The sequence below is a fragment of the Triticum aestivum genome, chromosome 2B, assembly GCF_018294505.1.
Source record: "Triticum aestivum cultivar Chinese Spring chromosome 2B, IWGSC CS RefSeq v2.1, whole genome shotgun sequence".
Lineage (NCBI taxonomy): Eukaryota > Viridiplantae > Streptophyta > Magnoliopsida > Poales > Poaceae > Triticum > Triticum aestivum.
Window position 1 is genome coordinate 7,941,256 of NC_057798.1, and position 72,089 is coordinate 8,013,344.

The 72,089-nt window shown below is 44.2% G+C and overlaps 2 protein-coding genes, 1 long non-coding RNA gene and 1 pseudogene across 3 annotated transcripts; 2 read left to right on the forward strand and 2 right to left on the reverse strand.

Annotated features, from left to right (window-relative positions):
* Window positions 1-23,331: 23,331 nt before the first annotated feature.
* On the reverse strand, window positions 23,332-24,863 carry LOC123038713 (cytochrome P450 89A2-like; annotated as a pseudogene).
* An 11,648-nt stretch (window positions 24,864-36,511) lies between these two features.
* LOC123039889 (cytochrome P450 89A2-like) lies at window positions 36,512-38,147 on the forward strand. Its single transcript, XM_044462877.1, has one exon. It carries the CDS (start codon window positions 36,520-36,522, stop codon window positions 37,933-37,935), a length of 1,416 nt encoding a protein of 471 aa, XP_044318812.1. The 5' UTR covers window positions 36,512-36,519; the 3' UTR covers window positions 37,936-38,147.
* A 215-nt stretch (window positions 38,148-38,362) lies between these two features.
* Window positions 38,363-40,124, reverse strand: LOC123039891 (uncharacterized). The gene is made up of 2 exons (XR_006418005.1): window positions 39,467-40,124; window positions 38,363-39,010 (listed from the first exon to the last, which is right to left on the reverse strand). It is a non-coding gene; the product is annotated as an uncharacterized lncRNA (long non-coding RNA).
* Window positions 40,125-65,009: 24,885 nt separating this feature from the next.
* On the forward strand, window positions 65,010-69,627 carry LOC123043081 (probable WRKY transcription factor 75). Its single transcript, XM_044465426.1, has 2 exons — window positions 65,010-65,441; window positions 69,143-69,627. Exons 1-2 carry the CDS (start codon window positions 65,044-65,046, stop codon window positions 69,360-69,362), a joined length of 618 nt encoding a protein of 205 aa, XP_044321361.1. The 5' UTR covers window positions 65,010-65,043; the 3' UTR covers window positions 69,363-69,627.
* The last annotated feature ends 2,462 nt before the right edge of the window (window positions 69,628-72,089 follow it).

Sequence of the window (72,089 nt, forward strand, 5' to 3'; positions counted from 1 at the left end):
CCCTCTTTGCGAGTATCCGTTTGGCCGTGCCCTGCGGATGATAGAATTAAAATAATATTTCAACATTATAACAAGTTCAACCAAATGTCTACGTGCGTATGCGGGTATGGGTTATATGATTTCATACCCGTACCTGATCTAAACTCAATAGATTTGACACTCTCTATTTTACATACTTGTAGGTAATTTTTTTGGTCCCGTGACCTTATCATAATAGGGTTTTTACCCGTGGGATACATGTAATGGGTATTCATTGCCATCTCTTCATCCTCCTCGTTTCAAAGCTGCTTTAAAAGAGTAAACAGCAGCATAGTTTGCTAATAGAGCCTCAATTGATCTTGCCACTTGATGCGAATCTTGTGTGTGTTCATTGTGGACTAATTTTATTCGCACTCACTTCCCCAAGAAAGGTCTGCCTAATTAACTTGGTCCTCCCAATATTTTGACAACGCAGTCTTCACTCCCGATTTCAGATGGTTGCACTAAACTATTGTCCACTACTAGGGAAAACCTTATACATAAAACTTTAGCAGTAGTGTGGGTCAAAAAAGCACGCTGGTGCTAAGTAGCAGTAGCGCGCCTGCGCAAACCGCGTTGCAGATAATTTCCTAGCAGTAGCGCGCCTGGCTATAAACACGTTACTACTAAAATTCCCACGGCTTGCCAATAGGCTACACATAGTAGTAGCGATCTATATCGAACCGCGCTACCGCTACTTTCTTTGTAGCAGCGCATTTGACTCTAAACTCGCTACTGCTAAAGGATATAAAATTAAATGGAAAGCAAATTGAAAGGTAATTGAAAATGAAATAAATAGAAGAAGGTGAAACGAAAAAAATAAAATGTGAAGAAAAATTAATGAAAAAGGGGAAAAAGAGAAAGGTGTAGCAGTAGCGCGTATCCCAGAACGCGATGTAGCTAGCGTAGCAGTAGCGCGCTTTCTGGAACGCGCTACTGCTACGTCTGACTTAACGACCGAGTTCGTCCTTCCCCACGGCCACTTCCCCAAATCGAACTCCTCCGCTCTCGCCGCCGCCGTCGTCCGTCGGCCGCCGCGCGCTGTCCGCACACCCTTTACGCCGCCCCGACCCCGGATTCAACGCCGCCCCCGCCCCCGACCTCAACGTCGCCCGACCCCGACCTCGACGCCGCCTGCCCCTCTCTCACCGCAGGCACCGGAGGTGAGCACGCCTGCTCCTCCCCCTCCCTACCTCTGCCTAGATAGGGTTTTTCAAATTTTAGTTTCATCAAATTAGTTAGGGTTCATCTATGGGTGGAAATGAATTAGATACAGATGCGGCTGGGATGTTTTATTAGATGATGTTTTCTTAGATGATGAATAAACACTAGTGTAATGCATAATAAAACGAGTAAAATTTGACCACTTATTTCACTTTTAAGTTGGGTAATTGGAATATCCGCTACCACTTTCCACCCCTAGGTTCATCAAATTAGATGGTAATTAGGGCAGTAGTTCCTAGGTACTAATTAGTTAGTAAGAACTAGGTACTAATTAGGTACTAGTTTATGTTTATTTATAGTAAGTTTATTTTTAGTAAGAACTAGTTGAATTAATAGAACTAGGTAGTAAGACCTTGTTGCTATTTTTTAGTTAAAGCAATTTTCCCCGCATCGACGTGGACGATGCCTATCCCTCATCCTCGTCGTCGAGTCGGCGGAGGACACCTGCTTGACCAGATGGGCCATGTCCGGGACTTGGCTCCGCCGGGGTGGTACTGGGAGGCGCTACCTACCGAGGGGCGCAGGTTGGTGAGGAGCCAGCATGTCGTTGACCCGAACCTTCTTTGGTGGCGGTCGCGTGGGCCATTGATGGTCCAGAGGCTCGAGGACCCCGCGGAGGTGGTGCGTTACCGTGTCAGTGAGGAGGACGCGCACGTCCGTCACTACTTGTTTGCGTTGGAGCACAGGTTTTCCAATACCTGGCAGGTTCTCCAGGAATCTCACTGGAGCTATGATCCTGTGATGGTTCCTTCTCCGTGGGTGTCCACCGCCCGCGCCGATACCCGTCGTGCGCTAGGTTTTAGTTGTATTAGTGATGTTATATGTATGATACTATTCGGGATGTATTAGTGATAATATTCGATGATGTACGGACGCATGAGATGATTTACTTTTGCTTATTGAATGCATGCTAATTTGAGTCCTATAAGATATTTTGAAATGTATATCTTGTGTTGCTCAAATAGGATATGTGCTTGCCCAAGTGCCCGGTCATGTTTGCAGGTTACACCTCCGAGTGGCTTATGTTTTGCCGAAGTGTTGATTCATTTTCGTTCTGGCAAATTTCAGGCGCTCGATATGTCCTATTTTAGGAAAGGTCATGCCGGATTTTTTCCGTGAATTTTGGCATGACTTGTGCCAGAATATGTAGGAAATATTGAGTGCCCCGGATTTGTGTGTAGAGTATCCTAGTAGTTGTCTTCGATCGATTTTCAATTAATGTTTCAACTATGAACATAGGAAATGTCTGACGACTAAAAGGATTTTGGTATTTGCAAATACTGCGAAGACGAGCGCGGTTGTGCGACGGAATCTTCCTAGATGATGATAGGCGCTTCAGCATCAAGCTGGACGAGAACTTCGAAGTGGATACAGTAAGTCACAATGACAAGTCTTTTTTCGTAATTAAGCATGACATCTGCTTCATTTGTTTCAACTTATAATATATAGTTTTTACTATTCTACTAGCGTATCCCCTGCCATGCAAGAGTTTTTGTATTGGATAAGATAGGTTTCAGTCGTACTATGGAGGTAAAGAAAGTTTACTTGAAGACCGAGCATAGTTATATTTTCCATGCAAAATTATACAATTCAGACGACTACACCTATTTTGGATGCAAAACATGGCGAGCACTATGCAAGATTTACGCATTTGATCCTCATATGGTTATCACCTTTCATATTCACTACAGAAAACAGCTAATTTGCCGTCAGGAGGGGTCTTTGCCATCTGCTTTTCGTCAGGCAGACAACAAAGAAAGGGTTTGCCATCATTAGAAGATGGCAAAACAAAACTAACGGCAAAATATACTTTGCCGTCTGCGAAAAAAATACAGACGGCAAAGAGCTCACTTTGCTATCTACAAAAATAAATACATACGGCAAAGATCTTTGCCATCTGCATTTACTATTACAGACGGCAAAGTGCATACTTTACCGTCTGTAATAGTAAATGCAGACGACAAAGATCTTTGCCGTATGTATTTATTTTTACAGACGGCAAAGCAAAGAAACACATCTCGCGGATTGATCACCTGGATCGACGAGGTGGCACGATCCACTCCACACGCTCCCGGATCAGTCTTCCACGCCCCCACGTCCTCTCTTTCCATGCATCGGTGCAAGTGGCCCCACCCACCACGCACGTGAACCACCATCCAGATCCCATGCCCGTGCTTCCCCTGCCACCGCAGTCTCCACAAGCTGCAACTGCCTCGTCGGACCCCATTGTCGCTGGCATCTGCGTTCCTTCGTGCGGCTTCACGCCCCGCCAGCCTCGGCTGGCCTACGCCAGGCAGCCCGCCTCCGCGCGCCCCCACCGGCCTCCGCCCGGCAGCTCGCCTCTGCGCGCCTCCGATGGCCTCTGCCAAGTGGGCCGCCTCCGCGTGCCTCCGATGGCCTCTGCCCGGCCGCCTGCCTCCGCTCTGCTCCGCAGGCTGCCGACGTCCGCCTCCTGCAGCCATCCAAGCCAGAGGCCCTGCGGCCTCGTCCCTGCCCCGAGCGCTTGCTCGGGGCCCCTCGCCGCACTCCTCCCCTCGCCGGACTCCGCCATAGCTGCTCCTCGCCGTTGCCGCCATGGCCTCCCCTCGCCCTACCCTGCCATGGCCGACCCTCCCCAACCTCCTCCTCTCCGCTCCTCGCCGGGCTACCCCGCGGCCAACACTCACCGGGACGTGCCGCAGCCATCCATCGCCGGATCCCGACGTGGCTGCATCTCGCCAGACCCCGCCAACCCTTGTAGGACCCCGCCGCGCCTGAGCCCCAACATCCTCCTCTCTGCCCTGAGCACCAGAGCTCCCCCAGCAGCGGCAGCGATTGCCGGAGTTGGCTACTCCGGCGACCACCGAAGCAACAACTGCCCTCCTCTCTGCTTCTGTTCTTCCCGAGCTCACCGAAGCAGAAGTGGCCGCCCTCCGAACGCTTTGACTGACATTATTTAAAAAAAACAATATTTGTTGTCTGTAGTTTACTCTTGATGACGGCAAAGAATTTTTTTTTACTAACGGCAAAGACCGTATGATTTGCCGTCTGTTATTTATCAGGCTGACGGTGAAGTAGATTTGGCTGACGGCAAAGTCTTTGCCGTCTCCCCCGATGAAAAGTTGATGGCAAAGTATTCTTTGCCGACTTATCTTTGCCGTCTGAGTTTGCCGTCTGCCTCCTGACGGCAAATCTTTGCTGTCTAGATTTAGGTCTTTGCCGTCTGTTATCCACAGACGGCAAATTAACTGTTTCCTGTAGTGATTCGTCCGGAAGATGATATTGAAGGTAATATCGACATCTGGGTCGATGTGCAGACATCTCCAATTATACCATTATGTGAGTTTCTCAACCATATTTATGTCTTTGATATTGTTTATTTCAAAATAGTTGACAACTAATTTCTATTGTAAGCTTATTTCCGTTCAAGCAAACATACATAGCGCTTGGTAGACAGGACCTACTACTGTCCTGGGGCTGAACTAAACTGCAGGGAGCTAAGTCATTATGTTTCATGGCTTGCGGATCTTGATACTGTCAAGACAAATTTTCTTCCTGGATTTAGAAATGTTAGTACTGAAAACGTGCGATCAATAGTGTTCGTAAGGAACTACGGTCACATCTATTTAGGAAAGGTGGTAAGATTTTTACTATTTGTCCTCAGTGCATCTTTTCCATACATTATTTTTTAAGCTAAATTTCATTACTAAGTAAAAAATGTTACCATACGATGTTCTTCAACAGGGACTCCCAATGAATGTTGTGTCTTATGGGATCGAGACTAAAGGTACCATGAGTATTGTTAGCTTATGACCAAGATATCCTACAAATTACTATAGTGCATTCAGGATTTCTAATAGCGAGGAATTCTTAATAGTGAAAGACTGGACCAAATCTGTGATGGAGGAGCGCAGACAAGTACTAGGTGAAGGAAATATGCCCTAGAGGCAATAATAAAGTTATTATTTATTTCCTCATATCATGATAAATGTTTATTATTCATGCTAGAATTGTATTAACTGGAAACATGATACACGTGTGAATACATAAAGTCTAGTATGCCTCTACTTGACTAGCTCATTAATCAAAGATGGTTATGTTTCCTAACCATAGACATGTGTTGTCATTTGATTAATGGGATCACATCATTAGGATAATGATGTGATTGACATGACCCATTCCGTTAGCCTAGCACTTGATCGTTTAGTATGTTGCTATTGCTTTCTTCATGACTTATACAAAGTTCCTGCAACTATGAGATTGTGCAACTCCCGTTTACCGGAAGAACACTTTGTGTGCTACCAAACGTCACAATGTAACTGGATGATTATAAAGGTGCTCTACGGGTGTTTCCGAAGGTACATGTTGGGTTGACATAATTCAAGATTAGGTTTTGCCACTCCGATTGTCGGAGAGGTATCTCTGGGCCCTCTCGGTAATACTCATCACCTAAGCGTTGCAAGCATTGTAACTAATGAGTTAGTTATAAGATGATGTGTTACAGAACGAGTAAAGAGACTTGCCGGTAACGAGATTGAACTAGGTATTGGATACCGACGATCAAATCTCGGGCAAGTAACATACCGATGACAAAGGGAACAACGTATGTTGTTATGCGGTTTGACTGATAAAGATCTTCGTAGAATATGTAGGAACCAATATGGGCATCCAGGTTCTGCTATTGGTTATTGACCGAGAATAGTTCTAGGTCATGTCTACATAGTTCTCAAACCCGTAGGGTCCGCACGCTTAACGTTATGATGACAGTTTTATTATGAGTTTACAAGTTTTGATGTACTGAAGTTTGTTCAGAGTCCCGGATGTGATCACGGACATGACAAGGAGTCTCGAAATGGTCGAGACATAAAGATTGATATATTGGACGACTATATTCGAACACCGGAAGTGTTCCGGGTGATTTCGGAGAAAACCGGAGTGTCGGAGGGTTACCGGAACCCCCCCCCCCCCCCGGAGAGTTAACGGGCCACATGGGCCTTGGTGGGAAGAGAGAGGGGCGGCTAGGAAGGGCCGCGCGCCCCCTCTCCCTCTGGTACGAATTGGACTAGGAGGGGGGCGGCGCCCCCCTCTTTCCTTCCCCTCCTCTCCTCCTTCCTTCCCCTCCTAGTAGGAGTAGGAAAGGAGGAGTCCTACTCCTACTAGGAGGAGGACTCCTCCTCCTGGCGCGCCCAACAAGGGCCGGCCGGCCTCCCCCCTCCCTCCTTTATATACGGGGGCAGGGGGCACCCCATAGACACACAAGTTGATCTACGGATCGTTCCTTAGCCGTGTGCGGTGCCTCCCTCCACCATATTCCACCTCAGTCATATCGTCGTAGAGTTTAGGCGAAGCCCTGCGCCGGTAGAACATCATCATCGTCACCACGCCGTCGTGCTGACGGAACTCATCCCCGAAGCTTTGCTGGATCGGAGCCCGGGGATCGTCATCGAGCTGAACGTGTGCTGAACTGGGAGGTGCCGTACATTCGGTACTTGGATCGATCGGATCGTCAAGACTTACGACTACATCAACCGCGTTGTGCTAACGCTTCCGCTTACGGTCTACGAGGGTACGTGGACACACTCTCCCCTCTCGTTGCTATGCCATCACCATGATCTTGCGTGTGCGTAGGAAATTTTTTAAAATTACTACGTTCCCCAATAGTGGTATCAGAGCCTAGGTTTTATGCGTTGATGTTATATGCACGAGTAGAACACAAGTGAGTTGTGGGCGATACAAGTCATACTGCTTACCAGTATGTCATACTTTGGTTCGGCGGTATTGTGAGATGAAGCGGCCCGGACCGACATTACGCGTACGCTTACGCGAGATTGGTTTCACCGTTATGAGCACTCGTGCTTAAAGGTGGCTGGCGGGTGTCTGTCTCTCTCACTTTAGCTGAATCGAGTGTGGCTACGCCCGGTCCTTGCGAAGGTTAAAACAACACCAACTTGACGAACTATCGTTGTGGTTTTTGATGCGTAGGTAAGAACGGTTCTTGCTAAGCCCGTAGCAGCCACGTAAAATTTGCAACAACAAAGTAGAGGACGTCTAACTTGTTTTTGCAGGGCATGTTGTGATGTGATATGGTCAAGACGTGATGCTATATTTTATTGTATGAGATGATCATGTTTTGTAACCGAAGTTATCGGCAACTGGCAGGAGCCATATGGTTGTCGCTTTATTGTATGAAATGCAAACGCCCTGTAATTGCTTTACTTTATCACTAAGCGGTAGCGATAGTCGTAGAAGCAATAGTTGGCGAGACGACAACGATGCTACGATGGAGATCAAGGTGTCGCGCCGGTGACGATGGTGATCACGACGGTGCTTCGGAGATGGAGATCACAAGCACAAGATGATGATGGCCATATCATATCACTTATATTGATTGCATGTGATGTTTATCCTTTATGCATCTTATCTTGCTTTGATTGACGGTAGCATTTTAAGATGATCTCTCACTAAAATTATCAAGAAGTATTCTCCCTGAGTATGCACCGTTGCCAAAGTTAGTCGTGCCCAGACACCACGTGATGATCGGGTGTGATAAGCTCTACGTCCATCTACAACGGGTACAAGCCAGTTTTGCACACGCAGAATACTCAGGTTAAACTTGACGAGCCTAGCATATGCAGATATGGCCTCGGAACAAGAAGACCGAAAGGTCGAGCGTGAATCATAGTAGATATGATCAACATAGTGATGTTCACCATTGAAAACTACTCCATCTCATGTGATGATCGGTTATGGTTTAGTTGATTTGGATCACGTGATCACTTAGATGACTAGAGAGATGTCTGTCTAAGTGGGAGTTCTTAAGTAATATGATTAATTGAACTTAGTACCTGATAGTATTTTGCTTGTCTATGATTGTTTGTAGATAGATGGCTCGTGTTGTTGTTCCGTTGAATTTTAATGCGTTCCTTGAGAAAGCAAAGTTGAAAGATGATGGTAGCAATTACACGGACTGGGTCCGTAACCTGAGGATTATCCTCATTGCTACACAGAAAAGTTACATCCTGGAAGCACCGCTGGGTGCCAGGCCTGCTGCTGATGCAACTGACGACGTTAAGAACGTCTAGCAGAGCAACGCTGATGACTACTCTATAGTTTAGTGTGCCATGCTTTACGGCTTAGAACCGGGTCTTCAACGACGTTTTGAACGTCATGGAGCATATGAGATGTTCCAAGAGTTGAAGTTAATATTTCAAGCAAATGCCCGGCTTGAGAGATATGAAGTCTCCAATAAGTTCTACAGCTGCAAGATGGAGGAGAATAGTTCTGTCAGTGAACATATACTCAAAATGTCTGGGTATAATAATCACTTGATTCAACTGGGAGTTAATCTTCCGGATGATAGCGTCATTGACAGAATTCTCCAATCACTGTCACCAAGCTACAAGAGCTTTGTGATGAACTATAATATGCAAGGGATGAACAAGAATATTCCCGAGCTCTTCGCAATGCTAAAAGCTGCGGAGGTAGAAATCAAAAAGGAGCATCAAGTGTTGATGGTCAACAAGACCACTAGTTTCAAGAAAAAGGGCAAAGGGAAGAAGAAGGGGAACTTCAAGAAGAACAGCAAGCAAGTTGCTGCTCAAGAGAAGAAACCCAAGTCTGGACCTAAGCCTGAAACTGAGTGCCTCTACTGCAAGCACACTGGTCACTGGAAGCAGAACTGCCCCAAGTATTTGGCGGATAAGAAGGATGGCAAAGTGAATAAAGGTATATGTGATATACATGTTATTGATGTGTACCTAACTAGAGCTCGTAGTAGCACCTGGGTATTTGATACTGGTTCTGTTGCTAATATTTGCAACTCGAAATAGGGACTACGGAATAAGCGAGCACTGACCAAGGACGAGGTGACGATGCGCGTGGGAGACGGTTCCAAAGTCGATGTGATCGCGGTCGGCACGCTACCTCTACATCTACCTTCGGGATTAAGTTTAGACCTGAATAATTGTTATTTAGTGCCAGCGTTTAGCATGAACATTATATCTGGATCTTGTTTGATGCGAGACGGTTATTCATTTAAATTAGAGAATAATGGTTGTTCTATTTATATGAGTAATATCTTTTATGGTCATGCACCCTTGAAGAGTGGTCTATTTTTATTAAATCTCGATAGTAGTGATACACATATTCATAGTGTTGAAACCAAAAGATGCAGAGTTAATAATGATAGTGCAACTTATTTGTGGCACTGCCGTTTGGGTCATATCGGTGTAAAGCGCATGAAGAAACTCCATACTGATGGACTTTTGGAATCACTTGATTATGAATCACTTGGTACTTGCGAACCGTGCCTTATGGGCAAGATGACTAAAACGCCATTCTCCGGAACTATGGAGCGAGCAACTGATTTATTGGAAATTATACATACTGATGTTTGTGGCCCAGTGAATGTTGAGGCTCGCGGCGGGTATCGTTATTTTCTCACCTTCACAGATGATTTGCGCAGATATGGGTATATCTACTTGATGAAACACAAGTCTGAAACATTTGAAAAGTTCAAAGAATTTCAGAGTGAAGTGGAAAATCATCGTAACAAGAAAATAAAGTTTCTACGATCTGATCATGGAGGAGAGTATTTGAGTTATGAGTTTGGCCTACACTTGAAACAATGTGGAATAGTTTCGCAACTCACGCCACCTGGAACACCACAACGAAATGGTGTGTCCGAACGTCGTAATCGTACTTTACTTGATATGGTGCGATCTATGATGTCTCTTACTGATTTACCGTTATCGTTTTGGGGTTATGCATTAGAGACGGCCGCATTCACGTTAAATAGGGCACCATCAAAATCCGTTGAAACGACGCCTTATGAACTGTGGTTTGGTAAGAAACCAAAGTTGTCGTTTCTTAAAGTTTGGGGCTGCGATGCTTATGTGAAGAAACTTCAACCAGATAAGCTCGAACCCAAATCTGAGAAATGTGTCTTCATAGGATACCCAAAAGAGACTATTGGGTACACCTTCTATCACAGATCCGAAGGCAAGACATTCGTTGCTAAGAATGGATCCTTTCTAGAGAAGGAGTTTCTTTCGAAAGAAGTGAGTGGGAGGAAAGTAGAACTTGATGAGATAACTGTATCTACTCCCTTATTGGAAAGTAGTTCATCACGAGAACCAGTTCCTGTGACAACTACACCAATTAGTGAGGAAGCTAATGATAATGATCATGAAACTTCAGATCAAGTTTCTACTGAACCTCGTAGGTCTACCAGAGTAAGATCCGCACCAGAGTGGTACGGTAATCCTATTCTGGAAGTCATGTTACTTGACCATGATGAACCTACGAACTATGAGGAAGCGATGATGAGCCCGGATTCCGCAAAATGGCTAGAAGCCATGAAATCTGAGATGGGATCCATGTATGAAAACAAAGTATGGACATTGGTTGACTTGCCCGATGATCAGCAAGCCATTGAGAATAAATGGATCTTTAAGAACAAGACTGGCGCTGATGGTAATATAACTGTCTATAAAGCTCTACTTGTTGCAAAAGGTTTTCGACAAGTTCAAGGGGTTGACTATGATGAGACTTTCTCACCCGTAGCGATGCTTAAGTCCGTCCAAATCATGTTAGCTATTGCTGCATTTCATGATTATGAAATTTGGCAAATGGATGTCAAGACTGCATTCTTGAATGGATTTCTAGAAGAAGAGTTGTACATGATGCAGCCGGAAGGTTTTGTTGATCCTAAAGGTGCTGACAAAGTGTGCAAGCTCCAGCGTTCCATTTATGGACTGGTGCAAGCATCTCGGAGTTGGAATAAACGCTTTGATAGTGTGATCAAAGCATATGGTTTTATACAGACTTTTGGAGAAGCATGTATTTACAAGAAAGTGAATGGGAGCTCTGTAGCATTTCTAATTTTATATGTAGATGACATATTATTAATTGGAAATGATATAGAATTTCTGGATAGCATAAAAGGATACTTGAATAAAAGTTTTTCAATGAAAGACCTCGGTGAAGCTGCATACATATTGGGCATCAAGATCTATAGAGATAGAACAAGACGCTTAATAGGACTTTCACAAAGCACATACCTTGACAAAATTTTGAAAAATTCAAAATGGATCAGGCAAAGAAAGGATTCTTGCCTGTGCTACAAGGTGTGAAGTTGAGTCAAACTCAATGCCCGACCACAGCAGAAGATAGAGAGAAAATGAAAAATGTTCCCTATGCTTCAGCCATAGGCTCTATCATGTATGCAATGCTGTGTACCAGACCTGACGTATGCTTAGCAATAAGCTTGGCAGGAAGGTACCAAAGTAATCCAGGAGTGGATCACTGGACAACGGTCAAGAACATCCTGAAATACCTGAAAAGGACTAAGGATATGTTTCTCGTATATGGAGGTGACAAAGAGCTAGTCATGAACGGTTACGTTGATGCAAGCTTTGACACTGATCCAGACGATTCTAAATCGCAAACCGGATACGTGTTTTTATTAAACGGTGGAGCTGTAAGTTGGTGCAGTTCTAAACAAAGCGTCGTAGTGGGATCTACATGTGAAGCGGAGTACATAGCTGCTTCGGAAGCAGCAAATAAAGGAGTCTGGATGAAGGAGTTCATTTCCGATCTAGGTGTCATACCTAGTGCATCGGGACCAATGAAGATCTTCTGTGACAATACTGGTGCAATTGCCTTGGCAAAGGAATCCAGATTTCACAAGAGGACCAAGCACATCAAGAGACGCTTCAATTCCATTCGGGACCAAGTCCAAGTGGGAGACATAGAGATTTGCAAGATACATATGGATCTGAATGTTGCTGACCCGTTGACTAAGCCTCTCTCACGAGCAAAACATGATCAGCACCAAGACTCCATGGGTGTTAGAATCATTACTATATAATCTAGATTATTGACTCTAGTGCAAGTGGGAGACTGAAGGAAATATGCCCTAGAGGCAATAATAAAGTTATTATTTATTTCCTCATATCATGATAAATGTTTATTATTCATGCTAGAATTGTATTAACCGGAAACATGATACACGTGTGAATACATAAAGTCACTAGTATGCCTCTACTTGACTAGCTCATTAATCAAAGATGGTTATGTTTCCTAACCATAGACATGTGTTGTCATTTGATTAATAGGATCACATCATTAGGATAATGATGTGATTGACATGACCCATTCCGTTAGCCTAGCACTTGATCGTTTAGTATGTTGCTATTGCTTTCTTCATGACTTATACAAAGTTCCTGCAACTATGAGATTGTGCAACTCCCGTTTACCGGAAGAACACTTTGTGTGCTACCAAACGTCACAACGTAACTGGGTGATTATAAAGGTGCTCTACAGGTGTTTCCGAAGGTACATGTTGGGTTGGCATAATTCGAGATTAGGTTTTGTCACTCCGATAGTCGGAGAGGTATCTCTGGGCCCTCTCGGTAATACTCATCACCTAAGACTTGCGAGCATTGTAACTAATGAGTTAGTTATAAGATGATGTGTTACAGAACGAGTAAAGAGACTTGCCGGTAACGAGATTGAACTAGGTATTGGATACCGACGATCAAATCTCGGGCAAGTAACATACCGATGACAAAGGGAACAACGTATGTTGTTATGCGGTTTGACCGATAAAGATCTTCGTAGAATATGTAGGAACCAATATGGGCATCCAGGTTCCGCTATTGGTTATTGACCGAGAATAGTTCTAGGTCATGTCTACATAGTTCTCGAACCCGTAGGGTCCGCACGCTTAACATTATGATGACAGTTTTATTATGAGTTTACAAGTTTTGATGTACCAAAGTTTGTTCGGAGTCCCAGATATGATCACGGACATGACGAGGAGTCTCGAAATGGTCGAGACATAAAGATTGATATATTGGACGACTATATTCAGACACCGGAAGTGTTCCGGGTGATTTCGGAGAAAACCGGAGTGCCGGAGGGTTACCGGAACCCCCCCCCCCCCGGAGAGTTAATGGGCCACATGGGCCTTGGTGGGAAGAGAGAGGGGCGGCCAGGAAGGGCCGCGCGCCCCCTCTCCCTCTGGTCCGAATTGGACTAGGAGGGGGGCGGCGCCCCCCTCTTTCCTTCCCCTCCTCTCCTCCTTCCTTCCCCTCCTAGTAGGAGTAGGAAAGGAGGAGTCCTACTCCTACTAGGAGGAGGACTCCTCCTCCTGGCGCACCCAACAAGGGCCGGCCGGCCTCCCCCCTCCCTCCTTTATATACGGGGGCAGGGGGCACCCCATAGACACACAAGTTGATCTACGGATCGTTCCTTAGCCGTGTGCGGTGCCCCCCTCCACCATATTCCACCTCAGTCATATCGTCGCAGAGTTTAGGCGAAGCCCTGCGCCGGTAGAACATCATCATCGTCACCATGCCGTCGTGCTGACGGAACTCATCCCCGAAGCTTTGCTGGATCGGAGCCCGGGGATCGTCATCGAGCTGAACATGTGCTGAACTGGGAGGTGCCGTACGTTCGGTACTTGGATCGGTCGGATCGTCAAGACTTACGACTACATCGACCGCGTTGTGCTAACGCTTCCGCTTACGGTCTACGAGGGTACGTGGACACACTCTCCCCTCTCGTTACTATGCCATCACCATGATCTTGCGTGTGCGTAGGAAATTTTTTGAAATTACTACGTTCCCCAACAGTGGTATCAGAGCCTAGGTTTTATGCGTTGATGTTATATGCACGAGTAGAACACAAGTGAGTTGTGGGCGATACAAGTCATACTGCTTACCAGCATGTCATACTTTGGTTCGGCGGTATTGTGAAATGAAGCGGCCCGGACCGACATTACGCGTACGCTTACGCGAGATTGGTTTCACCGTTACGAGCACTCGTTCTTAAAGGTGGCTGGCGGGTGTCTGTCTCTCTCACTTTAGCTGAGTCGAGTGTGGCTACGCCCGGTCCTTGCGAAGGTTAAAACAACACCAACTTGACGAACTATCGTTGTGGTTTTTATGCGTAGGTAAGAACGGTTCTTGCTAAAGCCTGTAGCAGCCACGTAAAATTTGCAACAACAAAGTAGAGGACGTCTAACTTGTTTTTGCAGGGCATGTTGTGATGTGATATGGTCAAGACGTGATGCTATATTTTATTGTATGAGATGATCATGTTTTCTAACCGAAGTTATCGGCAACTGGCAGGAGCCATATGGTTGTCGCTTTATTGTATGAAATGCAAACGCCCTGTAATTGCTTTACTTTATCACTAAGCGGTAGCGATAGTCGTAGAAGCAATAGTTGGTGAGACGACAACGATGCTACGATGGAGATCAAGGTGTCGCACCGGTGACGATGGTGATCATGACGGTGCTTCAAAGATGGAGATCACAAGCACAAGATGATGATGGCCATATCATATCACTTATATTGATTGCATGTGATGTTTATCCTTTATGCATCTTATCTTGCTTGGATTAACGGTAGCATTTTAAGATGATCTCTCACTAAAATTATCAAGAAGTGTTCTCCCTGAGTACGCACCGTTGCCAAAGTTAGTCGTGCCCAGACACCACGTGATGATCGGGTGTGATAAGCTCTACGTCCATCTACAACGGGTACAAGTCAGTTTTGCACACGCAGAATACTCAAGTTAAACTTGACGAGCCTAGCATATGCAGATATGGCCTCGGAACAAGGAGACCGAAGGGTCGAGCGTGAATCATATGGTAGATATGATCAACATAGTGATGTTCACCATTGAAAACTACTCCATCTCACGTGATGATCGGTTATGGTTTAGTTGATTTGGATCACGTGATCACTTAGATGACTAGAGAGATGTCTGTCTAAGTGGGAGTGCTTAAGTAATATGATTAATTGAACTTACTACCTGATAGTATTTTGCTTGTCTATGATTGTTTGTAGATAGATGGCTCGTGTTGTTGTTCCGTTGAATTTTAATGCGTTCCTTGAGAAAGCAAAGTTGAAAGATGATGGTAGCAATTACACGGACTGGGTCCGTAACCTGAGGATTATCCTCATTGCTGCACAGAAAAGTTACATCCTGGAAGCACCGCTGGGTGCCAGGCCTGCTGCTGATGCAACTGACGACGTTAAGAACGTCTGGCAGAGCAAAGTTGATGACTACTCTATAGTTCAGTGTGCCATGATTTACGGCTTAGAACCGGGTCTTCAACGACGTTTTGAACGTCATGGAGCATATGAGATGTTCCAAGAGTTGAAGTTAATATTTCAAGCAAATGCCCGGATTGAGAGATATGAAGTCTCCAATAAGTTCTACAGCTACAAGATGGAGGAGAATAGTTCTGTCAGTGAACATATACTCAAAATGCCTGGGTATAATAATCACTTGATTCAACTGGGAGTTAATCTTCCGGATGATAGCGTCATTGACAGAATTCTCCAATCACTGTCACCAAGCTACAAGAGCTTTGTGATGAAGTATAATATGCAAGGGATGAACAAGACTATTCCCGAGCTCTTCGCAATGCTAAAAGCTGCGGAGGTAGAAATCAAAAAGGAGCATCAAGTATTGATGGTCAACAAGACCACTAGTTTCAAGAAAAAGGGCAAAGGGAAGAAGAAGGGGAACTTCAAGAAGAACAGCAAGCAAGTTGCTGCTCAAGAGAAGAAACCCAAGTCTGGACCTAAGCCTGAAACTGGGTGCTTCTACTGCAAGCACACTGGTCACTGGAAGCGGAACTGCCCCAAGTATTTGGCGGATAAGAAGGATGGCAAAGTGAATAAAGGTATATGTGATATACATGTTATTGATGTGTACCTAACTAGAGCTCGTAGTAGCACCTGGGTATTTGATACTGGTTCTGTTGCTAATATTTGTAACTCGAAACAGGGACTACGGAATAAGCGAGCACTGACCAAGGACGAGGTGACGATGCGCGTGGGAGACGGTTCCAAAGTCGATGTGATCGCGGTCGGCACGCTACCTCTACATCTACCTTCGGGATTAATTTTAGACCTGAATAATTGTTATTTGGTGCCAGCGTTAAGCATGAACATTATATCTGGATCTTGTTTGATGCGAGACGGTTATTCATTTAAATTAGAGAATAATGGTTATTCTATTTATATGAGTAATATGTTTTATGGTCATGCACCCTTGAAGAGTGGTCTATTTTTATTAAATCTCGATAGTAGTGATACACATATTCATAATGTTGAAACCAAAAGATGCAGAGTTAATAATGATAGTGCAACTTATTTGTGGCACTGCCGTTTGGGTCATATCGGTGTAAAGCGCATGAAGAAACTCCATACTGATGGACTTTTGGAATCACTTGGTACTTGCGAACCGTGCCTTATGGGCAAGATGACTAAAACGCCATTCTCCGGAACTATGGAGCGAGCAACTGATTTATTGGAAATCATACATACTGATGTTTGTGGCCCAATGAATGTTGAGGCTCGCGGCGGGTATCGTTATTTTCTCACCTTCACAGATGATTTGCGCAGATATGGGTATATCTACTTGATGAAACACAAGTCTGAAACATTTGAAAAGTTCAAAGAATTTCAGAGTGAAGTGGAAAATCATCGTAACAAGAAAATAAAGTTTCTACGATCTGATCGTGGAGGAGAGTATTTGAGTTATGAGTTTGGCCTACACTTGAAACAATGTGGAATAGTTTCGCAACTCACGCCACCTGGAACACCACAACGAAATGGTGTGTCCGAACGTCGTAATCGTACTTTACTTGATATGGTGCGATCTATGATGTCTCTTACTGATTTACCGTTATCGTTTTGGGGTTATGCATTAGAGACGGCTGCATTCACGTTAAATAGGGCACCATCAAAATCCGTTGAAACGACGCCTTATGAACTGTGGTTTGGCAAGAAACCAAAGTTGTCGTTTCTTAAAGTTTGGGGCTGCGATGCTTATGTGAAGAAACTTCAACCAGATAAGCTCGAACCCAAATCTGAGAAATGTGCCTTCATAGGATACCCAAAAGAGACTATTGGGTACACCTTCTATCACAGATCCGAAGGCAAGACATTCGTTGCTAAGAATGAATCCTTTCTAGAGAAGGAGTTTCTTTCGAAAGAAGTGAGTGGGAGGAAAGTAGAACTTGATGAGATAACTATATCTACTCCCTTATTGGAAAGTAGTTCATCATGAGAACCAGTTCCTGTGACAACTAAACCAATTAGTGAGGAAGCTAATGATAATGATCATGAAACTTCAGATCAAGTTTCTACTGAACCTCGTAGGTCTACCAGAGTAAGATCCGCACCAGAGTGGTACGATAATCCTATTCTGGAAGTCATGTTACTTGACCATGATGAACCTACGAACTATGAGGAAGCGATGATGAGCCCGGATTCCGTAAAATGGCTAGAAGCCATGAAATCTGAGATGGGATCCATGTATGAAAACAAAGTATGGACATTGGTTGACTTGCCTGATGATCAGCAAGCCATTGAGAATAAATGGATCTTTAAGAAGAAGACTGACGCTGATGGTAATATAACTGTCTATAAAGCTCGACTTGTTGCAAAAGGTTTTCGACAAGTTCAAGGGGTTGACTACGATGAGACTTTCTCACCCGTAGCGATGCTTAAGTCCGTCCAAATCATGTTAGCTATTGCTGCATTTCATGATTATGAAATTTGGCAAATGGATGTCAAGACTGCATTCTTGAATGGATTTCTAGAAGAAGAGTTGTACATGATGCAGCCGGAAGGTTTTGTTGATCCAAAAGGTGCTGACAAAGTGTGCAAGCTCCAGCGTTCCATTTATGGACTGGTGCAAGCATCTCGGAGTTGGAATAAACGCTTTGATAGTGTGATCAAAGCATATGGTTTTATACAGACTTTTGGAGAAGCATGTATTTACAAGAAAGTGAATGGGAGCTCTGTAGCATTTCCAATTTTATATGTAGATGACATATTATTAATTGGAAATGATATAGAATTTCTGGATAGCATAAAAGGATACTTGAATAAAAGTTTTTCAATGAAAGACCTCGGTGAAGCTGCATACATATTGGGCATCAAGATCTATAGAGATAGATCAAGACGCTTAATAGGACTTTCACAAAGCACATACCTTGACAAAATTTTGAAAAATTCAAAATGGATCAGGCAAAGAAAGGATTCTTCCCTGTGCTACAAGGTGTGAAGTTGAGTCAAACTCAATGCCCGACCACATCAGAAGATAGAGAGAAAATGAAAAATGTTCCCTATGCTTCAGCCATAGGCTCTATCATGTATGCAATGCTGTGTACCAGATCTGACGTATGCTTAGCAATAAGCTTGGCAGGAAGGTACCAAAGTAATCCAGGAGTGGATCACTGGACAACAGTCAAGAACATCCTGAAATACCTGAAAAGGACTAAGGATATGTTTCTCGTATATGGAGGTGACAAAGAGCTAGTCGTAAACGGTTACGTTGATGCAAGCTTTGACACTGATCCGGACAATTCTAAATCGCAAACCGGATACGTGTTTTTATTAAACGGTGGAGCTGTAAGTTGGTGCAGTTCTAAACAAAGCGTCGTAGCGGGATCTACATGTGAAGCGGAGTACATAGCTGCTTCGGAAGCAGCAAATGAAGGAGTCTGGATGAAGGAGTTCATTTCCGATCTAGGTGTCATACCTAGTGCATCGGGACCAATGAAGATCTTCTGTGACAATACTGGTGCAATTGCCTTGGCAAAGGAATCCAGATTTCACAAGAGGACCAAGCACATCAAGAGACGCTTCAATTCCATTCGGGACCAAGTCCAAGTGGGAGACATAGAGATTTGCAAGATACATACGGATCTGAATGTTGCTGACCCGTTGACTAAGCCTCTCTCACGAGCAAAACATGATCAGCACCAAGACTCCATGGGTGTTAGAATCATTACTATATAATCTAGATTATTGACTCTAGTGCAAGTGGGAGACTGAAGGAAATATGCCCTAGAGGCAATAATAAAGTTATTATTTATTTCCTCATATCATGATAAATGTTTATTATTCATGCTAGAATTGTATTAACCGGAAACATGATACACGTGTGAATACATAAAGTCACTAGTATGCCTCTACTTGACTAGCTCATTAATCAAAGATGGTTATGTTTCCTAACCATAGACATGTGTTGTCATTTGATTAATAGGATCACATCATTAGGATAATGATGTGATTGACATGACCCATTCCGTTAGCCTAGCACTTGATCGTTTAGTATGTTGCTATTGCTTTCTTCATGACTTATACAAAGTTCCTGCAACTATGAGATTGTGCAACTCCCGTTTACCGGAAGAACACTTTGTGTGCTACCAAACATCACAACGTAACTGGGTGATTATAAAGGTGCTCTACAGGTGTTTCCGAAGGTACATGTTGGGTTGGCAAATTCGAGATTAGATTTTGTCACTCTGATTGTCGGAGAGGTATCTCTGGGCCCTCTCGGTAATACTCATCACCTAAGACTTGCAAGCATTGTAACTAATGAGTTAGTTATAAGATGATGTGTTATAGAATGAGTAAAGAGACTTGCCGGTAACGAGATTGAACTAGGTATTGGATACCGACGATCAAATCTTGGGCAAGTAACATACCGATGACAAAGGGAACAACGTATGTTGTTATGCGGTTTGACCGATAAAGATCTTCGTAGAATATGTAGGAACCAATATGGGCATCCAGGTTCCGCTATTGGTTATTGACCGAGAATAGTTCTAGGTCATGTCTACATAGTTCTCGAACCCGTAGGGTCCGCACGCTTAACGTTATGATGACAGTTTTATTATGAGTTTACAAGTTTTGATGTACCGAAGTTTGTTCGGAGTCCTGGATATGATCACGGACATGACGAGGAGTCTCGAAATGGTCGAGACATAAAGATTGATATATTGGACGACTATATTCGGACACCGGAAGTGTTCCGGGTGGTTTCGGAGAAAACCGGAGTGCCGGAGGGTTACCGGAACCCCCCCCCCCCCCCCCGGAGAGTTAATGGGCCACATGGGCCTTGGTGGGAAGAGAGAGGGGCGGCCAGGAAGGGCCGCGCGCCCCCTCTCCCTCTGGTCCGAATTGGACTAGGAGGGGGGGCGGCGCCCCCCTCTTTCCTTCCCCTCATCTCCTCCTTCCTTCCCCTCCTAGTAGGAGTAGGAAAGGAGGAGTCCTACTCCTACTAGGAGGAGGACTCCTCCTCCTGGCGCGCCCAACAAGGGCCGGCCGGCCTCCCCCCTCCCTCCTTTATATACGGGGGCAGGGGGCACCACATAGACACACAAGTTGATCTACGGATCGTTCCTTAGCCGTGTGCGGTGCCCCCCTCCATCATATTCCACCTCAGTCATATCGTCGCGGAGTTTAGGCGAAGCCCTGCGCCGGTAGAACATCATCATCGTCACCACACCGTCGTGCTGACGGAACTCATCCCCGAAGCTTTGCTGGATCGGAGCCCAGGGATCGTCATCGAGCTGAACGTGTGCTGAACTCGGAGGCGCCGTACGTTCGGTACTTGGATCGGTCGGATCGTGAAGACGTACGACTACATCAACCGCGTTGTGCTAACGCTTCCGCTTACAGTCTACGAGGGTACGTGGACACACTCTCCCCTCTCATTGCTATGCCATCACCATGATCTTGCGTGTGCGTAGGAAATTTTTTGAAATTACTACGTTCCCCAACACTAGGGGGCAGCAATCAGAAGCGCAGCCCACGATTAAGAGATAGGTTTATCTGCATGCTCCAACTTGATGAAGGAGGAGAGCTACTGTTTTATGTTATTTTACCTGAGAGAGAGCAGCAGGAGTGATTAGTTAGCTAGAAATGAGGTTGAAGATGATGATGTGCTACACTATGACTATGATGATTAAATAGCTAGTGTTGGTGGTAATGACTATGATGATTATTATTAGCTAGTGTTAGTGGTGATTAAATAAATACTGTTGGTGGTAATGACTATGATGATGATTAAATAGCTTGTGCTGGCGGATTAGATTCAAGTGGAGACAACATGTGGTGCACATCGAAAGTACTACTAGTCCAAACTAGATCAAGTTTGGATTAGTAGTATACTTTTGACATGCACCACATATTGCCTCCACTTGAACCTAATCCACTTTCATTTGACACACTGTTATGGACATAATGATATAAACCTCATAATTGATACTGTACCAAAATTTGTATAACGGCGGATAAATACACTGAAAAAAGGAATACTAGTAGCGATGGACAGTAAACACGCTGCAAGTAGCTAGATTAGCAGCAGCGTGGGTGTAAACAAGCGTTGCCGCTATGTCTCTTAGCAGTAGCGACTGTCACACGCGCTACTGCTAAGTGATAGGTGTAGCGCTCTATTAGTAGCGCGGCAGCACGCGCTACTAGTGTGCTTTAAACTCGCGCTACTACTAGGGTTTTCCCTAATAGTAGTTGGATGTGTACCACGAACAAATATTCCCAGAACCGACTCAAGTAGCGAAGGGTTGCTGGGAGCATGGCAAATTTGAACGTTTTGTATGGCAATTTGTCGCCGTGGGTGGCAAATTTCATTAGCGAGCATGGCAAATCTGTTCTTTCTATATTTTTTTTTGCCAGGATTTATGGTGCTTTCAGAAGGAATTTGTCTTTCTCGTGACAGCGTGAATTGACATAAAAAAATGTTCGTTTTGACATGCCTTTCCAGAGAAGGTCAGCATAATTTATTTATTTTCAAGAGTACGTCTAGGTGTACAATATTTTTATTGAGGGCGGAATTCAAATACAAAAGAATTATAAGTTGCAACGAATAACAAGTGTAACACAACTTCACACCAAGCTAGTCCAAAGACAACCTCCACAGACAACACAAATACGAAGCAGAAGTGCCTATCCAAAGCTGATCAACAACACAACGTCTCGACCTACGCCGAACACCTCTGAAGACAACTCCAACTCCAACTGAACGTCCATCGTCAACGCACCATTCACCCTTAGGCCAACTCCACCGCACGACCCCGAATTGTCCGGGTCTGTCCGTTTGGGGTTAAACGGACATATGAGACGGCCCAATGCACGACCCTATCTGTAAAAAGCGCCTGTTTCTTGTCCGTCTCGCCCCATCCTGGGCGCAAATTTAAGCTGTCGGACACTTTGGGCTGCGTCCTCGTCCGGCCTCGTCCGCTTCAATGTGACCCCTGGCCCGCCTGTCAATGAAACCAAAGGAGCCCACCCACCCACCCATCCCTTTCTCTCTCCTCCTTTTCTCTGTACCTCCTGCTCGACATGCAGTTCGATGGCCGGCCGGGCGTGGCCGCGCGCAGGCAAGCAGGCGGGGCCGTGCCGTGGGCGAGGCGGCGCAGGCTCGCAGCCGGGGAGGCGGGGCCGCGGCGAGGCGTGCGCGGGGCCGGCAGGGTCGCGCGGTGCTCGGGGGCTCGGGGCCGCGGCGAGGCGTGCAGAGGCGGGCGCGGCTGCAGGCGCGCGTGCAGGGGGCGGCGCGGGCGCGGCTTGGAACGGCGGCGGCGAGGCAAGCGGAGCGAGGCTGGCGCGAGCGGGGCGAGGCGAGCGCACGAGCGGGCGCGCGGCTTGGAGCAGGCGGCGGCGAGGCGGGCGGGGCGAGGGTGAGGCGCGGCGGCTGCGGCTGCTCGCGGCGGCTGCAGGGCCGAGCGGGCGCGGCGCCGCGGCTCGCGGCAGCTTCGGCGGCGAGCGCAGCGTGACTGGGCGAGCGGCAAGCACGGCGCGAGGGCGGCTGCAGGCGCATGCGTGGGCACGTGGGCGAGGCGGACAGTTTGGGCTAGTCGCCGCGTTGGGCGCCTCCAGCAAGAAGCGAATATGCGTGTCCGTTTTTACATCCATCGCTACTTTAAACGGACGAAATCAAGACAAATCGGACGTTCATTTGGGGTCTTACGGTGGAGTTGGCCTTAATGCCTAAAAGCAGATGGCAAGTAGATGGCGGAACTTGGTCGATCCAAGAAAAACACCGTCTTGGACTCACCGGCGAGGCGAGGACGACGTACATTGCGCTCCTAAATAAAAACTTGGTCGATCCAAGGTCAGCACAATAACATTCCCCATCTTTCAAAGGTAACCATGGCAAACTGCATGCAGGTTTTATACTGTATTTCCCAAAAGTAGAAAGCAGCACAAACAAGCCTTAGTTGAGCCCCGTATTTATTCACACACTTCGAAGGTTTGATTTCATGAGGATTAATTACGTGCGTGCAGGCGTGAGACGCGCGGAAAGCGGCGTCTCCATCGACTTGATGAAACTGTTGAGCTCGGTCAGGTCGACGCCGTCGCAGCCCTCCGTCGGCGGCGCCCACTCGAACTCACGCACGAGCGCGGCCAAGAAGCACTTGATGTTCATCATGGCCAGACCCATGCCCGGGCAGAACCTATGCCCGCGCCGAATGGCATCATCCTGATCTCCTTGGTCCCCGGCAAAGGCCCGACGTCCTCCGCCTCGCCGCCGGGCATTAACCGCTCCGGCCGGAACTCGTCGGGGTCGGTCCACGTCTTCTCGTCCCTCCCGATGTCGCCCACTGTGAACTGCACGAACAAGTCGCTGGTCGTGGTTCCACCGGCGACTCGGAGCACCCGGCCGGCGGCGTCGGGCTGGACGTGGCGCTGGACGAAGGGCACCAGCGGGTGCATGCGGAGGCTCTCCAGCACCACGGCGTTCCGATACGGATCAGGCTCCTGCTGGACTTGGAGGAGCCGTCCACCTCGTTCCCGCCGTCGCCGTCTTTGACCTCGTCACGGAGCTTTCTCTGGACCTCCTGGTCGATGACGAGGTGGGCGAGGGTCCACTCGACGCATGCCACCACCGTCCGACACGAGGTTCACCAACTCGTCGTCCCTAACGGCGCGCCGGTCTGCACTGTCAGTGGCATCCTTGCTTCCACCGGGCACACGGAGGTCGACGAGCGAGTCCACGCACGGACGATGGCCCTGGATGTTGGAACCGCAGCCCTCTCTCACTCTCAGCTAGAGGTAGAAAAAGACACAAGCACAACAAATTCCGGGCCGACGCACACACGCCCTAATCTTCTTTATCTTTTTAATAATGGCTACATCGCTGGCTCTCACTACAAGCAGTACAAGGGGATGGAGTTTATACGGATGCACGCGCTACCCCGTACCCAACTCCTCCGGATCACACGGCCACGATCCGCATGTGCTGCCGCGCACAGGACGCGCTCCTACGCGCCCACGCGGCTGCACTCCAACATATCGCCATTCACCAAGCCTATCCCGTGAGCCTCGCTAACGACCTGAGCCAACTATCCATACGAGGCCCCGGATGCCGAGGTGAGGCGCGACGGGTGGAGCGTCTCCGCCGTGATGTTGCACCGGAAGGCACGCCAGAGCGGGCCGTGGGGCACGGATGCCAGGCTCTCGCCCCGTCCGCGGCTGTTCTCCAGGGCCACCAGGAAGGGCGCCAACGGGCGGTCTGAGAAGTTGTCGGCGAAATCACACCGCTGTCGTCGCCCCTCCCTCACGGAGCCGAGCAAACCTTATTGTAGTAGACAGTCGGGAAGTTGTTGTGCTACTACAATAAGGACCAACGCACCAAAAAGCAACCATCGCCGGTGAAGCCTTAGATCAGAATGATCAAACCAATAAACACCCAAACGAAGACCAGATCCAAACTGATCCACCGAAGACTGGCACCGACTGAATCAAGCGAGATCTGACGGAGACACACCTCCACACGCCCTCCGACGACGCTACACGCGCCATCAGGACAGAGATAGAACGTGGGAGACATTATTCCTTCTGAGGGACATTGTCGCCGCAACACAGCCCCAACCAAGACGCTCAATCTAATAAGAACGAGAACAGGGTCCCTCCCGCTGGCGGGGTCCGAGATCTCCCACACCTCCATGACCCAACGGCCATCGGAAATGGGGCGGACCGGCGGTGGCGCCGACAGAAGGAGAAGGAAAGACTAAGCTCTTTTCTTGTGGAGGAGGAAAGAGAAGCGTTTTTTTTCTTCAGGATAGTTATATATAGCAAATTAAAGCTACATGTACCCTTTTTTCTGAAAATAGGAAAACGTAGTTTTTGGATATAAAAATTTCTGAAATAATCATGCATGTATTACTATTTGCATATGAATTTCCAACAATAAACAGTATATTTATATATGTGGTGTAAACAAGAAAATCCAAATATATCAATCACTTTGTCGCTATGTTTGACCAAAAAATTATATTTTCTAGCAGACTACAAAAAATAACATTTTAAAAAACATTACATATAGGCATAGAAAACATATATGTCCGCACAGAAAAAAATAATTTATTATGAAACTCATAGATATCTTTTTGACACTTTTCTAGTAGCCCCGGAGCCAAAATGTTGATCTCCCTAAGATCACATGTACTACTTGCACCATTGTCATAGCATCTTTAGTAATTTATCTGTTCCATGAGATAGTGCACATAATTTTATTATGAAATAGAACTACATAAAATTTTGACCAATTTTATAGAGAAAAATATATAAGTCTACAATATCAAATAAATATAATTAAATACACAATGAGACATGTTTAAATTGTATTTATTTGGTATTTTATCAATAAATTCTCTCAAAATTCCCAGCGTTTGATTCTTGGAAAGACTATACACATTATATTATTAAAGGAAGGAGTATTATTGCTACTTAGTCCTCGATGATGACATTTCAAGGACACATCACGTCCATATATATAACTTCATAGGTAGCAGGGATGTAAAAATGTGTTGTCGTCTGTGACCTGTAAGAAACAAATCATCATCCTTTTCTATCTTGGATGTATGTCGGTCTCCTCTAGCTTATGATCTATGCAGATTTTTACCTGTCTACACTGAATATTAGAGCATCTCCAGCCATTGGAGGCCCCCAGGGCAATCGCCGGGCCAAAAATAGCACATCCTGGGGGGCAAAACATTTTCGCCGGATGAAGCGCGAGTACGTTTTCCCAGCCGTTGGTTCCCTCAGGACAATCATTAAGCAAAAAGTGATTGGGTGGGCCAAGAAATAGGACGCGTGGGGGAATAAGATTGGTTGTTGCTTTCGCGGGCGCCCCCAACAGCCCCCCAGCGCACTGGGTTTCGCCTAGATTTGCCGGCACTATTTTGAGGTCTTGGGACGCTTGGGGGGCACGGCTGAGCCGTGTTTTGCCCTTTTTACATTGCCGGCACAGAAAAAGTGGCCCGGGGGAGGGGGGGGGGCGCTTGGGGGCGCGGTTGGAGATGCTCTTATAACAAATTAGTTCTGGATTTGGTTGGCTGCATTGACTCCAAGCTTAGGGTACATATCCAGCTAGGAGTTTGTGCCTTACTATGGGCAATTTGAAATTGCCGCAATGGTTGTGTTTTTAACATAAGAAACTTTTCAAAAAAAGATGCAGTTTACCTTGCAAACTAATATCATTATGTGGTGCTCTCTACAAGAGGAATGAACGCCGCTATGTTCTGTAGTGCAACCGTTGGCAGGCGGTAGTACCGGATATTCAACCCTATTGGATGAGGATACAATAGTATGTTATGTGTATGAGTCATGTGATCCTGTTAGTGGCCGACTATGTTTAGCTTTTTTGGTTGTTTCTGGTATTGTTACAAATGTTTGTTATATTGCTCTAATAAAGATGGTAGTGTGCATTATACAACGCAGAGGCCATGAGTGATCCAAAAAATAACCATCCAATAACTTAAACATACTTTTAGGTTGGGTCCATACTATTCTTGGTGTTGGGTAGACGATGGATAAGGCGACTATTGTAGGCGTGGTTTTTTCTTAATCTTTGCAAGTCGAGTGGAGATACAAAGAGAGTTGACCTTTTCAAAGAAAGAAATAGAAAACTTAACCGATCCATCAGAATCATGCTAAAAATGGTTAGAACTAATATATTATTGGCTTGACCACTCACACTTAACAATTGACGACATTGATTTATGACATCTATGTTACTAACATTTCCTTCCATATTTGGTTTGGTTCTTTTCTTCTTATCTAGACTAGTGCCTTCAGTGTGCTGTATTATTTGCGCTTTATCAAGTGGGAGCAGGTGTGCTACGTTTTCTGTAAGGAGCGTGTAGTGCATGGGTATATAAACATCTAGCGTGTGTCTTCTACATTTCTCTAGGGACATCTGGTGCATGGGTATAATTTTACATATCTATACCTACTATTAAAGGGAATAGGCATTCTTGGTTTGGTTTAGTCCTTTTAGTTAAGTTTGAGTGCACACTAAAGTTTCATATTGTTGGCTCGTACACACACTAAGCGATCTGGGCAACGTACTTGTATATTGATGGGCCTTTTATTGGGCTTTCATAGAGACCGTGAAAAATAATTGGGTCAAAATAAATCAACATTGTGGAATTGAACACAGGACCTCCTGTCTAGCTCTTCGATGTAACAACCAACGACTTATGCGCCTTTTACATTTACTAATCCCCACTCGCTCTAAATATACGAGTGGTAGTCATCATGTCTAGGGCGAGCTAATTAAGCAAATGAGCTAACTAAAGGAAGGATTGTGGGCTTAAATAGAATATTTAAACGGGTGTGGCTAATTAAAGAAAGGATTATGGGTAAACTGGTGGAATAACTAAAAAAAATATTGTGGTCTTAATAAATTCTACATGAAGGATTTAAGGTAAAAAGGTGGGATAATTAAAAGGAAGGATTTGTAGGCTTCAATGTGTTGGGGCTACTAAATTAGAAAAGGAAGGATTTTATTCCTGACTAAAACGGGTGAGGACGTCATGGTAATTAATGAAAGGATTACACTTAAATGTCATTAAAAAGGATTATACTTAAATGGAATCAGTGGGAGATTATGCCCGGCAAAGAAAATATGAACACGGCTAAATTGCATCACATTATGCCCTCCGAACACCCCTCTCTCTCTCTCTCTCTCTCTCTCTCTCTCTCTGTGTGTGTGTGTGTGTGTGTGTGTGTGTGTGTGTGTGTCTTTATCGATACATCATCGTAATCATCATCCAAAATGGGTTCGGAGCTTTCAAATTTTGCTAACCAGTAAGTAGTGGTATGTATAACTACATGTGGAACCAACTCTATATGAAGCATGCAAATGTGGCCCAAAGATATATGGATTTGCTATCCTAGTTGTTTGACATCTAAGTCGGTTTCTGTTCAATGGAATGGTATTTTTTTTTACTGAACTAAGGTTCTATTTTCAGAATCTACTTTCACATACACAGTTCAATATGTCATACCCCCTTGCACTTCATAAAGGGCATATAAAATGCACAGAAAAACACCTTAATCACAATCCATAGCCATCCTGAAAGGAGAAAATTTGTTTCATTCAAAATTTTAAACATTAATATTAGGGAATTGTAGTAGTTAGAGTTATGTTTTTATGTTGGTTATTGGAGTTAAAAAAATTGCATTATGTATGAGTAACGGCAATATATTTAATCAACAAAGGAACATATATTTCTAATCTGCCACTAAATATCATTCAATTTTATAAATAAAAAAGAGATCCATGGGCACTAGCACCCAAGACATATTTTTATAGAAGAAGGCCACCCGGGTGAGGCACCAGAAATTCGCTCCCGACGGGATTTGAACCCTGGGCGCAGGCTACACCACTTTGTACCCTTGCGAGTAGGCTACTGCCAAGTTCTCAATATCGTTCAATTTGAAGATCCAGATCGATTTGTGCAAGTACAATAGTAATGAGAAGATCTTTTTTTTCGCGGGGAAGTAATGAGAAGATCTTGATTGGTGGCTGTTAACATCGTCGCAAAAAAACCTATATAGACAAAGCTACATTAAGAATATTCCAAAGTGGTACAACTATACATGCATATATGAATCTCGAACCGAACCACTTGGTTAGGTGGCTAATGGTGTAATCAGAAGGCTACTGAAAAGTGAACTAATGAGAAATGTTAGGTGAGTTAACTTAATGTCTAGCATGATCATGGACATCGATCATGAGGCTATATATCGGGATATATATCTTCACCGGAATTATCCATCCAACTACACCACTACAACTTTGCTTAGTGGAGTAGATTTGCGTACATACTATCGGCTTCTCATGTGTCGTTAGTCAAGTACGTTAATATAGAGAAATGCATGTAGAACATACCCATGGAGCTCGATTATTCACAACAATGGAGCTTCTTGGCCTTCTCTTGTGCCTCCTAGCCCGTAAATATCATTCATTAAAGAAAAATCTAAGCTCTATATGTACCGAGCCAAAATGACATTCTCTCTAGGGCTCTCATGACATTGTACGTCCTCATATAACTACTAAGCTTAGCGGTCGATGTCTGATGGTCGCATCATGCCTATAGAACTCAAGCATAGTTTTTGGTTGAGTCCCATGCTATTGTCGGTGTCTCGTAGTTGGTGAACAAGATGACTATTGTAGGCCTAGGCCTCTGGTTTTCATTCTCTTTGTCACCTGAATGCAAATCCCAGGAGATTTGGGCTTTTCAATAGAGAAAAGGAAAAAGGAAAAACGATCAACTACAATCATGCTAAAGATGATTAGGAGTGATATAATATTTGGCATGACCACTCACACCTAACAGTTGACGTCAATGATTTATCACATCAATAAACTACACTTACATCCTTCTTTCCCTTGGTTCCTTTTCTTTTCTAGGCTAGATAGGGTTGGTTTTATGCAGTGTGCTGTATTATTTGCACTTTATCAAGTGGAAGCAGGTGTGCTACATTTTTTAGGGAGAACGTGTGATGCATGGGTATAAAACTATACAGTACAAGCTACGTTTCTGGAGAGAACGTGTGGTGCATGGGCCTACATATAATTATTACATATATCTAGCTATATGTGTAACGACTCATAAGTAAAGCATGCAAAGTGGCCTAATAATGCTTTACAGTTTTGTTATCCTACTCGTCTGAGATTGCCTTATCAGGTTCTGCCTAAGTCGATTTCTAAAAAGGTGAACTATATTTTTTTTAGCTTTTTACTAAGCTCAAGTTGCACTTTTCAGAATTTACTTGTACATAAAAGGTTTATAAACGGAAACTAAAATGCACATCACATCACCTAAATCAAGAAACCGGTCCATAAAATGCTTGAAGGAGAAAAAAATTGATTCAAAATATCAACCAATATATTTATTTATATTTTTATGTTGGGAATGATAGAAGTTAGCATTCAGTCTTCTATTTTGGGGGTTAAAGAAGTCATCGTGTACATGTGTTGGTAATTTATTTATGTGTTTTGTTTACTCTCACAATAGATTTATTTGGGACAATTTTACCATATGTGAAGCAAATTTTCCGGTGTACATATGTAAGACTGAATCCATTCTTTTCTATCAAATCGATTTCGGAAAATGAACTATACTAATCCCTTGGATTTTCGTGTAATAATCATTCACCAATTGTTGTGAATGACTGATTTTCAATTCTTTCGACTTTAGGAGCAGGTCAGAAAGATTGAGAACACATGTTTCTAGATTATCCCTAAAATTGTACATGATTGGAGGCTACGGCGAGGGAAACTTTTACCCAACATGGATGGCAGCATGATTTAAGGATTTGCCCCCTCCGCTTTAGGCATTATACGGACTCTACATGTTTCATTCTAATTCGCCTTTTTATTTTTATTTTGTGTGAGAGGATCTTATTTGGCTGTGTGCATCTTAGTTATGCAAAGGCCGGGTGTAATGCTTAAATCTTTTAAGTAATAAAGCACCCCTTTTCGAAAAAGATTATCCCTAAATATGCAGCATTCAGTCTAAATATGGAGATTCGTTCCCGGTACCATGAAATAACTATTTCTAAGTTATTACTTAACCACCTAGGCTACAATTAGGCCCATTTTGAAATGGTAGAATCAAACATCTTTGAATATATAACAAGTTTATTTTCTCGATTCTGGTTTTTCCGGAAGGGACCAAAGACCAGTTTCCAGAAAATCTAAGAATTTTTTTGAACTTTTTCCCCAAAATTTCAAATGAATTTCGAACACAAAAAACTTTAGATTGAAATAATATTACATCAAACCATAAATGTACACGAAGGGCTTTCTGTTCAAGTGGCCAACGCACCTTGCTTTTTTCGAAGTATCACAGGTTCGAGCCGCCCTTCCGCGCATCATCAGGTAGTTGGTAAAATGGGGACTCTCTACGCGGGGCATACGTTGCGCATGTAACCACCATGCGGGGCATACCATCGCTATTTGACATTAGTAAGACGTTTGAATTCAAATAAATTGAAAATAAGGTACCAATCCCAACAGGTATTGTAAAGGCCGGTTTTTGAAAATCTCGGCCGAGGAAAAAAAAACTTGATCTATAACAAAACCATCCACATACAACAGGTGGCTAGTAGCTAGTCTGGCATAATAAAACAAAATTTTGAAAATCAATTTCATTGTAGAGGGCTATCAACGTACGTGAACGAGGTGAACTTGACACTCGATGAACAATCATCAGTTGATGAAATGCAATCTAGTGTCAAGCTGCCTCGTTCACACAACAAGAATTGATGGACCTGATGCAACAACAGAAGCTCACCATCGTCTGCCGACACGGCTATTTAAGCGTGCCTCGTGCGGCGAGGCGGGACTAAACACAGCCTTTGTATGCCCACCTGTCAGTTTTTGCCGAGTTTTCTAGGGACGCAACTCAGTAAAGTGTGACCCATAGGATTCTAATTTCAGAAAATAAAAAATAGAAAATGTTTGCCGAGTCTCGTACAGAAGCAACTCGGCAAAGTTGTGACCCCTGGAATTCCCATTTAAATAAATCAAAAGAGAAAATGTTTGCCGAGTATCAGTTAGCCGAAACTCGGCAAAGAAAGACTATCGTCACGGCTCTGTTGCCTGCTCTACAGCAGGGCCCGCCAGTCAGACTTTGCCGAGTTATGTTTGTCGGGAACTCGGCGAACTTGAGATTATGCTGAGTTTATTTGTTTGCTGAGTCGATTTTTGTTGGAACTAGGAAAAGTATGGAGTTTTTCGAGTTGTTTTTCACTACCGAGTTAAATCAAACTCGACCGATATAAACTTTGCCGAGCTCCCGATAGAATGAACATGGCAGAGTTTTGAAACTCAATACAAAATCAGATTCTAGTAGTGGCGTGGTTTGTCCGCCCCTGGTCCACCAAGCTCATTCTTCAGTTTAATGCTTCACACAGGGCATCTCTAGTAGACACTGTAAAAGTTTAACCTTTAAAACATGTATACAGGGCGTCTAAAACTGGTTTTACGGGCTGAAAACAGTCATGACAGAATAGATACACTAAACTGGCCCTTAAAAGAGCGTCTCCGCCGCCCATCCGCTCTCCGCCGCAATCCCGCGCACCACCACCCCTACCAGCGCTGCCCACGCACCGCCGCCACGAGCTGGCGCCTCGGGAGGAGTTCGGGGCTGCTCCCCGAGTGCGCGAGCCCGGCCCCAGGATCGCATCCTCCGGCCCGCCATGGCCGCACGCACACGCGAGCCCGGCCCCAGGATCGCATCCGCCCGCCCACCATGGCCGCACGCACACGCGAGCCCGGCCCCAGGCCCGCATCCCGTTCCTCTTCCTCGCGTCGAGCGCGAACGGGATCAGCCATGGCAGCACGCATGGGCTGGATCTTTTTGCAGTGCAGAATTTTGTTGGAGCTGGGAGAAATCGGCTGCTGGAAACGGGTGGTACAGACGGCGGCGCGCGTGGAGAGGGCGGCGGAATCTTTCAGTTCGTGGCGTGTATACCATCCTCGGGCGTGTTGAAGTATGGGTCGGAGGCTCGCGTTTTCGGTGGCCCTTAAAATGTTTAAAGGTCCGTGGAGTTTTACCGCGTCTGTTCTGAATAAAAATGGTCTGAAACCATAAACCCATCAAAATTTTACAGGTTTGGCCTTTTTAAGAAGTCTGCTAGAGATACTCTAAGCCTGGTACAATCAGCTATTCTAAACACCTAGACTGGGAGAGACTTCCACGGCAGCTCGAACTGGCCTTATCAGCAGTTCAGCACTCGATAAGAAAAGCTAGCTACTCTTAAAAAGTGGTCTAATTAACGAGAAGTGTTATAGATGCATGTCATTGCTATTATTTTGTGGGAGTATGATTAGTGTAGTAGATATGCATCTGTCTATACTTGGATGATTAGAAGGACTGTGTTATCCTCAGTCCACCAGGATTCAAGTACAGAGTACTAGATTTGTCTGAGTCAATTGCAAGAAATCACCACATTTGCAGCTAGGTTTGCAGGAAACCACCAACTCGTCAATCGGTTGCAGAAAACACCGGAAAATTTTTAAGTCGTTGCAAAAAACACTGATCGGATGATTTGGCCTGTTTAATCATTTTCTTACAGGTGGGGCCAGATTGTAAGGAATTGACTTAGCAAAAAAAATAACACATACACCCCTAGATCTAAAAAACAAAAGCAATCAAACCCTCCCCATGGAACACATACGCCCTATCCACTACGCGCCCGCCGCCGCGCTGCTGCCATCCGTCCGGCACGGTGGTGCCCAGGCCGGGATGCCGGCACGGCGGCTCAGGTCTCCCGCTGCCGCCGCCCTCACAGCCGGAACAGCCGCAATGCCGCCGCTGGCGGCGGCCGCTTTGCTCCGCATTCTCCAATCAGGAGGAGGAAGCCGCCGCGCGCCCTCGCAGCTGACCGCGCCGCCGCCGCCGGAAGCCCACCCGCGCCACGCCCTCGCAGCTGACCGCGCCGCCGCCGCTGGAAGCCCACCCGCCGCCCTCTCTCCATGGCGTGGACGCCCTGAGCCGCCGTGCACTGCTCCTACCTGAGCTTCTAATGTGGACGGCGCCGGAGGGGCCTCTGGTTCGAGCTCGTCCTCCTTCGTGGAGGAGGGCGACGGAAACAACTTGTCCAGCAGGTGGACTCAGCTCGTCGCCTGCTTCCCCTCCACCCCCACCCTTGACCACGTCGGAGGAGGGTGTTGCTGAAGGAAATATGCCCTAGAGGCAATAATAAAGTTATTATTTATTTCCTTATTTCATGATAAATGTTTATTATTCATGCTAGAATTGTATTAACCGGAAACATAATACATGTGTGAATACATAGACAAACAGAGTGTCACTAGTATGCCTCTACTTGACTAGCTCGTTAATTAGAGATGGTTATGTTTTCTAACCATAGACATGAGTTGTCATTTGATTAACGGGATCACATCATTAGGAGAATGATGTGATTGACTTGACCCATTCTGTTAGCTTAGCACTTGATCGTTTAGTATTCTGCTATTGCTTTCTTCATGACTCATACATGTTCCTATGACTATGAGATTATGCAACTCCCGTTTACCAGAGAAACACTTTGTGTGCTACCAAACGTCACAACGCAACTGGGTGATTATAAAGGTGCTCTACAGGTGTCTCCGAAGGTATTTGTTGGGTTGGCGTATTTCGAGATTAGGATTTGTCACTCCGATTGTCGGAGAGGTATCTCTGGGCCCACTCGGTAATGCACATCACTATAAGCCTTGCAAGCGTTGTAACTAATGAGTTAGTTGCGGGATGATGTATTACGGAACGAGTAAAGAGACTTGCCGGTAACGAGATTGAACTAGGTATTGAGATACCGACGATCGAATCTCAGGCAAGTAACATACCGATGACAAAGGGAACAACGTATGTTGTTATGCGGTTTGACCGATAAAGATCTCCGTAGAATATGTGGGAGCTTATATGAGCATCCAGGTTCTGCTATTGGTTATTGACCGGAGACGTGTCTCGGTCATGTCTACATAGTTCTTGAACCCGTAGGGTCCGCACGCTTAAAGTTAGATGATGGTTATATTATGAGTTTATGTGTTTTGATGTACCGAAGGAGTTCGGAGTCCCGGATGAGATTAGGAACATGACGAGGAGTCTCGAAATGGTCGAGATGTAAAGATTGATATATTGGACGACTATACTCGGACATCGGAAAGGTTCTGAGTGATTCGGGTATTTATCGGAGTACCGGAGAGTTACGGAAATTCGCCGGGGAGAAGTATTGGGCCTTATTGGGCCATACGGGAATAGAGGAGAGAGGCCAAAAGGAAGGAGGCGCGCACCCCCCCCCCCCTCCCCCCCTCTGGTCCGAATTGGACAAGGGGTGCAGCCCCCTTTTGCTGCTCCCTCTCCCCCTCTTTCCTTCTCTCCTACTCCAACAAGGAAAGGAGGAGTCCTACTCCCGGTGGGAGTAGGACTCCCCCCTTGGCGCGCCCTCCTCCTAGGCCGGCCGCCTCCCCCCTTGCTCCTTTATATACGGGGGCAGGGGGCACCTCTAGACACAACAATTGATCATTGATTTCCTAACCGTGTGCGGTGCCCCCCTCCATCATATTCCACCTCGATAATATCGTAGCGGTGCTTAGGCGAACCCTGCGTCGGTAGAACATCATCATTGTCACCATGCCGTCGTGCTGACGGAACTCTCCCTCAAAGCTCGGCTGGATCGGAGTTCGAGTGACGTCATCGAGCTGAACGTGTGCTGAACTCGGAAGTGCCGTACGTTCGGTACTTGATTGGTCGAATCGTGAAGACGTGCGACTACATCAACCGCGTTGTGCTAACGCTTCCGCTTTCGGTCTATGAGGGTACGTGGACAACACTCTCCCCTCTCGTTGCTATGCATCACCATGATCTTGCGTGCGCGTAGGAATTTTTTTTGAAATTACTACGTTCCCCAACAGTTGCTCCTCCGCCTCGGCTCCCGGCGCGTGCTCCACGACGCCGACCCGGCCGCCATTGTTGCTGCAGCACCGGCAGGCCAACGCCTCGAAAACGAGCGCACCCCAGCTGCCTCCTCGTCATTTGTCGTGGCCGTAGCCGTCTCCGACGCTGACGAGGGCATCGCTGTACCAGACGGCAGGGCCAGTTCTTCGTGGTTGTCAAGGGCGGGGGTCTGATTGCGTTTTTTGTAAATATCTAGGGGGGTGTGCTAATTTTTGTCCAGTTAAGCTCCTACAATCCGGCCCCACTTGTCAGGAAGTGATCAAATGGGCCAAATCATTCGATCAGTGCTTTCTGCAAAGAGTTTAGTGAAATCGCAGTGTTTTTTGCAACGGATTACCGACTTGATGGTTTTCCGCAAACCTAGCCGCAAATGTGGTAGTTTTCTGCAATTGACTCGATTTGACATTGGTGTTCCTTTTTTTTGGATTTATTACATGTCCTCCGATGACATGTGTCCAGCAGATAAGATGTTCCCGTCGATTACGAAGGCGTCTATGACCTTTGTTAATCTCAAAATAATGTGCCTGCTTAATCTTTTGAAGGCGCTTATAGGGATAGAGTCTGCGTGCATGCGGGTGACTGTACTCTGTTAAAAAAAAATTAGAGTGCACCAGTAGTATAATAGAAACGAGACATGCATGTATATATTCCAACAGATTGCTGCTAGAGATTGATCATTCACGTGGAGCTAGGTAGCAGCAATGGAGCTCCTCGCCCTTCTCCTGTGCCTCCTAGCCGTGCCCGTGATGGCTTTTCTGCGCAGCTACAACAGGCGAGCGCGCGCTGAGGCGACCGTCCACTTCGTCAGCGACCCCGCCGTCGCCCACCGAGCGCTCATCGAGAACGCCGATGACTTGTCGAGCCGTCCGGCGGCGATCTTCCCCGTCTTCCTTGCTTCACTGCGCGACGGCCGACGGAACGACAACATGACCACGGCGAGCTACGGCCCGCACTGGCGGGCGCTCCGGTGCAACCTCGCCTCCGGCATCCTCCACCCCTCGCGCCTCGCTTCTCTCGCCCCGTTGCTGCAGGAGGCCGCCGAGACCCTCGTCGGCGGCCTATCCACCCGAGGTGAGATTGAGAAGGCCGCCGGACTGCGGGTCCGCGGGCCCGTCACCGCCGCGGCATTCGCGCTGTCCACGCGCCTGTGCTTTGGTGACAGCGTCGATGACGCCCACAGGCACGCCATGGGGAGGGTGACGCGGGACTCCATGCTCGCCATTGGGGAGCTAAGCCCCAGGTTCGACGGCTCCATGTTGTCCAAGCTCGTCAACTGGAGGGCGCTTGGCCGTATCTCCGCTCTGCTTGGCCGGCAGGCCGAACTGTACCGCCCCCTGATCGCGGCCGCCGCGGCACGGAAGCAGTCCCATTCTGGGCTTTGCGGTGGTGTTTTCCAGCCATACGTGGACTCGCTGCTCGATCTCCGCGTTCCCGCCGACGACGGCGATGCCCGGCGCGCGCTCCGGGAGACCGAGCTGGTCGGGCTCTTGTTCGAGTTCCTCGGCGCAGGCACAGGGTCGGTGGTGACCTGCGCCGAGTGGGCCCTCGCCCACCTCATCGACCAGCCGGAGGTCCAGGACAAGCTGCGCCGCGAGATCAATGACGACGCAGATGCCGGCGGCAAGAGCCTGCGCACGGGCATGCCGTACCTGAACGCCGTGGTGCTGGAGAGCCTCCGCATGCACCCACCGGTGCCGATCATCTTGCGAGCCGCCCACGGCGAGGGCGCCAGGGCAGTTGGTGGCGCCGCCACCGTGTCCGTGCCAGCCAGCGGCTTGAGAGTGATGTTCAACCTAGGCCACATTGGACGAGACAGGAAGATGTGGGCCGACCCCGGCGAGTTCCGGCCAGAGCGGTTCCTTGCCGGAGGGGAGGCGGAGGACGTCGGGCCGACGCCGGGGTCCAAGGAGATAAGGATGATGCCGTTCGGTGCGGGGAGCAGGCACTGCCCTGGCGTGGGCATGGGGATGATGCTCATCAAGTGCTTCCTCGCCGCGCTTGTCCGCGAGTTCGAGTGGGCGCCGGACTGCAGCGGCCGCGTCGACATGACGGAGCTCGACGGCTTCCTAAAGATGATGAAGAAGCCACTCTCAGCGCGTGTCAAGCAACACGCTTAATCTTTTGATGAACTTGAGTTTGTAATAACATTAATCTCAATAAACCTGAGTGTATTTTTCTGTTTGTCCATCTACTATTTCATGCATCCTCAAACGAAAACAATCAGTATGTGGAGAAAATGGTACTATATGCCGAGTGTTTTTTTTCCACAGGTACTCGATAGATAAGGTCTTTGCCAAGTGTAAAAAAACCTCTGCCGAGTGAAAAAAAAAACTCGGCAAAGGCAAATAGGTGCTTTAATTTACCGTGTGTTGGGCTCGGCAAACACATGGAAAGCACAAGACACAAGACACAAACAATAGAAATGCATAAAAATGCGTGTGCTCATTTTACAAGTGAACGACCCAGGTTCTTTGATGAGTGTTTATTATAAGACACTTCGCAAAACAATTAAAAAGCAATAAAATTATAAAATACATGTGTTCATTTGAATTTTTAAGAGCAACCTTCAGAAATGTAATTTATAGCTGATTCAAGAAATGGAATAGAAAACGGAATAAAAAGACAAGAAAGAAAGAAAAAGGAAAACGGAATAGGAAACTAAAATGAAAATGAAAATGAAAAAGTTAAAAGAAATAAAAACCCAGAAGAAAAAACAAATAAAAGGAGAAAAAAACTGATTCAAGAAGGTTCTGCTACCTTGCCAAAACTGATGAAAAAAACATAATGGTACGTGTCATGACGCTATCCCGTGATCTATGCGCCAAATGGCAATTCCTATTGGCGACTCATAGGGCCGGTGCGCCAGCTCAAATTTGGGTCGGTCGACGTTCGATTAATGCCCCTTTAACCATCAGATTCAAAACACTTTTCATCCCTGGCACACCTTTCCTTTCTTTTTCCCCACTGCAAATCATGCGAGCACACACAGCGGGCGCGAAAGCCATGGACGAGCGACCTGACCCGCCAGATCTCCGCCTCTCCGCCGATTCGCCGTCGTCACACGCCTTCCTTGCCTCGTCGTCATTCCATCACCACCACCATGGATGCAGCTCTATCAAACTTCGGTTCCAGCAACCCGCGCTGCCCACTGTAGCACAGCGTTTCCACCTTTGGATTGCCGCCACCGCCGACCTGCACCACCGGATTCAAGCGAAAAACACATCTCAACAAAAAAAGAACTCCAGTCGTCAGTTCCAGCAAAGCCAAAAACTGGTTCCAGCAAAAAAAATAGCAATTTCCAGCAAAATGGCCTGAGCAACTAGCAAACTCAGTAAATCGCTTGAAGCTAAAAATTTACACGATTCCAGCACAAAATGCGTCGCCGCCGCCAAGTCGTAACAAATAATCTCAAGCAACAAAAAACTCCGGAAGTTGCCACCGTAGCAAAATCATTTGCCGGTTCTAGCAAAAATGCTTCGAGGCTGCCTAGTCACAGCAAATAATCTCAAGCAACCAAAATCTCCAGAAGTCGCCGCCGCAGCAAAATCATTTGCCGGTTCCAGCAAAAATTAATATAGTTCCAGCAAAAATGTGTCATCTCCGCCGATCGCAACAAAATATCTTGACAGTGCCAGCAAAAACTCTTACCGGTTTCAGCAAAAATTGTCGCCGGTCCCCGCAAAAATGATCTCGCACCGTCTGGTTCCAGAACCGGTCGAAAAGTGCTTGCAGCTTCTCGCCTCGCCGGTCCCAGCTCCTCTGCCAGCCGGTTGCAACACGCATCCAACATCCCCTCCATGGCCGTCGCATCTCTTGTGCTTGGCTTGCATCAATGGCAGCCCCGGGGCACCGCGCCCCCGTTCTTGGCTCCGCAACAACGACGGGACGGCATCGTGGCTGCAACCCTTGATTGGTGCGAGCAGCGACAGCCCCTAACGGCGGCGCCCCTCTGGTGGGTGCTCTCTCGCGCAGCAGAAAAAATTGGCAGCCATGGCGAGATCAGCGAGCTTGGGGAAAAAAGAAGCGGTGCATGAAGAAAAAGTAGGAAAACGAGGGGATAACTAACTGGTGGTTGTGCTTGCGCAGAAGAAGATAAGGAAGGGGAGCGGGCGGTTCGTGCAGGGAATCTCTATACTACTTAAAAAGAACATAAGGTTCTCATTTCACCTTTCTTCCCACCATTTCTTCGTCCAACCTTCCTTGCATAATAATAAATCAACTTAATTTACTTACCTTCTGAACCAGTTCCACTTTAATTTACTTACCAAACTTCGGATAAAAAAAGATAATTCATGGGCAGAATTTGATGATCATTTATTTACATAATCGCATTATTATAAATAGGTAAATCATAAGCCGATGTATTAGAAGATTTATATCTCATTGCGACGCACGGACATTATTCTAGTAAAAAAGAAAGGGAGCGGCCAGTGCGTGCGAGTCCCTATATGCGTGAGCGGTGCGAGACCGGCCAAAACGTTAGCCGGTCGTCCGGCCGGAAACGTTTCCCATTCCTATTTGCCGGCCCCGGGCAGCAAACTGTTAAGAAGGAAATGCCCGCAGCGGAGCCTACTACACGGTTCGCGTGGTTGTTTCGTTCGCTGTTATTTCTTCCGTTGGTATTTTTTTTTCTTCCACGTTTTGGTTTCCTCCTATTTTCTTTTCTGGTTTTGTTTCTGTTTTACGTTTTCCTTTTTGGGTTTTGGTTCGGTTTTTCTTATTGTTCCCATTTATTTTTTCTTTTTTCTATGTACTATAGAAATGTTCACCGCATATTAAAAGAAATGTTCAGCATATATTACAGAATACTTTTCAGTGTATATTACACAAATGTACAATGTGTATTAGAAAATTGTTCAACATATATTAGAAAATCTTCAATGCGGATTCAAAAATTGTTCAACGCATATATTCATATTTTCTCAAAAATGTTCATCGTATATTAAGAAAACGTTCAACGTACTTTTACAAAATGTTCAATGTGTACTTTTCGAACAATTTCAAAAGAAGTTTGATACATAAACTATAGCGCCACGAATCTATCACTAGAACTCACCAGTTCTATCGATTAGTTGCTCTCGTCCACGAGAGGTAGGTCGCGAGTTCTCCCTTGCACAAAACTTAGTGGGAATTTCCTTTTTGCACGCCTCTAGATTGATGGCTTGAAATGGGCCGGCCCATTCGCGACTACCTTCAACGAAGACTCAACAATTTGCCGCCCTCAGCCGGCAAATAAGAGCTCTCGCGCCTCTCTCTCTCTCTCTCTCTCTCTCTCTCTCTCTCTCTCTCTCTCTCTCTCTGCAAGGCAAGGCCTGGTTGTGCACAGCATGACTCCACTGGAATTTTCTATTCCTCACTCGCTGCATGAAATAGTATTTTTTTTTTCTTGTGTAAAACAGCACCCTTGTGTGCTTCTAGGCCGGCCAATGTATCTCGATTATGGAAAGGTTTTAGCAGTATTTTTCTGTGTTCTATCTGTCGGTCTAATGTGCTTTCTTTTGTTTTAAAATTTTCTTAATTTATTTTTTATTGTCATTTCTTTTCCCTTTTCTGTTTGTTTTGTTTCCGTTCTTTCTCCTTCACCGTTTTCCGTTTTTTCCTTTTTTTTCTCTTCACCGTTCTCTTAATCGTTCTAGATGAAACTAGTTAGAATTAAACTGTATGCATAGGACGGCTCTGCACTAGTGGACGCGTGGCTGCGTGAACTGATGAGTAGTTCCCTTAATCGTGCTGGATGAAATTGGTTAGAATTACCGGGAGGTTCGCTATCTGAAAAAACTATCATACAAGTCGGTTTATGCCTAACTCAAACATAGTAGCACACACGTCCTCCTCCCTTGTATCGTATGTACCCACTATATACCGCGCGCGCAGGACATTACCCTATATATACGGTAATGTGAAGGTAGAGATATATCCTCTCATTTCAGAATGTGAGGATATGTGAAATCATGCATGAATGAAGCATCGCATGGGTTAAGAAAAGAGTGTGCATTTTCAAGGGAGCGAGGCAGCCAGCTTGCATGCAACGCGGCACTTGTCATTTGTGGCGTCCTTTTCCTTTGAGCAACGCTTGAAGCATTCCATGTCTTGGTCGATGGCTTTCTTATCGGCAGGTGTGGCCATGGTGTGGCCTTGTCGACCATGGTGGCGCACGCGGCGTCCTTCTTCTCGTCCGTGCCACAGAGCTTGGAGTACTCACTGAGGCAAGTGGGAGGAGCCTTCTCTCCCCCCCGGCCACCGACACGGATGATGCCACCGCCGCCACAACGAGTGTGACGATGAGCAGGGGGCTGACAACGCTAGCCTTTCGCTTGGCGGCCATCATATCTTGTAGTCCATTTCTCTTTGTGACAGACGATCGATGAATGCTGGTGTTAATCGAGATGTGTGTGTGTATATATATATATATATATAGGCGAAGGCAATGGCCATGATCTGGTGATGTGGTTGTGAGGCCATGAGCCATTAGAGCTCCGTACATGCCAAATTTTTTGCATGCATTTCTATAAGATCGACCCGCCAAAACGCCCACCCGCACGACGACCGAGCTCCAAATTTCCTTTTAGGGACCGAGCTCCAATTTTAGCACTAAAGACATGCATATATATGTGAGGTGTGGATTTTCTACGTACTTATGTCTTTTATATAAGAAAAAGACTTGGGTGATTTTCTATAGACGGAAATTAAGCACCAGTGTCGTTGTTATATTGAGCTCACTAGTCTTCTCCCACATCAACACACCCTTCTTTCCCGACTGAGACCGCCCCCCGGTCATGAACCCATGTGAGACGCTAGCTCCTCCTCTCTTGGATGAGACATCCTATTCCGTGCATTGGCGCTCACCCTTTTACGTGTATATGAAAAATGTTTCTCACCCATATGAAAAAATGTCAATCCTGTATTAAAGAACTGCTGTCAAAATTTTAAAATGATTTTCACGTATTCGAAAATATGTGAATTGGATACTTGAGGTATGGCAATTGTATAGCCAAGAAATGGTCATCACATATTTTTCAGTTTTCATAGTTAAGAGGTAATAACATTGGTGGTGCCTAAACTTGCCATCAACGTTCACTTTGATGCCTAAACTTGAAAAATACATCGAACTGGTTCTATAACTTGACAGTATTGTTCAAATACGGTTCGAATCACGTCTAGATATGTATGTATTGCTGACTAGACATGTCAGCGTGACGTGGGGCCCACTTGCAGTGTCGGGACAGACTGACAAAAAGAGTTTGCGTGTCAATGACCATCGGGTCCCACCTGTCAGTGCACAACTGAAATAAACAAAAAAGTTGCAAGGCCGAGTTTCGAACACGCGACTTGCACACCCCAAAGGACATGCGCCAACCAACTACCTAATGTTAGTTTGATATCTTTTATGCACTGTAACATTTTATATATGCGATACAATCGTGGAGTTAAATGGGGTGGAGTTAGTGCACCCATTTCCCACATGTTAGGTGTTTTTCTTATTTTCGAAATTACAAAATATTCAGGTAGTATATTAAGTGTTCATGCTTTTAGGAAATGTATTTCTAGCTGTAAAAAATGTTCACGTGTTTTAATAAAGTGTATGTGTTTGTCAAAAGATATATTTTCGAATAAAAATAACTTTTTAAATATGTGTGAAAAAATAAACAATGGCCTAGTGTTCCTCCAGGGTTTTATACATTCTTATATTTAAATTTTTAAAAATTAAACTACACATACATTTGTCTAGTTAAAAGCATTTTAATTACATGACTTTTTAATAATACATAAATATTTTTGAAATAAAATGTTTATGGATATTATTTCTAAGACAAGAAGACTCTAGCTTTATTTTTTGTTTACAAATACAATAATCCACATAAGATTTAGAATTACTATAACCGAAAAAGAAACTCACACGTTGAAGGGTCACGTAAAAAAATAAAAAGAACTAATAGTTTTAAATAAAGGATTACGTGATATTTTTTTAATTTTTTTTTGCGGAAAAACTTTCAATCTATTCATCTTCAATCATGGCAGTACAACGAATACCAGAAATAAAAATTACATCCAGATTCGTAGACCACCTAGCGACGACTACAAGCACCAAAGCGAGCCGAAGGCGCGCCCCCGTCATCGCCCCTCCATCGCCGGAGCCGGGCATAACTTGTTGTAGTAGACAGTCGGAAAGTCGTCGTGCTAAGGCCGCATAGGACCAGCACACCAGAACAGCAACCGCCGCCGATGAAAAATAACGTAGATCGGAAGGATCCAAACCGAAGACACACGAACGTAGACGAACAACGACGAGATCCGAGCAAATCCATAAAAGATAGATCTGCCAGAGACACACCTCCACACGCCCACCAACGATGCTAGACGCACCGCCGGAACGGGGGCTAGGCGGGGAGACCTTTATTCAATCTTCAGGGAGCCGCCGCCGTCTCGCCTTCCTGAGTAGGACACAAACCCTAACAAGATTGAAAAAAACGACTAAAATGGATTACGTGATATATTTTTTAAACATGAAGATTTTGAGAATTATATTAACATTTCGAAAATGTATAACTTTTAAAATTTGCACAATTATTTTATTACATATGTGAATCCTTACAAATATTATGAAACCATTTTATTAACCATTTTGTATTATTTTAATTTTGTGAATATGTAAAATTTCATTAACATTTTTTGAGGGGTCATTAACATTTATTCAATATTGTGACAATAGTTTGAATATTTTTCTAAAAAACAAAAAATAACTAGCATGGAAAATTGGAATTGCCGTCTAATTAGCTAGATAAAGGTTAGCGATGCATAATAGTCAACTAACTATTCGTGGTGAAGTGGTTTGCGCTGGTCCTTCATAGCTCACAGGTGGCCTGTTCAAATCCAAGCGTCGTACATTTTTATTTATTTTGGTTGTGCACTAACTGGTAGGACCCGATGGTCATTTAGGCACACTCTATCCATGTTAGTCTGTCCAGGCACTGCAAGTGGGCCCCGTGTCATGCTGGCATGTCTATTCAACAATACATACTATCTGGATGTGATTTGCATCATATTTAAACCATACCGTCAAGTTATAGAACCAGTTCGGTGTATTTTTCAAGTTTAGGCACCAAAGTGAACGTCGATGACAAGTTTAGGCACCACCAGTGTTATTACCTCTTTAATTAAAACTGTTCATTGCCTAAGAAATTGTTCAGGTTTGCATGCATAAAAATATTCAAAAGGAAACGAACATCTAAAAATTGATAAGAAATGAAAAGCGGAAATGAAAACATGTTTGGTGTATTTTAAAAATGTTCGTAATATTTTTTTTAACGTTCATCACGTGTTAAAAATAACATGGAAAAAGAAAATATGGTGCAATAGTAAAGAATGAAAAACAAAAGGGTAAAGGAGAAAAACAACAAATAACCAAGTGGAAAAGGAGAGAAAACAAAAAAAAGTTTAAGGGAGCACAAAATAACCGACGCACATCGTTCAGTGCGCAACTGCCGGGTGCCCGACATAACTATTCAATGCTCCATGCGCGGAATATAATTCTTCATGTCGGATGGCTTACTCGATGCGAGCCCCTCAGTGACCTGCGCGATGGATACTCCAAAATCACCAACTAACGGTAACCCTTGCAAAGGTCACACCCATCTTCCTAGGCGCTGACAAGTGGTGCACTGCATGTGCGTCACTTGTCACAACATGGGTTTTTTCTTTTCTTTTCTGTAGTTCCATCTATTCCAAAAATATATATCTCAATTGTGTGTCCAAATTCCTAACCCTTTTCATCATTGGATTTCTCGCGCCAAGATCTTCATATCTAGATCCCATGTTAATAGGTTTTGATGGAAAAGTTCAAATAAACCCAGAGAAATAAAATCGAAAAACAAATCTCTGCTTCCACAAGAAACAAAAATCCTATAAAACCGAAAAACCCAGCAACCAAATAAAGTAGAGCCAGGAAGCATGGTTGCGATTTTTCACTTTTTTCCCTTTTTGAGAAGCTCAAATGTTTTTTCTCTGAGAAGCACATCACGGAAGCAAATCTCTGCTTCCAAGAAAAGCAAAACTGTACTTCGCGTGGAAGCAGAAAAACAATTCCTCTCCGACAATCATAACTGTGCGTCTCGCGAAAGCAAATCTCTGCCTCTCATGAAAGAACACATTTTTTTCCTTTTCAAGGAGCACAGATGTACTTCAAGAAATATGTGCTTTCACAAGAAGCAATTTGTGCTTCCTTTGAAAGCCTAGATTTTTTTCCCAAGAAGCACACATATGCTTTGAGAAAAATACAAAAAGAAACAGGCAAAAACTAAAAAGCCAAAAAACCATTTAAAATCCAAAAAATACGTACAAATAAAAATAAAATTAAGAGGAAGCGCTCGGCACGCGACATGTGGTGACAGCTGGATGCACTCGCATTCCAAGAAAGTGACCCTTGCGAATGCGCAAAACACAAAACGGACCATTGGGGAAGCCCCGCAAGGGGTAATCCTTGGATAGTTGCTCTCTGGATAATCACCGAACATGCAGCCCCCCTCCCCCACCCTCCTCTGCGCATGATTTCGGCCGGGCCCCTATTTTTTTCTTCTTCTTTCATTGTTTTTTCCTTTTACTTATTTTTTTACTTTGAGAATTGTTCATGAATCTCCAAATCGAAAAAAATGAGAGGTTTCAAAACAATAATTTCAAAAACTGTTCTTGAATTTGCAATATGTTCATAAAATAAAAACTATTGATGAAGAATTTCATAAAATGTTCATGATTCAAACAATGTTGACTTCAAAAAATATGAAAATGTTCACAATTTTTTTAAAAAAATTCTTGGATATCTAAAAAGTTCATCAATTCAGAAAATATTGGCTAATTCAAAATTTGTTCATGAATTCCAAAAAAGTTGTTACATTTCGAAAATTTCACCTTATTTATAAAAATCTGCATCGAGTAAAAAAATGTTCAGGGAGTTTCAAAAAATGTTCCTGAATTTTTATAAAATATTTGGGGATTCGAAAATTTAAAGATTTAAGAAAATGTTCAAGAATTTGTAAAAACTATTTTGTAAATTTGAAAATTGTTCAAAAAAATTAAAAAGTGCACGATCCATAAAATGTCCACGAAGTCAGAATGTGTTCATGACTGTAAAACATATTCACGAATTTGAAAGATGTTCACTAAATGAAAAAGGAAATAAATAAAAATGAAAAAGAGAGAAAAAGTAGAAATAAAAGAAAAATGAAAAATAATAAGAAAATAGAAAACAGACATGAAAAATGGTAAACAGAAATTGAAATTGAAAGTTAAACTGAAAAGAAAATATAAAAATGGAAAGGAAATCAGAAAAGAAAAAGGGGAAATGAAAAAGATAAAAGGTCGACAAACACAGAAGGAAAATCCAAAGGAAAGGAGAAAAAACTGGTTCACGGAGGTTCGAGAACCTTCCTAAAAACGGTGTGATAAAAACAGTACTGGGCCCACTCAGACAGAGAACGTGGCTCAAACAGTACTGGGCCCACTCATTCCAGGCTCGCTGCGTGAAATTGCATTTTTCTTGTGTAAAGCAGCACCTTGTGCGCTTCTGGTCTGGACAGTGCATCTAGATTTTGGAAAGGTTTTAGCGGGTTTTTTTTGTGTGTGCTTTCTCTGTCCGTCTGATATGCCTTCTTTCCTTTTTAATTTTGTTCGTTTTTTTATTTTCATTTATTTTTCCCTATTTCAGTTTGTTTTGTTTTCCATTATTTTTCCTTCACTATTTTTCGTTTTTTCCTTTTTTTGTCATTTTAAATTCATGAACGAGCTTTAAATCTGTGAACATTATTAAAATTATTGAATAGTTTTAAAACTTTGTAATAACTAAATTCAATAATAATATTTCAAATTTCTATTTAAAAAATCAGGAATATTATTAAATTCAAGAAGATTTCCAAATTCGTGAATGTCTTTGAAAAAATATTGCACTTTATAAAAAGTTCATGAATGCTATACATTCTAATGCTTAAGTAGTTCACTTTTTAAAATACTACAGGGCCATTTCGATCGAAGCCATGGTCTGCCCAGCCAAAATATTGGTGCTGACCGAGGCTTGGGGTTATGTTTGGAGGGGCTCCAAATTTTTGGCACAGCCAGCCCGCCTGCACTCATCCCATCTGTGTTTACGCCAAATCGTTGGCGAAACCTCGGCTAGCAAATCAGTCGCCAACTTTTTGGTGTGCCCACGATTTGGCTAGTGAACATAGGTAGCAACCAAACAGCCCCTACTTCTTTTGTTTCGTTTTATAAGATGTACTTCCTCTCTTTTTTCATAAAATAGTGGGATTTAGTTTTCTATGTTTTTTCTTCATATTAAAATGAGTATTGTATAATCAAGATGTAACAAGCTAATCTACGTAGAGCCACTTATGATTTGAGGCTTCATGTGCTAATACATAAACCTTATAGAAACACCTCTAAACCTTTTTCTTGGTACGTGATAGGGATGGACAAAAAATAGCTTGGTCATTAAATTCATGGCTCGCGCCTTAATGAAGCAAATCAATCACTGATTTTAGCTTCTTAAGCTCGACAATATTAATGAACGGTCTAGCCAATTTGACGAGCGAATCGTTAAGCCCGTCAATGCAATGCATCATCGTGAATCCTAGTGGTTGCGGCGAACTTAGTACACCTCAGGTCCTGGGTTTGACTCCTGATGGGAGAGGATTTAAACAGGCTTTGTCAAAAGAATCTGTAATAAAGGACTGTACGGCTATTGCCCTCCAGTAAATAAAAAACAATGCAGTGTACCATAGATTCTTACCCTAAGTGGCAACATTTCGTGGTAGCCTAACCCATCTATTCAATCTAATCAACCATAGTGTTTAGTTAGTTCCAGAAACTGGAATTTGATTTGTGACAAAATATTTAAGAATTTGGATGTTTGCTAGAAGCTTGTGGTAATATATGTCAATGAGCACTCTTGAGGTTATGAACTTCAAGTGAACTGAGCCGAACAGAACAAGATTTTTCACTCGTTAAGGTTACCGAGCTTAGACATCACGAGCTAAACAAGCCGGGCAACTCGTTAACACCCCCCCCCCCCCCAATTGTCAGTGAGGTGTTCATGACTGAATTTATTTTAGGGCCAATTGCATTTGTATCCATAACTCGAACTCGGCCACTACTCACATTTACCCCTAATATTTTGTTGTGCTCAAATTTACCTCTAAAAAGCATTTTAGGTCACCTGAATGCCCTTTCGTCTGGTCAAAGTCGTTTGACCGTTAATTTGAAAATTCATAACGAATTCATATGAACTCGGAAACATACAATTAAGATATCAAAATGTTCAGAAAACATCACCTTGACGTGCATGCCATTTACATTCACCACCTATATATGCATTCATTTGCATTCACCCTAAATAGATCATTAATCTTATTAACCGTAAAAAAAGTTTAGACAAGACTTTTGTCATGAATGCGAATGGCATGCACATATATAAGATGTTTTACTGAACTTTTTAATTTCGTATTTACATTTTTCTGAGTGGATATGAATTTGTTATGAATCTTCAGAGTAATGATCAAACGTCTTTTGACCAGACGAAAGGGTATTCGAGTGACCTAAAATGCTTTTTAGGGGCAAATATCAGTAGTGTGTTTGAGTTAGGGGTAAAAATGTAAATGTTCCGTTATTTTATTGAAGTTCAAGACTTATCCGTGCTGCTACAGAAAATATGAAGTACCTGGCAGGTGTCAAGCATGCATGAGAAAATGCCTAGATTTCACTTTAAAAGAGCACATGTTGGGGAAGAAAATGGGGATTGACATGAATTTTTGAAATGCCCGGTTCGTCTGGTACGAGGCTAGTTTCAGGCAGTTTCCAGGTTGTCATAGTCTATGGCCACATTTGGGTTGTTTTGCCACACCGAACTATTCTGAAGTCTGAACTTCTCATGTGTACACCAACTGGGCAATGTACTGCGGGGTCAGAATATTTATGCACACACAAAACGCAAGCTTCTACTCCCTCCGTCCCATAATATAGTGCCAAAAACGCTCTTATATTATGGGGTGGAGGGAGTAGGTATTAATCTGTCCTTCTGTACCAGGAAAGACATTATTTTATTAAGGAAAAACATGTTCACCTAAAATACACCTTCATTGACATTATCCTAGAATCCAATAAAAAAATGTTCGCCTGGAAAAATGCATTCCCAACTGCACCTTTGAATTTCCAGTACACGAACCTAAGTTTTTTTTGGAATGTAGATGCTAGAAGCGTCCGGCTTTAAATTAATAAAGCCCACAGGCACCAGGTTCAACAGTTACAACTTAGCGAAAGCAAAAGATAAACGTTCAGGAACGACCGGCAGAAGACGGAACATAAGGTTCAGCACGTCGGAAATATTACAACCATCGAAATCATCCAGCGCATAAGACCTAACTAGCATAAAAGACCCATGGGACTCCGAAAGCTTCATCAACTCGGCTGATCTTGTCTTGCCATCGTCTGAATAGTCTTGATGCGCGTCATGGCCTCTGACATACGCTCAGCATCGCGCTCCTTCCCCAGCGGAGTCCACATCTGCAGAAATAGATGGCATTTGAAGATCACATCTGCAGGGTGGTTAGGGATTTTTTTTCTCAATCATGATTTTATTTCGCGTCGTCCAAATAGCCCACATCAACGCCCCTACGCAACGCCAAGCGATTCGGCTGCTAGACCCTTTCATGGACTTGAGAATAGCAATTAAGTCATTCCCCGAGGCTGGGTTCCAGGTCGTGTGGAAGGCTTCACGGGCAGCGCACCAAGCGAATCTGGCCAGGTGACATCTAAAGAAGACGTGGTTTGCATCTTCACCTAAGCCGCATACCGTGCAGGTACCATCAGCCGGACCGTTGCATTTGGCCACATTATCCGAAGTGGGCAGCCGATTCCGAAACATTTGACACATGAAGATTTTAATCTTTAGGGGCAGTCCTGCCTTCCACAGCCCCTTAGCTATATCAAGCGCTGACCCTTCAGTTAGCTTGTTATAAAGGGACTTTACCGAGAATTTTCTCGAAGCTGACAAGCTCCACTCAACCGAGTCAACCCCCGTCCCTAGGTGGATAGCACCGATTTGATGGACCAGCCCGTCCCAAGATACACGCTCCTCGTTCGTTAGGGCCCGCAAAAAATGGATTGACGGGGGTCAGTGCTAACTGCCTCCCCAACTAAGACATTGGTGTTAGAGGCGATCCGGAATAAGTTGGGGTGGATTTGCCAGAGGGGAGAGGCACCCAGCCAGCGATCAAGCCAAAACCGAGTTGATTGGCCATTGTTAATCTGGAAATTGGCCCCAATATCAAAAGTGGGCCGCACCGCTTGGATGCCTTTCCAGAACACGGAGCCATTGGCCGAGGCTGTGAAAGGATTCCCATTCGGGAAATACTTGGCTTTTAGAAGCTGAGCCCAGAGACCCGACTCATTTTGGGCCAGCCTCCACCACCATTTGGAGAGGAGAGCGACATTCATTAGTTTGGAATTCAGGATTCCCAATCCTCCAAACTTTTTTGGCCTGCAGACTGCCGCCCACTTTACTAGGTGGTATTTCCGCTTGATACCAGTTCCTTCCCAAAAGAACCGGGACCTTGGAGTGTCTAACTTAGCGTGCACGCCATCGGCAAACAAGAACATCCCCATAGTGAAGAGGGGAAGGGAGGAGAGGCTCGAGTTGGTCAAAATGAGCCTCGCGGCAGAGGACATGAAACGCCCTCGCCACGGGCTTACCCGGTTGGCCACTTTCCCATACAAAGGCTCCCACTCTAAAATCGAAAGTTTGCGGTGAGAGATAGGAAGCCCGAGGTACTTAATTGGAAAGCTCCCAAGCTTACAATTAAGTAAATTTGCGACACGCTGGCTTTGTTGGTCATCCATCCCCATGGTAATGACCTCGCTTTTAAGAAAGTTGATTTTGAGCCCGGAGAGGATCTCAAAAACAAGGAGCAGGAGCTTAATCGAAGCGATACTATGTTCGTTTGGCTTGAACAGAAGCAAGGTATCGTCAGCGTACTGGAGATGTGTCACACCACCCGGGATGAGGTGTGGGACAAGCCCCAAGATGTGTCCATCCTCCCTGGCCTTCGACAGCATGGCTGCCAGAGCATCAGCCACAAAGTTAAAGACGAGAGGGGATATGGGATCGCCCTGTCTAAGCCCTTTCCTATTACAGAAAAACTTCCCCATTTCGCCGTTAACAATAACCAAGGTGTTGCCACTCGAGATCAAGTGCATGATCCGGTGAACGAACCCTACCTCAAAACCCTTTTTGAGGAGGACCTCCCGCACAAACTCCCAGTTTACACGGTCGTAAGATTTTTCAAAATCTAGCTTGAGGATAACACCCTGCCCACGCGTACGTTTTAGCTCGTGAATAATCTCCGTGAGAGCAATAGGCCCTTCGAGAATGTTTCTGCCTTTAAGGAAAGCGGTTTGGCTCTTATTAATAACCCGTTGAGCGACCGACGCTAACCTAGAAGCGTAAGCTTTGGCACAAATCTTGAAAGGGACGTTAATGAGCGTGATCGGTCGAAACAACTTAATAGAGTCCGCCCCTTTGACCTTGGGAATCAAGCATATCGCCCCATAGTTGCGGCGCGCTAGGTCGACCGTATCGAGGGCAAAGCCGTTGACAATGGCATGGAAAAGGTCCCTAAGGATCGGCCAGAACTTTTTGAAAAACTCAACCGGCCAGCCATCCGGGCCTAGAGCCGTGTCATTCTTCATTCCAGCCAGCGCAAGATCAATCTCTTGAGGCGAAAAGGACACCATTAGGGCGTCATTTTCCTGAGAAGAGACGCGCTCATCAGGACCCCATAAATCTTCCCTAAGACTTAAGCTCTTCGCTTTGGCTGTACCCAACAACGCAACGAAGAAGTCGAAGATGTGCTTAACGATATCGACTTGAGTGACCAGAGTCCCGTTCTCCGACTAGAGACTAAGGATTGTGCTCTTCCGTTTACGGCCATTGGCGAAAGTGTGGAAGTAACCCGTGTTTGCGTCGCCTTTCACGACCCACTTGACGCCGCCCCTACGGCGCCAGTATTCCTCCTCCGCCCTGAGGATAGCCAAAACCCGGTTTTCTAGGGAGTATCGGAGCTCCCACTCGTCACCAGAAAAGGGTCTGGCATCGGCCTGCGCATCGAGGCGCGCGATTTCCTCCATGACGTGCACCCTTTCCCTTTTGGACTCGCTGCCATGATTGGCCCCCCAACCCCTGAGGAAAGCCCGCAAGGCCGCAGCCGCAGAGGACCAGAACTCTACTGGTCCTCTTTGGCATCCCACCTGGTTACCAATCAAGGTCCAGCGGTTCGAGACAAGTTGGCAAAAACCCTCGTGTTCAAACCAAGCTGTCTCGAAGAAGAATCTACGGCTGCGGCGCGCGTTGTCGTCCCCCGAGGACAGAATCATAGGAACATGATCTGATCTGATACGCGTCTCGGCCACTAAGGTGCAAAGGGGGAACAGCACCTCCCAATCAGAAGAACAAAAAACACGGCGGAGAACACAGCGGACTGGCTCCCGCTGCTTGTTAGTCCAAGTGAATCTCGCACCTGTACGCGCAATCTCTCTAAGAGCAGCGGCCGCGATGGCATTGTTGAACAGAGACACCCTAGCCCAGTTTATGTTATCATTGTTCTTGTCCGCCCCCGAGCGGATCAAGTTAAAGTCCCCTCCCACCACAACTGGCAGGTTGGACGCTTGTTTGGCCCCGACCAAAGTACACGAACCTAAGTCTCGCTTTGATTTATCTTAATAATGAAGATGCTACTTCTGCTGCTCTAGATATCTGATGAGATAAAGATCAGAGTGTTGTGAAAGCTTCATCAGCTAGTTTTATAGACCGTGAGCTAGAGACAAAGACCCGAGTGTGCATGGTTCCACTTCCTTTTTCTTCTTTTCTCTTGGGGCTTAAGGAAGTTTATCCATTGAAGACAACGTTTCTTGTTAGTTGTTACTGCTATAGCGCACACATCACTGATGATAAAACTGCTCATGATCGAAGGGCTGGAAGACTGGAAGGACTATTTGCAATGCTGGTGGTGGTGCCGATTTAGCGATAAATTTTTCTTGAGTCCCTCTATGTAGACGGCGTCGGCTGCCGCGATGTCGATAACTCGTTGGCATAGATTCCTGCCCACCTCTCTGGTCAGTGAGGTTAGGGTTTGCATGATTTGTCAGTGTCGCGACGACGATGGCTTTCCCTTCAAAGTTTTTGTCCTCCTGCCTCCTCTCAATCGCATTTGTATGACCATTGGCGCCACTGTGAGGCATGTGAGCTTTCTTAAGGTTGGGATCTTGGATATGTGGATCTTGCGGCCCCGACAACTTTGAAAATTTCTTCTCCAAGGTGTTGTTCTGACGGTATCATGGTCTTGATGAATTTCCGTCCAGGAGCAAAAATAATTGTCTAGCTCCGGCAATGACAAGGAAGAACAACATGTTGTTATCATTATGGAAATACTAACTGGCGAACATTCCCTAGGATGGATGTGGCGAGCGAACATTTTTTATGGCATTTTTAGGTGGTAGGAGATGGCAATTTTTGCCCGTTTTTGCCGTAAAATGTTCTTCTTTCCAGAAAATGTCATGCGTTTCTAAAGTTTTTTCGTGCGTCTTTGAAAAAACTGCCAGCAAAAACGTTCACAAATGCCGCCCCTCCCAGCAAACGTTTGCTGGATATTGACGTCTACAATTTATCAGTGGGAGTTTTTTTTTTTTTGAGATCTTATGTCTGTCCATGTGCCACGTATATATCTATAATATATTAGGTTTGACATTCTGCTTGATCAAATTGAGAATCCATCAATCCTTAGGAGTGATGAGAAGTCATCAGTCAGCATGCAATTCACAAGTTACTTGAGCTTTCGTTTCTTCTGGATCGAACTAAGCCAGGTAGATGCATGCCAAGACTTCTCTTAGCCGCCATGCCAAGTATGATCCATATAGTACGTCAAACAAACTTTGTTGACGACTCTCACCGCCACCATACACGTATATATCCTTTGTATAACATCATGACGAGGGCCTGGTACTACACACATAATGTCATGTCCCAAAGTATCGTTGTTTGATCGAACATCAACAAAATTGACTTTTTTTACGGTGAAATACTCAACAAGTATATGTGACAGAAAAATTCCAGCATTTTTCACTTACCAATCCTCTTGCATGGCTCGATGTTTTTGAAAATTTGTCTTTTAGACATCGTAGCCTCAAATTGATGCCCACGACATTAGCTGAAATGGTATAATTGGACAGTATGTAGAATTAATGTGGTTAATTTAACTCTATGATGGTTAAAAAAATCTAGAATTGAAGGGCTTGGTTACACAAAACCTAATAGTCTACCGGCTTCAACATAATTGTGGATTTGGGTCATGCCCTTGTATTGTGTTGTGTCACTGGAATGTTCCTTGACATTTTATTACGGTACATTCGACGTTCATGGCATACATAATGGTGGATTTGGGTCGTGTCCTTGTATTGAAATGATGCTTCCTCGTGCGTTGGGGCTCTAAATAACGTTAGTGGGCCCATTTGTAAGGTTTTTTAGTAGAGGCCATCTATAAGTGGTTGGCTCGTCGGTGCATCTGGGTTGAACGTGTCGCCACCAGCTTTGCCAACGGCTAGCATTACTCTACCTACGCCACCACCACACCTCTGTCCCCGTGTCCTACTGACCTCCCTCAAGAACCCTTATATCGTGGCCACCATCTTCTATGTCCCCCATCCCCTCCCTCCCCTATACAGAACCGACGCTGCCCTCATATCGGGGAGTCCTTCCCTCAACGCCCCCACATCTTGTTCTGATCTCAACCATGGTGTGATAAGGAGATTGGTGATCTACCTCTCATTGGCCGTCTGCCACCTGATCCCCATGGTACTATACAATGCCCTTTCATTGTGTTCAATAAGGATTTCAACTAAGGTGTATCATAATAGTAAAGTTCTAACTGACAGATCACCGCAACAGTTTTGGGTTGAGCAAAGCGCGCATATCCCTCTAGTACAAGATATAACCTTGGTAAGATAAACTGGATGGGAAGAACGAGAATCACCAATATTTTCAGTAATTGTCTATTTGGGGTAGGCTAGGAGCTCTGATATCTCATTTCAGTAATTGACCCATTTTATTATTTGATTTCGATTGTGTTCGCCGTTTATCCACGTAATTAACTTTGTAATAATCTCGTTGCTATGTGCATGTTATGATGCGGCAGTGAGGTGACACATACTTTATGGTAACTCATGCCATCTTGTTGTGGAAACAAATTAAGAGAAATAAACTGTCTGTTTATCTGAAAAGAACCAAACAAACTGAACTCAAGGTGCTTGGTTGAGGATTTTTCCTGAAAATTTCACTGAGGGCCCTATTGTTGTCTAGGTGCGCAAGTTGCTTTGCTTCTCTTGCCAATTCAACCCCTTGGGGATCCCTCCTGAAACTACTTCTACATTCGCCTAGCTGTCCTTCTGCACCTTTGGAAGCACCGAAATGGGGTCGTGTTCCGGGAGCTCAAACTCAGCCTACTGAAAATTTGCCGTGACAATGTCGGGCTTGGCGGTATCCGTCTACCCGATGTGGATAGCTGGATCACGTGATTTAATTTAGCTAGAGTGTAATCTAGTGTACTCGTATTTTAGCCTACGAGAACCTATGATATTGTAACCACGCGTTGCCGTGGAATTGGATACATATATAGTTTTCAAATATTTCATAGGAAACTAGCTTAATCCTTACGGTTAAAACTATGTGAGAAATTTTTGCATAAGCAAAAAAAAAAAAACTTTACATGAAAAGTTGTGCAATGAGATTTAAAACTCACTTAGAATGCTCTAATGCATGGTGTATGATAGTGGAATCTCGTGCTTAGATCGAATGAATTCTAGTGGATCAAGCTAGTAAATCTAATGGCTACAACAATTATGATGATGTGAAAGCACGTATGTTGAGATAACTAGAAATAGTGGGGACCATCCTCTTAGTTATATAGGTGAAACATAACTATATCGGAGAATAAGGGAGCAACTATATATGCGCCAGGTAACAGTTTCGGTCGATTGACTTGAGCCGTTGGATTGTACCCCAACGGTTGGCTCACCTTCTTCTTTCGGAGGTTCCTCTTTCCACGCACCCGTACCCCCTTTCTCTCCTCCGGCGGCGACGCCGCATTGTCTCCGCCACGGGTGAGGTCCTACATGCTGCTGCTCCTGCACGCGGCGGAATCGACCGACGCGAGCAAAGTTCTCGGGCAACGGAGACATACAAATCCGGAGAAATAGAGAAATTTCGGGGAGCCTTCTGGCTTGCAATACCTGGCGTGACCCCACCTGTTGCAACTACCAGCATGCATTGCATCCACGCATGAATGAATTAGGAAGTTACGGCGTACATGCGCGACGATATGTTGGTCAAAGCACGACTTGAGGCGTCGCTGAGCATGCTCTTAGTGTTAGGTTAGGTTGTGTAATGTGTACTGCTCAGCTTAGTTAGCAGCAGTAGTACTTAGAAGAGGGCCACGCGGCACACGGCACGACTTGGACTGCACACACAAACTTCTTGTTGTTTCCGTGTCTTTTTTTTAACACGGTATAATCAAAGTCGCTCACATATCACACCTATGAACGCACGCACGCACACCTTACCCCTATGAGCACTTCCAAGAGACAGAGCTGGCAGTTTCCGTGTTCCTGATGGAGAACTATATATGATTTGTTTGTTACTGCACGGAAGGCGGAATTTTAGTCTGCATGACCAAGTATTGTGAATGCTTCAGTTTTTGGTTTTCCTTTAAATGGAAACATGTGCTAATACTATGCAACGTAGCATGATGGATGCTCTAGTTTCCCTGCAAATAAAAACATATTTGAAGTTGAAATTTAAAGGGTAACGGAAGGAAAATCAAACGCCCCCACGTTGAGCGACGCGGGTGACAATCTAGGTCGCCATGGCAAACACTCCCTCTTCTGTGCTTCCCACTCACCCACCACCGTCATCTTCAATGGAAGCTCTAGTTTCCCTACTAGTGAAAGTTTATGTTGTTGCGGCGGACTCCCTCGAATGGGTAGGCAGGCCCTGCACATTGATGAAATACGTCGACGTTCCTGACGGCTTTTGCGCGCAATCCTTGGCAGGGAGGTGTGGCGGCAGGAGCGCTACCACGTAGATCCAGCTTGGCAGGTGGCGCACAATGGTAATACCAGGAGTTCGACGGCTGTGCGTTTGCGATGGTGTGTCGCGTTCCCGGCTTGTGTGACGTTTATGGTCGATTAGTTCGGATTGGAGCAGGGTGGATGGCACGAGCATGGCCACAAATTAGTTGTAGGTGTTTATTTCATCCTGTCATGCTCCCACCATTGTTTTCCAACTTGTTTACTCTACTTATTGGTGATTTTGGCCCCTTTTGCCTTGCGTTAACTATAATAATATTGTTTTGATTCCTTCCTTCTCAAAAAGGGAAATCACCATACTTCATGGATAATCAAATATTTTTTTGTTTCATTCTAGGGGGGGGGGGGGGGGGGGGGGGGAGGGGAAGGGGGCGGTAAATTGGAGCCCATAACAGAAGTTGAAATATAGCGGCACCACAAAGGGAGATTGTGCACCGTTTATTTCCTGTTTATTTAGACATATATTAGTGTGTGTTTTTCTTACAAAGTAATCTTCAAATTCAAAAGATAAAGTATTCAATGACCATATAAAGTAGAATATATATTATCATTCCCTAGCTGATGGTTAACATGTACATTTTTTGTTGGCAGTTCCAATATTCCTGACAGAAATAATTACCCCTGTAATCATATTTTGCTAGTAGTTGATTGCTCTTAATTTTGTCTTGTTTTCAAGTAACTATTCAACGGCCCGTGAGAACACAAAAGATGCTGGCTAGCAAGGTGACCCCCACATTTGTAGGGCTATATTTCAACTTTATGATGCAAACAATGTGCTTTTATTTTCACTTTTCTTGTTAGTTATAATTATGATTCGCCATATAATTAGTTGTGCAGATTATTCAGTGGAAGAAAGTGGTGCCTTGTTTGGCTCTTGTTTTAGTAATCCTACATAACTAAGTAGGTGATCCCCACTAAGCTATTTATCTCAACTGGCACACGTGTCACATCAACATGCAAACATGCATGACAAAAGATCCACCTCAACATACACACATGTATGATAAAAAGGTCGTCTCATTGAGTAAATAGTAAATCATATGTATTCTCAGTTTCAGTTCTCATATTATTAATCAAAATATCCATGATCCATATGGCCAAATATAATTGAAATATATCACATCAAAATCATGAAGCAACGCATGAGGTATCATCTAGTTATATAATAGATAGTGCCTTGCCTTGCCGGTCAAGCATGGTGTTGCTCTAACCTAACTACATAGTTTGAATAAATTGAGCTTATTACCCAACTTAATTATCTAGCTAGGGCAACTAGTAGCTACATAAATATTAAGGGTTGTTGTCGTGTTCATGCGTTTTAATTAAGCTAACTAATCAAGGTGAGACACAAACACTTCCTTGTCCCACCGGTGAAAAAGCCTAGAAAGTGCATCCCGCAACGCATGTGGTTCAGTACTATTTTGGAGCTTCTAGGCCCTTTGATTTTTCAGCTACCCCCACACCCACAGGGCGCCAATATGTTCTCTCTTTATTCCTTTTCACAAGTTGGCGGAATACATTTCAACACACAATGGCATGAGAATCATCAATATTTTCAGTAATTGTCTGTTTGGGATAGGCTAGGAGCTCTGATATCTCATTAATAATTAAATTATCGTGATCCCTAGGCATACTGTGTTGCCATCCCTCCTCCATCGGCTCAGTGTGTGGAGCGCGGGATCCTCCATTCTACAGTCGAACATTGTAGCTAACCTTGTTTGGCCCATTAGGTAAGTCTGCCCTCTCCGTTACTTCGGCCCTTCCAGCGGAGGTGGCGTCGTCGTTCAATAATGTTTCCTCTAGCTCTGGCGGCATGTGAGATGCCAAATCTAGCGACAAGACTGAGTGGACAAGTAGGTATGTGTTGTCCGTCTCTTGGTCCTTCTGGCGGTGGTGCTCAATAAGGTTCCCTCCAGCTCAGGCGGCAAATGTGCGATCGAATCTAACTACGGGATTGGGTTGACAGGTTTGTATTTCCCCTTCTGTGGTCTAAGCAAGGGGGAGTTGTTCATGTATTTGGGCTGCTCGGCGTTTCAAGGCGGCGTTGTCGAGTTGTGTTCAGGCCAGTTGTGCTTTGGCAGCAGGGGCACAGAATCTACTAATTTGAGTGGACAACTACGTGTGCTCGACCTAGCATCGTCTTTTTCTCTAGGCAGTGGATCGTTTGGGGTCGATGCCACTCGCGCTTCTCAACAAAGAACGGTGGCTTTACAGTTGTCTTCGGATACTACTCTCAGGTTTCAGCGATGACGTGAAACACCAGCGGCGGCAACATTTGCCGCGCCATTGCCAGTGTGCGGTATGGAGAAATGGTGTATTTCTTGAGGACTGCCTTGAAATTTCAGTTTCTTTAAGGGGTTTTCTCGTAAAGGTACAATCATTGTGCAAAGAGAAAAGATAAAGCATTTTCTTGTGTACACACTGGCTTTGCTCTTGGTGTACTCCCTTGTTGGAGCGCTCAGAGTCCCTTTTTTACGAACACAATATAGACATAGATGCTTACATATATACATACACATTCATCTCTATGAGCGCACGTATGCACAGCTCATCATATGAGCATCTTCCCAAGATTGAGTTGGTTGAATGCCTGGTGATATGAGCACGTTCGAGATACTGAGCAGCAGAACTTGAGATTGACGTTGTAGCACCAAAGAAATAGCGCTGAAAAAGGCTAAAATAAATCCAAAAAGAATGCGACCATCGATGCAAAGTATCAGGCTTAAACCCTAGCGAGCAAGTTCCACCACAGTGAACCTACCCATCTGCCACGCTCAGTTCACTAGTGCTCGGAAGCCATTGCTAGCTTGCCAATCACCTGACGGCAGCGCACCAGACTTTGTGATGTCTTGAGTGCATTTGCTCATCCACGCAGCTGTGAACATGAAAAAAAAAACACCTCCACCCACACATGCGAACCCTCGTCCTCGCCTCCTGCGATGACAACGGCATGGCAAACCACGTCGGCCCCGTCTCCGGTGATGATCGGTCCTATCTCGGCCTTGCCAAGGCCGACCGCATCACCCCAATCTCAATCTGGGGCTAGCTATGTGCTGCTCCTCCACGCGGAATCGACTGGCGCGCGCGAGCAGAATTCTTGGGCAACTGAGAAATAGCAAGTCCACAGAAATAAAGAAATTTCGGGGAGCTTTCTGGCTTGCAATGCCTGGTGCATGTGAGCCCACCTGTTGCAACTACCAGCATGCATGCATCCAGGTTGGTCAAAGCACGACCTGAGGCATCGCTGACGCATGATGTTAGGTTAACTTGTGTACTGCTTAGCTTAGCCAGCAGCAGTAGTAGTACTTAGAAGAGGGCAACGCGGCACACGGCACGACTTGGACTGCACACACAATCCTTTTTTTCTCGAATACGCAAAGCTTGCGTATCTTTCCATTGATAAAAGGAGTAGAATGAGAACATCGAGGGATACAACACATGACACAAACGCAGACAGGCGTGAACATGGTTCCCGGAGCAGAGAAGGGATGCTCGGCCCGAATGGAGGATACAACACAGCTAAACCTACCAAACCCAAAACCAAGAGTGTCCAAGCCGAACCAGGCATAACTCCAACATCACTCGAGCCAATACGACGGACACCGCGAGCGAGCAAGATAACGCCTTCAAGAAGGAAAACGAAGTCGAGACGTCGTCGCCATCCGGTCCGGAGGAACCAAACCGAGGGTTTCCCCTGAGCTCGAAGGGGGGCGCAGCTGAAGGCCTTGACAACGCCTCCAAGAAGGAAACGACACCCGCAGGTGCCGCCGTTGCCAGCACCGGCAAGCTGAGCAGGGATTTCTCCCTGGCCTGAAGCTGAGCTATCCCATAGCCGCCGAATTGGGGATCGAAGATGAGGAAGCCAATGTTAGCTGGAACCACCGTGTACGAAGCGGGTTGGTAGGGCTGAACCTGCCGTCGGAGGGTGGCACCGCCTCCGAACCCAGGAGCTTTGGATCTGGCCAAGCAAGGACTAGAGGGACGCAGATCCAAAACTGGCGTGGCCTTGCCGTCGGAACATGGGCGAACCAGGTGAGCCAGAAGGGACGCAGCTACCTAGCTGCCAAGGCCGGAGCCTCCCGACAAAGGCACCGACGGTGGGGGACACCGGAGAGACGCGGACCCGAGACCGCCGGGGCTGGAACAGCTCCAGCAAGGACCTACCGTGAGGGGCATGTGTCTGCCACATCCCTAGAAGCATCGCCGTCTCCATCCAGAAGTCGTCACCGAGTCCTGGGGGAGGAGGTGCCGCCGGATACGAGGGGGGCCGCCTGCATAAGGAAGGCCGCATGCCGCGAACTCCTCTGCATCCAGCCGCAGGTCCGACACCCCACCCATGGCCGGCAGCAGCACCAACAGTGGCTGGGCCGTGCCGCCGCAGGTGGTGAGGAAGACCGCAGGGGAAGGCGCCCAAGGCAGGAACGCCGAAACCACCGCCAGACCAGCAAGCAAAGGCAGCAGCTGGAGAAGATGCCGGGGAAGCGCCGGGGAAGGGACCCGGGTCGCGCGGGAGGGGGAGGGGCGGAGGTGGCGTCCTCGACGGCCGGGGGAGTCACGGCGAGCCCGACAGGGGCCGGATCCGGGCTCAACATGGCCTGGGCGCACCGCAGCCGCGCTGGACCGACCAGGGGTCGCCGCCGGGGAGGGGGGGTGATGGAGTCGCGAGGAAGTAATCTTATTTTGATTCCTTCCTTCTCAAAAAAGTGAAATCACCATACTTCATGGATAATCAAATATTGTTTTGATTCCTTCGAGGGGGAGGGGGGGAGGGGGCGGTAAATTGGAGCCCATAACAGAAGTTGAAATATATCGGCACCACAAAGGGAGATTGTGCACCGTTTATTTCCTGTTTATTTAGACATGTATTAGTGTGTGTTTTTCTTGGAAAGTAATCTTCAAATTCAAAAGATAAAGCTTTCAATGACCATATAGAGTAGAATATATATTATCATTTTCTGAGATAAAAAATAGTTAGTTGCACAAGAAAGATATATCATTTTAGTATCATTTTCCGAGATACATAAAAGTAGTTAGTTGCACAACAAATATATGCACGACTCCTATTTCTTGAACTGGCTATCTGAGATGGAAATAACATCAAAGTATTATTATTTTTCTTGAAAATTGTGATGTATCATGCATGGCAACTGATAAATTTTTCATTATTGGTAAATACTCACTACAACATGGCACTTGGTTAGGGGCAGAAAATCTGTCAGAAAAGTTGCTCATTGGGGTAATTTTGTGGTTTGAAGCCATATCATAATCCTCAGGAGACACAGTGCCTAGCCGTGGTTCTCGCCACATTTTTTACCATAAAACATAATTAATATGTTAGCTGGCAGACAAATTTGCCATTTTATATATATATCCCAGTTGATGCGTTAACATGCACATTTTTCCCTAGCAATTACAATATTCCTGGTAGAAAGAATTACCCCTATAATCATATTTCAATAATAGTTGAATGATGTTAATCTTGTGTTGTTTTGAAGTAACTATTCAACGCCCATGAGAACACAAAAGATGCTGGCTGAGAAGGTGACCCCCTGCATTTGCGGGGCTAGACTTCAACTCTATGATGCAAACAATGTGTTTTTATTTTCACTTCTAAATCTCGTCAATTATAATTATGATCCGCCATATAATTATTTGTGCAAGTTATTCAGTCTGCGTGGAAGAAAGTGGTGCCTCGTTTGGCTCTTGTTTTAGTAATCCTACATAACTAAGTAGGTGATCCCGCTAAGCTATTTATCTCAACAGCACACATGTCACATCAACATGCAAACATGTATGGCAAGAAGCCCGCCTAAACATGGTAAAGCATATGTATTTTCAATTTTAGTTCACATATTATTGATCAAAATATCTATAATCCATCCAATCAAATATAATTAGAATATATTGCAACAAATCCTGAAGGGTAACATCTAGTTTAATATAGTAGATAGTGCCTTGCCTTGTCAGTCAAGCATGGTGTTGCTATAACCTAGCTATTCCCTCCAATCAACTTTAATTGTACTAAACCATCGACAAGTACTGCTATGGATTGGGGGAGTATTAAAGTTCAAAAAAAAAAACAAGCTTATTCTCCAATTTAATTATCAAGCTAGGGCAACTAGTTGCTACATAAATATTAAGAGTGGTTGTTATGTTCTGTATACAAAAAAAAAATGCTTCCAAAAGTTAGAACATGACTTTTTTTATCAGATGCGTGATTAAGCTAACTAATCAAGCTGACCCCACAGTGAAAAATCCTAGAAATTAGAGCGCATCACGCAGCGCACGTGGTTCAATACTATTTTGGAGCTTCTAGGCCCTTTGAATTTTTCAGCTGCCCCCACACCCACTGCAGGGCGCCTATATTTTCTGTCTTTATTCCTTTTCACGAGTTGGTGCATGGAGTACATTTCAACACACAATGACCTTAGCTTGACGACCAATCTGCAACGCTATTAGAAGGAGGAAGGTTCGTCTCTCGTCGGGCGCTTCAACAATATCACGGGAATGGTCAAATCCAGGATATGCCACTCGTGCGCATTCGCTATCGATCCCATCCCACCATGCAAACAGTCTTTTTACCGTTCCGGCCTTGTCCAACCCCCCTTGGCATCCATCTGCGTGTCCTCTAAGACAACCCCTACCCCCCCTTGGAATCCTCTCTCTCTCTCTCTCTCTCTCTCTCTCTCTCTCCCTCCCTCTCTCTCTCATGACGCATGCATGTGATCCGTGGTACTCCCTCCGTTCCTAAATACTTGTCCTTCTAGGCATTTCAACAAGCGACTAAATACGGAGCAAAATGAGTGAATCTACACTTTGAAATATGTCTACATACATCTGTATGTAGTAGTCATTTGAAATGTCTAGAAAGACAAATATTTAGGAACGGAGGGAGTACATGTGAGGCGGAGGAAGCCGCCTTCAGCAGACTACGGGTCAAAGTGAGGCACGATTATCCTAGCCTAGTATATAACCCTGGGTGTAACTTGTAAAACTCTTTTCAGCTACTTCCCCTCTCTCTACCTCTAGCTCGAGCTCAACATAGCACGGCAATGGAGAATTACCCCATTTTCTTTGGGACGCAGCCCTCATCTTCCACCTCCAATCCATACCACTTCGTGGCAGGAGCGAGCAGCCATGACCATCTCCATCACCATGGTCAAGCAGCTGGCAATAACACCGGCGGCGGCGGCTTGAATCAAGGCCTCTTCCTGGGGTCCAAGCAGGAGGAGCCCTCTGAATCAAAGGATGGTGGCGATGATGGTGCAGGAAGTAGTTCACAGGGCGGTGGCGGGGAGGCGGACGTTGTCGTCGGGAAGAAGAAAGGCGAGAAGAGGGAGCGGCGGCCGCGGTTCGCGTTCCAGACGCGCAGCCAGGTCGACATCCTCGACGACGGCTACCGGTGGAGGAAGTACGGGCAGAAGGCCGTCAAGAACAACAACTTCCCCAGGTCTGTAAATCCGTGCCCTAATTTCTCATGTGACACCTTGACTTGCTGATCCTGACTGATCGATGATCAAATTGTTTTGATGTTTGGTATACTTCTAGATGTTGTTTGGGACTTCTAACCATTGATTGTTTCTCCTTTTGGGTTCCTTTTTCCATTTGTTTGGCGTGCAATTTCATTTCATGTTTTTGATGGGCATGAAGCAGAAAGTAGGTGAGAGCTATTGGAGTCCCAGTGAATCTTCCAAGCTCTGGTAGTGGTTGCCTACATGTGATAACGACATGTCTCATCCTCATCATCTAGTCTAGGCGTATGAAAAAGCTAGCTAAGTTCCACGTGATTTTGATGGGCATCGCCAATAAATAGAGAGCTGATGGCGATCGAATTTGACTAGGAATAATTTGAACCATCAGTTAGAGGTGGATTGAACGCTGCACATTATCTACTCCTTATGTCTATAGATTATCCTAACTAAGTCACCATATTAGCATGCCACCTGGAGCACAAAAGACAGTCTTTTTGGGATTACCGACTACAGACGCTGTCTGGCCTTTTCCTCTCTAGGGGCCTGGGTTATGCTTATATTATTTACTAGCTAGGCAACTAGCAGACTGACCCGTGCATTTACGCGGCTAGCTAGATTTCATACATGCTAGCTAGATCTCATACATGAAACTGTAAATGATGGTGATATGGAAAAAATATCTGTGAAGAATAAAATTATTCTATTTTTATATAAAAGCCTTATATACGTTAATCGCTGGTGTTAGAAAAGTGCAGCCACCAGGATTCCTCTCAACCAAAATATATGACGATGTGATATATTGTTGATATTTTTAGATGCTAATGCTAATAACAATGCATTTGGCTTACATTTTAAGCATACTTTACATGATTTGTTGCTTGCAACATTTTTTTATCAATACTCTCTCAGTCCCTCTTGTTATATTTTCTTTTCTCTGATGATGGACGTTACTGTTTTAGTTATTTCACTTGCCCATCTATGTCAACGTAGTTATCAATAAGGAAGAGAGAATAAGTCACATGGTTACTGCTAGATCTTCAGTGTCATCATCTCGGCAAAGACGCGCATGTACTTCAACCTCTATTCATAATTAGTATATTTGATGGCCTTTCCTATAGGTTTCCTAGCAATGAATGTAATTATCGGTTTATATTGACTGGGAATTTATATATGTAATAGGAAATTTCATTTCACGCAGCTTCCCGGCTCACATTTATAGCATAACCAAAAAAAAACTATCATATACTCAACATGATTTGTTCATTTCAATCTTTACATTTAGCTTCATTCGTATGATATGCCACTTGCATATATATCACACATTCAAAACGACCTGACTCTTTCCATGTCTTGCACGTGGTCCTCGTATAAGCATACACTACTGGGTTCTTCAAAATCTACTCTTTTAGTCTCACCCCCAATTGCCATGAACTTTGAAAGTGACTGACAATTCAAGAATTACCAAGCTTGACTCTTTTATACTGGAGTAAAATGTTGTTTCCATATAATCGAATCCACTAAGGTTTATACATTTAACAAATCCAAGAATGTCGATACATCGGATGTGTGTTGCTTGGTGTGTAACTGCTTGATGTTAATCCTCGATCACTACATACTCCATGATATTGAATGGAAATTAATTTGTTTGAGTATAATTAGCAGTTATATATTTGTGGAAACTTTCCATAACATATTGCTTCCCTTTGCTTCGTAGTATGTGACTAATATTTTTCAACATAACCAAGACAACTTTACTACATAACTGACTTCCAAACTTTATTGTTGCAGAACAACAATATTTAGCTTCCAGGTCTAGTACAAGCTTATATCCTATTTAATTCTCAAAATGTACTATTTTATTGTCGGTTACAACTGTTGTGAACTTTGCAAATGACATGCAATTCAAGCATATATACCTTAGTTAAATCCATGCAGGTTGACCCTTTTAACTAATCCATACATATTGACCCATCTAAAACATGATGAGTTTCTTGTTGGTCCTCTGTCACTGCAAACTACATGATACCAAATGTAAATAAAATAGCTTTTTTGTTCCACATTTCAATTTAGTTTGACTGTACATATAAATCCATTTGTTCATGGTAACAAATTATTGGTTTACCCATTTTTGACCATAATAATGGAGTACAAAAATCAATTGGCTATATTTTATTTCTGATCAGACTAATCCATGCATATTGAGATATCTAAGACAAGTTGTGTTTGGTGTTGGTCTTCTATCATTGCAAACTACATGATACCAAATGGAGATCAAATCGTTTTTCAAAAATTGTGCATATACACCCAATCACTCAGAGTAAACAATTAAATGTGTTTAGCTATATGTCACCATAATAATGGAGTACGAATATCAAATTTGGATATGTTTTATTTCTGATCAAACTATGTACGTGAAAAGAGTTCTATATCTTTACCTACTGTTTATATCGTTACCTACTGACAGAAGAGTAGAATATAGCTCTTCTGTCAAGAAGTTCATTCTTAAATTTAGCTATTTGTAACCCTAATACTAATAGTCATCGTATATCTTTACCTATTGTTTTGCATGAACTGAGAGAATAGCACAATAAATATCTATCAGTGACTAACTTATATACTTGCTAAAATAAATCATAGTATAGTAGAAGAGGTCATATTGTTTAGTTGATTAGAAATAAGGCATGCACAACATAGTCTGATTCGTATGTAAACCATTGTCCAATTAATGCCCAAGTCATTGTCAATTAAAATTCTTGCTGATGTTAGAGGTGGCGTTATCCATGTTCTACCATTGTCATACACAATGCGTTGATTTGTGATTGCTCTGATATAACAACCTTTATATGAGATATTGATATGTATGTCTAATTGTTAATTGAATTTAAATCAAAGCCATTACCACATATGATGGAAGGACTATTTAGCTTATTTGGACGAAAATGGTGGCTTAATTGCCTCTTCTTTTAATAATTACATAATAGATAGATAGATAGATAGATAGATAGTCTCATCTAACATCGGCGCAAGAAATAGACGACTTATGTGTATGTTGATGCATGTCTTAATTAAATTTATACACTTTCAAAAATAATATAATACTTCAAGTAACAAATATTTAAGGCGGACCAAAAAATGAGATAAAATGACAAATACCAAATATTTATTAGACTTCAATCCTTAAGAACAACGATTTACCATTGTGTTATAGGCTTTTTTTCCAGAACAATTAGATCTTAAAAAATTGTTGATATGGCACATCACGGTAATCTTATTATGAACCATCCCAACATAGGAAATATATTAATGTCAATTGAATTGCAAGAGATTAAAGCAATGAATGATGAATCATTTTGTTACTAGTCATACATCTAAAAACATATACCAATTGATAATGCTTGGATGACTTTAGTGAACCTCCTTGGATTGTAAAAATGAATAACAATGGAAGAAAAGGAGCACAAGATCCTACATAGATACATATAAGAAATTGGTTGGATTCCTGCATGAATGGTGTACATAGAGCTTTCCATAGAAATTTTCTACTGCCATTCTTGTGCTCCCTACTCCAAGTCTAGCCCCCCCCCCCCCTCACTTATTGCTAAAAGGCTTTGCTGCTGGTCTTATGATCCATGTAGCACAATAGCCTTTAAAAAAGTACTGACTTGTTTGTTACATGCAGGAGCTACTACCGGTGCACGCACCAAGGATGCAACGTGAAGAAGCAGGTGCAACGGCTATCACGGGACGAAGGTGTGGTGGTAACGACATACGAAGGCACCCACACGCACCCAATCGAGAAGTCCAATGACAACTTCGAGCACATACTCACCCAGATGCAGGTCTACTCAGGCATCAACAACGTCTCCCAAACCTTTGGCAACCAACACATGTTTCAATGAACATCACATGCAAGGCTAAACAATGCCTATGCACGCTCGCAGAGATTATCTTGATTTGTACATTAACCCTAGACATGTGAAAACGTAAAAGAGTAATAAAGCGTGATGCCATAGCTAGATAGATGCAGGTTACTCATGCGAGTTTTTTTTTCATTCCTTTGTTGATGTTTTTTTTAATTGTAGATGAACTATATATTATGGACTAATCGATCAGTACAAAAACATAAAGTATTAGCACCTCGGGGGTATGTGTGCACTAGTGTTGTACAGCTCCTCATCATCCATTTCAGATCTAGTATAAAATCATCCATATCATATCCACGATGCATTTATGCATGTGTTTGTTTTCAATTTTTCACATCAGTATGACCTGTTTAAGTTGTACTTGTTTGGTTGTATTATTCCGATCGAAAATGATGAAATACATATGTGAAACAATCTCTATCAGAATATGTCCATGCACATATGAGATATGACCACATGAGGACCCCTTTTTCGTGACCAAAACACAAAAACGCAATAATTGTACTTGGTCTATAATGTGAGTATAGAGCAAACTTGGGCTTGGTATAAGCGAAGGGTTTGATATTGAAGTTGAACAATTGTAACAGGGGCTTAATATAGTGTGGTAACGGAAATAGATTATACGAAGTTGGTAGTCAAATACACGGGGTCAAGGGAGGGGCAGGCTAAACGCCTGCGAGAGGGGTGTCTAGATTGGGTGTGGTGGTTGGCCAGGGATGTTTTCAAAGCTAGCCTCAACCGTCTTTGTCACCGGATGTATTCTATTGACTAGTACACGGGGAGAAGCAAGTAAGGGTTCCAGGAAACGCAGCACTCGTCGAACTCTATAATCAAACCACGTCTCATTGTCTACTTTTCTACAATGGCCCAATCATTAAATTCCTAGCATAAATCCACATCATCTGCTGGATTGGAGCCATGACTAGGTATCAGCACCTCCATGGGATGGAGATAGTGGACCGAGGAGAGCTCGCGTAGACGAGCAGCAGCATATAGGAAACTAGTAGAGTTGATGCGAAAAGTGATGGGAGCGATAAAATGTGTGTTGAAAGCATGGAAACTGGCAAGTGGGTTGAGAGGGGCGGCATGTCTCAAGATGGAAAGACGAGCGGCTTTGCGCGGGTGGAAATAGACAGGGAAAGAAGAGCAAGAGGAGGGATTTTAGTAGAATTATTAATCCGCTGGTTATGGTGATCGAGTGGGCTTTTGTGCCTACTACAAAATTACTTATGGTTATCAGAAAACAAGGCCCATCTATAACTCATGTTGCTCGCCTACAAAGCAGCGGCACATGGGCCAGGCCCACAGGCATTCACGTCTCTTTTTTCTTCTGTTTCATTTTCAATTGCTTTTTTTTTGTTTCTTTTCATCCATACTTTGTGTTGAAAATACACAAATTCATATTAGAGATAGATGAGCACTTTTTTTAAAGGAATTATACAAAAAAGGTGTCGATGTATTTTATTTTTTGAATTTTTTTTCATTTGTTTTTTAGCTTTTCACATAACTATAAAAAAATATTCAAACTTTAATGTCATTGTGCATATTATGAACGTTTATCATGTATTAAACGATATTCCACATGTTTAAAAACTAGGTTTATCATGTATTTTCAAATATTCATCACATATTTTAAAATATACATCATGTTAAAAAATGGTAAATATGTATTGAAAAGTGTTCTTAGTGAATTTGAAAAAAAATCATTGTGAATCGAGAAATATATCAACTTAAAAAATGTTCATGGTGCATTTCGAAAATTTAATCACCTTTTAAAAATGTTTGTCATGTTTTCAAAGAGTGTTTGCCAGGAAAAACAAGAAGTCCAAAAAACATAGGAAAGAGTGAAAAACACAAGAAAAGGGTAAAAACTAGAACATAAAATAAATAGGGGACAATAAAATGGAAATTAAATAATTAAATATTTGAAATACACTATGATCATCTTTGTAATGCCTAGTAAACACTTTTTTTATTACATGCTTAATAATTTTTAGATATACGATAACCAATTTGTAATACACAACAAAAAAATAAACAGTGATGAACAATTTTTAATATAGGATGAATATTTTATGAATACCCCATGAATTTTTCTAAATTAAACGAACATTTTTTAAAGTACGTTAACATTTTTTAATCATGTGAACATTTTTAGAGAAAAATACATGAATGTTTTCAATTACATAAGCATTTAGATAAAAGATACATGTATAGTTTTGTTTGATATATGAACACATTCTAAAACTATATAAAAAGTACTTTTCAAATGCATGCTGAACATTTTTTAAATACAAGACGGACAATTTTGAAAACCACCATGAACATTTTTGCATGAGAACAAAAAATGGGAACTAAAATAAAGGAAAAAAGATGAGAACATAAAGATTTAAAAGGAAGTATGGAAAAGAAACGAACATAAGTAGGTAAATCAAAAATAAGAAAATGGTTTTGAAAAGCAGCATATGAGGCCGGCTGCGAGTCTCTGACAAAACCGAACCCAACCACTCGAACCAAGCGAATACGCTAAAAATGAAAGGAACCCAGCTACAAAAAGAAAACTGTTATGAAAGGAAAACCGCTTGAGGTAAAAAGTCCCGCCACAGGCCGGCGTGAACTTGCCTTGTCTAAGTTTGTAACAAAATTCTTTTGAAATATATTCAGGTGGGGGCTTGATGGTCGTGGCCCACGAACTGGCTGCTG

Bases quoted from the DNA above. Each gene is read 5' to 3' on its own strand.
- LOC123039889 (XM_044462877.1), top strand. From the start codon at position 36,520: ATGGAGCTCCTCGCCCTTCTCCTGTGCCTCCTAGCCGTGCCCGTGATG.
- LOC123043081 (XM_044465426.1), top strand. From the start codon at position 65,044: ATGGAGAATTACCCCATTTTCTTTGGGACGCAGCCCTCATCTTCCACC. The intron at 65,442-69,142 runs GTCTGTAAATCC...TGTTACATGCAG, and splicing joins AAGAACAACAACTTCCCCAG to GAGCTACTACCGGTGCACGC.